General features: G+C 33.3%; 2 protein-coding genes and 1 pseudogene across 7 annotated transcripts; all 3 read left to right on the top strand.

Annotated features, from left to right (window-relative positions):
* The first annotated feature begins 606 nt into the window (after positions 1-606).
* Positions 607-13,458, top strand: LOC148620385 (uncharacterized). 4 transcript variants are annotated; one of them, XM_088581233.1, is made up of 5 exons: positions 607-819; positions 8,327-8,455; positions 10,198-10,430; positions 11,326-11,373; positions 12,478-13,458. In XM_088581233.1, the coding sequence occupies exons 2-5, from the start codon at positions 8,382-8,384 to the stop codon at positions 12,879-12,881; spliced, it is 759 nt and encodes a 252-aa protein (XP_088437359.1). In that variant the 5' UTR covers positions 607-819; positions 8,327-8,381; the 3' UTR covers positions 12,882-13,458. The 4 variants fall into 4 exon arrangements, with proteins under 4 accessions (XP_088437359.1, XP_088437357.1, XP_088437358.1 ...); XM_088581231.1 differs by having other exon boundaries at positions 608-819; positions 8,302-8,455; XM_088581232.1 differs by lacking the exon at positions 607-819 and adding an exon at positions 3,441-3,587 and having other exon boundaries at positions 8,302-8,455.
* A 13,793-nt stretch (positions 13,459-27,251) lies between these two features.
* Positions 27,252-38,374, top strand: LOC148620386 (uncharacterized; annotated as a pseudogene). Its single transcript, XR_015921353.1, has 6 exons — positions 27,252-27,336; positions 32,041-32,174; positions 32,659-32,879; positions 33,827-33,989; positions 35,263-36,886; positions 37,037-38,374. The product of XR_015921353.1 is annotated as an uncharacterized LOC148620386 (transcript).
* A 5,863-nt stretch (positions 38,375-44,237) lies between these two features.
* On the top strand, positions 44,238-49,702 carry LOC148620387 (uncharacterized). 2 transcript variants are annotated; one of them, XM_088581234.1, is made up of 5 exons: positions 44,238-45,349; positions 45,793-46,471; positions 47,803-47,850; positions 48,419-48,478; positions 48,744-49,702. In XM_088581234.1, the coding sequence occupies exons 3-5, from the start codon at positions 47,821-47,823 to the stop codon at positions 49,080-49,082; spliced, it is 429 nt and encodes a 142-aa protein (XP_088437360.1). In that variant the 5' UTR covers positions 44,238-45,349; positions 45,793-46,471; positions 47,803-47,820; the 3' UTR covers positions 49,083-49,702. The 2 variants fall into 2 exon arrangements, with proteins under 2 accessions (XP_088437360.1, XP_088437362.1); XM_088581236.1 differs by lacking the exon at positions 48,419-48,478.
* Positions 49,703-58,474: the final 8,772 nt, after the last annotated feature.

The following is a 58,474-nucleotide window of genomic DNA, read 5'->3' on the forward strand; positions in this document are numbered from 1 at the left end:
GAAAATCATATGTACAAATATACGTGTTATTGTGCAAGGTCTGTTCACAATGTAAATGTAACATTTTTAAAGGGCTTGATATTTGTACCATTATCGACATGGTTTCCCACAAGTTTTCGTATTCTTCAAATAAAGACATTTATATGATTGATTCAGCTCATTCTGAAACAATCTTAAAAAATCGAAAAAGTTCGGCGATTTAACGCCTCCAAACTGATCGTTGTTCAAATGCACGTATTCAGTGTAGAACGCAAGAATGTTGAAAGTGAACCGAACTTGAAACTCCGTGTTCTTGGAAGGTTCTTGCAAAAGAATGTGTATCTGCTTAGCATCAATACAAAACTTCTGTATTTTCTATGCATTTTATGACTTAAGTACACAAAGTCGAATAGTTTGGCGATGATAAATAGGAAATGGCGATATTGGGAAATCTAACTTTTGCAAAACTTAAGTGCGGACAACATACTTGGGTAACCACGCGCACCGCGCCCCGAAATTATCTCTTAAAGCCGTGACAGTCGATGCAAATATGCATTGCAGGTTCGAAACAGCCAACTCTTCATCATTTCTATCTTTCAGATAATAGTGCACTCTAAAACACACTCTCTTCTGCGTCGGCGATCAATAAGGTTATAAAGTCTTACAGTTAGAAAAAGGATTGCAGTACTACTACTGCTAGATAGTTGGTTTTATTCTGACAGAATCCGTGACTGAATCGGCAACACGGAGGAAGGGGCATAATTCATATCCATTTTAAGTTGATGAATATCGTTTCTACGTAATACGAATGGAGTTACAGAATAAATAGAACAGTTTGAGGTAAGCGCAATAAATTAAGAGCAACGCAAGGGGTTCAGCATCATACAGGGGCAGATCCAGAAGTTTCAGTGGTCTAGAAAAAAAGGGGGTTCAGCCTATTGTTTGCTCGCCAAACCATGTATGAAATTAGCAATTATCAAAATTTCCAACTTAAAGGCTTGGAAGTTATAACCCCCGGAAACCCAATTGGATCTGCCATTGTCATAACTCAATGCTTAAGTACTACCTTGAATTGCAGAAAACATCAGGTACCCTGTATCCTCTTGTATTACCCAACCTGCTTCACTCTTCTTTTTCCTCATCACTCGTTATATATTACTTGTTCTATTTATCTTAATATCGATTGTTGTATTTTTCTCATTAATGAAGTTATCACATAAACATTTGGATTTTCTCTGATCATTATTCAGGTCTTAACGTAGAGTGAAATTAGGCCCAAGGCGACGCTTAACTTAATTGATAATCGTTTTTGGTTTGGAAATTATTTAGAATTTTAGTGGCTATGTTTTAATGCCATGATATCAGTGATATCATGATATTGTCCGTGCACGATCATTTATTCTGGTTTTATGTACTATATTCATGAAAATATGAACATGAGACAAGATGTAATATTATTCTGATGATGAAGGAAACCCACAGCATCGGATTATTTTGAAGCTCCTATGGTTACAAAACAAATAGAATGTGTACAGTGGACCTTTTATGAGTGTGACATCGCCTTCAGCACCTACGTATGGAGTTTTTATATCACAACTCATACGTTATGCCAGAGCTTGCGTAACAACGCAGGCTTTTTGTATAGCGATAGATTTCTTACAATTAGGCATCTGGAACTGGGTTATGTTACTACGGAATTGAGGCCTCTTTCATCTACCTTGGACGACATTTTATTAGCAAGTCGGTGGATGTTTCTAGAAAAGCAGAGGACGCTTACCCCTACCGGTGCACCTGGTACATGCTCCCAGTTTTTAGTGGAAGCTGAGTTGCGCATTTTTTTGTTTCTTTGTATGTGTTATTTTGGTTATTTTATATTCTTTGTTTGTGTATCTGTTTCCAATGTCTGATCTTTGTCCCTGGATTACATTCTTTTGATTTCCGCCAGATTCTTGGTTCCCTTGATTACTCTTTACCAGCCTATTAACCTTACAGTTGAACAGCCTTTCTGTATTTGGATTTTGAATTATTTGAATTAGCTTACAGAAAAAGCAAGCACTTTTCCGAGGTAGAAGCGGCTTCTTGTCTTTTGTCCTCTAGTGAGCCCTGACATTGCGAGGATGGGTTTCCCCTGGGTTGACATTTTTGTAGCAATTATTGGGCCAAACCTAATTTATTTTAGCCACTTGAAAATGTTTTGCACAAATATTTTATTTCCAAAGAAAATGTTTTGATGAATATCATAATCACTTTTGCAGGGGGGATGCTGATGTCTTTGTTAGTAGATTAAATTGGCTAAAATCAGAAGGCTGAAGTGAGTTGTGACTTCTTGTCCATGCCGTTAAAACTCTGCCAACAAGTCAACTGTATAACAATACTTTAATTTTTTAACCGTTAAACATTTCTAGCACAGCTAAACTTTTCTAACATGAGCCAATTTAGATCCTTTTTGTTTTAGACAGGAAGTATGCACAGACGCGAAGCATGCGCGTGGCAACTACAAGCAATTGATAGTGTATGGGAGGACTAAAATTCGGTACAAAACTGTTGAAGCGTACCGCAAATGCGTCTTTTAGCGTTTGTTCTTGTTTTTTCCTTCTTTTTTTGAAAAGGGGGGGGGGGTTGTCAAAGAAAAATAAAAACGCAAAAGAAATTATTATTTTTTGAGAATAATTATAAAAAAAAACTGAAATGTCCTTTTTTTGAAATTGTATAAGTTTGTAGCCTGTGTTTGCGATGATATATGATCTATTCAGTTCATACTTATAATTTTAAATCTATTATTAAGTCGCTAATATTGTTGACTTCATGCACTTGTAATTTCAGTACTGTACATTCGTATATGATTTGCCTAGTTATATTACATTACTACACCACCTTATGTTGCTGATCGGTACCGTAGAACCGCCAATTCTAGCTCTTCTTACGAAATCAGAATGTACCTCTTAAATACCATATATGTATAAGGGTCTGAAAAATTCCCAAACGATGTTAGAACTGTCAAATTTGCGATGCGAATTTTTGGTCGTTCCCTCCGCGGGACTCGAACTCGTACCGCTGTGACATCTATGGCAACACCGCCTGCACTACGTCCAGCGCCCTAGACCACTCGGCCATATAAAAATATAAATATATATGTACATCTATTCTACGTGTGTTTGTTTTACTTATATGAGAGCGGGAAGTTTACATGAAAAGATGAAATGATTAGTTAGTGTAGCAGAGTGATTTTTCTGTTAGCGATATTAATTTTTATTTTAATGTAACTATATAATAGTATTGTATTTTGATCGTAAAATATGGATAAAGAGTAACAGTTTAGCTGTTCGTTTTCCGAAAATTCTAGTAGTACTTATGAATATTCATGAATTGGAAAAACTATTCAATTTTGTAGTCGAGTATACCTGGTTTGAAGATTTGATTGGTTCGTTTGTTTATTGGCGGTAGGTGTGAATTCTGTTGTTCTTGTTCAGGAGACGGGTTTTGGATTTCTTATACTACAGACGTGGTTACATTGAGTTTGATATTGTCATGTTCAATTATACATGTATGATATACATCTAATTAGACACGGTACTGGTAGACAGGACTGGACGTTTCTAACACAGTTTGTAAGTTGCACCTTTTTTTTACTCTTATCATAACGTGAAGTAACTCTTATAAATGATTTCTATCTTTTCTGGTCAATTTTAGTTTTCCTCGCATGAACCGGGTAATACTATTTAATATATAAAGACTCAGATTCAGAGAGATAGAGTATTTTCACGGCAGCTAGGAGATGTTATTTTTCACAATATATTTTATTACATGCATTTATTAAAAGGTTAGGGCCAGTGCATTGTATTACATTTGTATCTTGGTTTCAGGACACATTCCTGTATATGTACTGTTTAAACTGGCCAGGGCCATTAATTTTACCCAAGATACACTCCACAAGTTGTACGAATTGTTTTTTTTTTTATTATGTATGCCTATTCTGGTGGATTGGTGGTATTTGAATCCATTATTACTTATTGATTGATAATACTGTGGATATACACTAGAGTTCAAACTTTAGAATGTGAAAGTACACTGTCGGGTGAACTCGATTAGTACGATTAATTATTGTATTTGAACAGGAGTCCAAAGGTATATTTAATGAATGTATTCAATTTCTGATTAGTTTATACGCTATAACCTAATTTGGGTCCGTTTACGCTGAATAATCCGCGAAGCCGATTATGTTTCAGCGTAAACGGACCCGAATTAGGTTAAAGCGTATAAACTAATCAGAAATTGAATACATTCATTATATTTTAATTAAAAATTAAAAAAAAATGTTATATCCATCACTTTTATTAACACTGAGTAAACAGCAACTTTAATTTTCCCGCCGTGTAGTAATTCTAGTAAACAAATTGGCCGCCATTTTAAAATCAGCGGCAAGACGCTGTCACTGGGAAATGTTAAATTATTTTCCAAAGTTGAAGACACAGTTATTAAAGCAGCAATTTGACATAAACCCGGCGGACATAAAGTTAGTTAATAATTTATTGTCACAAAAACGTTTCAACGTTACAATGTGACTGAAAACGTTGTTTCGGATGTTGACAAACAAAAAGTAGTTCCGTAAAAGGTTGGCGTGGCATAAATAGCAAGTTAGTTTATACAATTGAAACAATGTTGATTTTTGTCAACAAACCAATCAAATGACAGGATTCTCATTAAATTAAAATATTTGTTTTCACTCAGTTTAATTGTTGACGTTATATACATGTTACTGTGATACATGAACTGAGAATACTTTTTCTGAAACTATTGTAATATTCTATTTTCAGTGTCTTTATTATTGGGTAATAAACTATTAGAACCCTTGATGGCTTGGAGGTATTTTTTCCGCCTAACAACTCCCTGTCACATTACCATTGAAATTTCTATTATACAGCTGAGAAACGCCTAGTCTCCGAGTTGTTTTTGTTTGAGAGACGTTCGGTTCATCATGGATACGAAGTCACACCATTTTAGATACAGCACATCGCAACTTCGCTTGAAGTTTGCCGATCTTAGCCAATTGACGAAGTGTTTCGTTACACAAGAACGTCTCATAGTTCAAAGTTCAAAAGAAATGTCAGTACATATAAAAATGTATTACATGTATGAGCTGTTAAAACTGAAATAAGCTTTAAAAAGTTCTAAAATGTCAAGTATATTTTCGAGAAAGGAATACACGGCTTATTTTGCTAGTAATTTATGATATGTCCAAAGATGCGATGAATGTATATTATCAATTGACCTAAAATCACAAAGTTTCAGCTCACTACAATTTGTAATTTAAAAAAAAAAATCTGAACAAAGTCCATATCTACCCCCAGGGTTTATGGTGAAAATGAGGAAATCACTGATTGATTGGGAGTTGAGTTTAGTAGAGCATTGGATACGCCTGGATGTTGAAAGCAAGCCAAAGTCAGTAGCATAGAATATTTGACGATAGCGACTTTGAAGACTTCAGACTTTGATATATTATAGATAGTAGTGATTTATCGAATTTTTCATGGCATGTGTATGAAATTTCGATAATTCGCATATGCATATGCTTTCTCCCGCAAAAAACGTCACAAGACGAATATAAATCTGCCCATCACAAAATTCAAAACCAGTTAAAATATAGCAATAAATTGAGGAAAAATCTATGTATGTAATACATATAATACGTAGAATAATCATTTAGGTATCGTGAATGATAACTGACAATATAATTACTCGTGAGATTTTACTTGGGCGCAGAAGAATTCCACACCCGCGTTAAATCTAGGCGTTCTTCGGCACTCGTGATTCACTATTTTCGATTAATTTTATTTCCTATACACCCTTTTGTGCTAAGTACGGGATAGTCAATGAGCATGCGCAGAGCATGCTTAATATACGAAGGAAATTATTTTGTTGTACCCAAGCCCTACCACGCGGAAGTATATATTGAGCATGCTAAAAGGGTCTACTATATTTATCGTAATGTATTATTTTAAGGTAAATGCAGTAAAGTTAAGAGAACAAAATAATGAAATTTGCTTTTTAACCAAACATTGCTACGTATAACTAATTTTAAAAGCATTCATTTTATCAATGTCACCTGACATACAACGCCAAGTGCAATACAAATATTGTCAGCTCATTTTTAATTTAATATCTGAATAAAATCTATTAGCATTACACATAATAATCAATTATAGCATTCATTTTGGAAAAAGAGCTTTTAGCAAAAATGTGAACGACCCATTCAGTATATTAATGTACTCTTTTTATATATAGTTAATTTAAAAAAAGATTAACCTCACATATGATCAAAATACGGTACAAATATGACATGGATAGCTACTGTAATTTCCGTCGTCATTTTCGGTGAGTTTCCTCCTTTTTAACCTATTACTTATTGTTTTATACATATTCAGTGTTAAAGAAATTCAAGGAAAGGTCTAATCACGTCTTACTTAAAAAAATCACGCCAAAGTACTTTAACCCCGCCGCATTTTTTTGCGTCTGTCCCAAGTCAGGAATTTCTGGACTGCATGTATATCTTATTTCGTTTTCACGTTTACTTTATTTTTTTTTATGTTACTTGGGTATTATGGGCAACTTTTTCGCTGTATCTGTGTACAATGATGTTTTGGGACCAGCTGCAGCCTGTCCTGTGGTGTGAGGGATTCTTCGTCATTCATTGAAGACCAATGGGTGGTCTTGGTCTGACATTTTTATCCCAGTGGGTTTGTCTCTGACATATACTCCATGCCTATTCTCATTATAAGTAACAAACTAAATTTTTATTTGGCATTCTCGTAGGCTTTAAAAATACGAATGATTTTTCGACAAACTAACATCTAAGCATGACCTTTCAAAATGATTGTTCACTTGAAAACAAAAACAACATTCATAATTGATTATGAAATGTAAAACATTAATTTTGCCACTTCGTTAGTACTGTCTTCCATATTTTTTTTCATGGAATAATTCATTTTGTGATTTGTCCTGAGGATTTAAATAACAGTCTTCGTGTAAGAATTATGCAAAATCTATATGTGATACACCCCGCTAACAAAGCTACACATGTTTCAGCGTAAACTGATCAAAAATCGTTTATATCCCATAATCTATCAACAATTGAAAACAATTATTATATTTCAGTTCATAAACACAAGGAAACACAGAGAAATAACAATATATTGTTTTTATTATATGAAATCAACATTTTATTTTAACGCGGATCAATATTGTCTGCGCCATTTGTAATTTACATGCATGTTTTTAGTGTATTTATGTATTGCGATACCTCATTGAAGTAGTTCCATGGTCAGGGGACGTGGCTAAAATACCAAGTTTGGTTATACGAAATGGACAATGTTGCTCAATAATGCTGAACTATCCAGAATTTCACAAAAATCTAAATTTTGTATTTTTGTGTCATTTACAGAGTTATTTCCTTTAATTTTGAATTCTACAGTTCATTCTACCTAATTCAAATCTCTTATGAAATGAGGGTTCTATGTAGTGCTGCGGACGGTGTCGCATAATATAAGTTTCGGTCCGTTAGCGGTTCCGATAGGAACCTGTATTCTATAATAGAGGTTCCGCTTCACTATAATTCTGGTCCCCCGTATAAGTTAGGTTCCACCCCTAGAGAGGTTCCGCCCCAAATATTTGTTTGTTAAAATGAATGGAGTGGTGTTGGAGTCAGTCAAATAGGGAAGGCAGATTATTTTTCAGTGAGGTGACATTTTTCCTATAGTTAACCTGTATTTATATCTATCAAATGTTTTTTTTTAAGTAGATAAAATGAATAAATTAGAAATATGTTATACGAGGTTGTTTTCCTCTTCTTTGAATAGATAAAGAAAAGTTGAAAATGTTATTTAGTAAATATGTAGTAATTATATGCTCGTATAGATTATTTTCAAATCTCATGTAAGGGTATAGACTTTCACCTGTGATAATTATTACGCTTATCAGGTAATTCACAACCGGGAAAGTACCGCTGTTGGGCTTATCAGTGTCCATTTTTATTGTTTTTTACGACTCTATGTGTTACGCTGCACGTTTTCATTCAATGTGAACATTAACAAAGCATAACCCGTTTTATAGGGAATTGTTTGAAAACTATTCTTTAAAAAATCCAGGCAAGAAAAGTCGAAAAAGAATACAAATAGACAATTAACAAAGCACAGAGAATTTTTCAGAGAAACCAAATGGAGAATTGAATAAGTTAAGAAATAATAATTAATGCAACGTCTAGTAAAAAAATTCTATCAGTCGTAAAAATTTATATAAATATGTATATTATTTTTGTTCACGTTATAGAATATTCAAGTTCATACATATATAGGCTGCTCCCTGAAGGAGAGTGGGAGGTTGGACAAACGAAATGTGAACACGTTGGAATGGAATTTGCAACAATCAAAGACAATGCAAGTATGGAAGAAATTTTAGATTTCTTGTCAATTTACCATTCTAGGTAAGTATCGTAATTTAGGGACGTGTCGAAAAAACAGCATGTCTTATGTATGTGTACATGAACAAGACAGTCGAACAACGCAAAAAATAATAATAAAAAAATGAAATTGTTTTTTAATATAGGTAAAACTTGACAAATCATGACATCCGAAAAGTGCCTTGCCGAATAGATATATAGATTGCAGATTGCTTCAGATGTATTATACGACAAACCCCGGCTTTTGCGCAGTTAGATAATCACTGGGATAGTTAAGGATGTAGCCTAAAAATACAGGCAAAAAGACTTAAAAAAAATAAATATAGACACATTGTAAATATCATTGAAAACGATAATTGCAGGAAAAAAATATGAGACCATAATTATAGAAACAAAAAAACATACAAATAATTGGAACAAAATTGATTGTTGTTTGATTAAATTTCCATCGATGATATTTGATGGTGCCACCTTAGAAAGAAATTTACAGTTGTGGTCTTTAACGTGGGTAATGTGTGGTGCTGTCTAACAAATTTGCCCACTATAAATCATTACGTTTTCTTCATATGAGAAGTGCAATTTATAAATACACTTGATCACACAACAAAACAAAACCTGACGTCGTTATTTTGATTTTTAAATAAATTTCACCCGTTTTGAATTACTAGATAATGTTTCACAGAAAAGTTGTCTATAAAAGCAGAGGACGCTTACCCTACCGGTGCACCTGGTCCATGCTCCCAGCTTTTAGTGGAGTCCGAGTTGCTCATTTGCTTTTGTTGCTTTGTGTGCATGGTTTTAGTCACATTATGTTCTTTGATGTGTATATCTGTTTTCCATGTCTGGTCTTTGTCCATGGATTGCATTCTTTTGATTACCGCTATAACCTTGGTTCCCTTGATTACTCTTTCGCAAGTATTCATCGCTATCAAAGATTTTTTTTCAAAATTACATTGAGTACGTTTCATACGTTAAACAAATTATTACGTATATATTAAAACACATTCCAAATGGAATTGCTATTACATACGATGAGGACATAACATTTTGTAGGTTTAAACTGGTCTAGAGCTGGCATGGCAGTTAACTGCTGTTAGTCCTTAGTTTGAATCTGTAACGTATAAACATTTACTGTATTTATGTTTTAACAAAGGACTCAAATCGTTTTGAACTGATATTTAGGTGTATATAATCGTGTAATAATTTTCTCACAGCGGGCGGCCAGTTTTAAAAGGAGGAGGGTTGTGATCACGCCAAAATACTTTTACTCATTACCGCATTTTTTTCGCCTGTCCCAAGTCAAAAATTTCTTGCCTTTGTATGCTCTGTTTCATTTTCACGTTCACTTTACTTTACATTGCTGGAGTATATAGAGGCAGCAATTTCGCTGTATCGGTGTATAATGTTGTCTTGTGGCCATCTTCTGCCTGCCTTGTGGTGTGAGGCCCATGGATGGTCTTGAGCTGAATTTTATTTATCCCGGTGGGGTTGTTGTTTCTTTGGCATACTCACCTGATAAGTCAGGTAGATCAAAATCTTTCATATTGATGAATTCCTAAATCGATATGGTCAAAATTGAAAAAAAAAAAAAAATACGGTATGATACAAATTTCCCTGAAGAGATATTTTCTCAAAATAATTATTTTAAAAAATTACATCCTAGTATCCTCTCAACAACATAAACGATTGCCTCCTAATATCATGGTAATTAAAAAGACACGAATACAATAAGAACATTTTATGATTTTTTTCTCGTTTTATTGAAGTAATGATTCAGTGGAAGTTTGGATCGGACTGTTTTGGGATACCGACAGGGACGCGTTTTATTGGTCTGACGGAGATCAACTCGGGCCATACACATTCTGGGATGCTGGCAATAACGAACCAAATCATATGGAACAGTTTTTAGGATTCTTCTCTCAAAATTGTGTCCGAATTGCAATGCCATATTGGAGAACTAAAGAATGTAGAATGGACTTTCCGATTCTTTGCATGGGATGTGAGTTGTTTTGGTATCAAAAATGCATTTTTTGTTCTGAATAAATTCACAGCCTTTTTTTAAAGGCCAATATATTTATTTTTAAAATCTTCCAGCCCTCCCCTAGAACCAAATGCTCATTCCCTAACCACTCTGTATACAGATTAATACACATCTTTAATTCCTACTTACGGTGTTACTGACCAAACAAAGGAACATAAAGCGAGCTGATGTTACACTTTCTTGTAGAGATATCTTTTTTTAAGAGTAATCAAGGAAACATGATTCGAGCAGAAATCACCAGAATACAATCCAAGGACCATACCCGGACAGGTAAAACAGACACACACAACTAATAACATGATATAACCAAAATAACATGCACAAAGAAACAAAAGTAAATGAGTACCCTGACTTCACTAAGTACAGGGAGCGAGGACCAGGTGCACTGGTAGGGTAAGCGTCCTCTTCTTTCCTAGAAACACCCACCGTGTTGCTCAGGAAAAGTAAAGTGCGGGGTAGACGAAACAGATAAAGAAAATATGACACGGTGAACAAATCGGTTCTCATGGCGCTGATGGGTACACCATAACGATCCACGAGTTCATAATGACGACCATAAACCTGCTGCAGTGATGACTTCAATCTTATAGCAACATAACCCTCCCAAAAGTTATATTATAAAATATAAAAAAAATAATACATGAACTAGCATAGTCGAGAACAAACCGGATAATTGAAAATAGACATTTTGGTTCAGGCACTTTAATGTGAAATGACAGATTAAACCAGGTTTTTATGACTAACAAACTCTCGTTTCCGTAATTGTCATATGTATTAACTGTGGTTTAGGTTTGTGTTGTGTTCATACAAATATAAATATGTTTTTCTATATTTATATGCATTGTTTTTAAAGTGCCTGACCTTGGAACAGTAAGTACAGCGATTTCATCATGGACTGAAGGTGAGTATGTTGTTATTTGATTTTAGAGTCCTTTCTAGGTAGATGAGACTCATTGGTTTTGTTTTTCTTCACAGTTCAACATATCCATGGCAACTTGTAAAAAGGAAAACACTTCTCGGCAATAAAACAAAGTTAATGATTTGGATTTAATTCCCAGTCATGAACATTTACTATTGTTAAAATACTTATGTATTTTCTGAGCATTCTTGATCATTCAGTTAACCCTAATTAAGAGCGTAATTAATAAAAAAAATTACAGTTTTTAACATTTGCCTTTGTTTTGTAGGGTGTCTACCTAGCAAATATAGTATTTTTAAACGTTTCTTGTTCAAATATGCCAGGAACCTACATTGTACGACCACATCATTCTCTTCTTAATTTTCATGACTTTTGCATGTAAAAATTTTCATTTTGGATTTCTTCATATTTCTATTGAATTTTCAAGAACGAAGACTATTGGTAAGATTGGCCTTTAAAAATTACATATAGACATCCACCTCTCCCCCGGAATTTAACGTATTTTTCTCTTTAGGATACATGTAGCTGTGAAATTCTATATATTATAACTATTCGTTTTAATATACAAAGATAAATAAAAAAATGAATAAATATAGGATAATAAGTAAACCAAAAATGGTCGACAGAAGCTCAAGTTATCTATATCATTGCATACTTTTTGACTTTGTAATTGAAATAATGCAAGACGTAGGAGGCTGTCCACGTAGAAACTACACAAGCCATATGACATGGGCGACATGTTAGCTTTTCCGTTCCACTGAAAAGTTACATTCACTATGGTGTCAGAGAGAACATGGATTTCTCTGTATCAAAAGTTCAAAGTTCCCTAACAAATCAACTATATTATGAATATATCAAGGAGTTATCTTCCTTAATTTAAAGTGCGTTCGATGTGATTTATTTCATTCTTACTTTAAAAATGCAAATCAACAGAGTACATAGAAGTGTGATTTGTAATGTATGAAATATTGTTCGAAACAAAGATTGGTATGTGCCACCGCATACCTAGATATTTTATGAACATCCTCATAAATAGCCTAAATGTATCAAATATGACGTTGATAAAATAATATAATTTTGTTGTAGGGCGAACACCATTCCTGTCAACAACTCGTATAACAGGACCAAACAATCTGACCCTTAATCCAACCTCATCAAGTACACCTAATACTACCACAGCAACACCTTCTCCAACCTCAGCAATTACATCTAAGACTACCACAACAATACCAATTTGTCAGTGTAATTGTAGTATAACACGTGAACCTATTGTCGTGAAGGAGGAAGAGTTTAAGAGATTATTAGAACTCCTGAAAGTAGATAAGAAAGACACTAATGCCTATAAACGAAAAATCATGTCAGTTAAAGATAATAGAACATCTTCACGGGTGATAGGCTACCTTGGAGTATTGTTAATAACAGTTGCACTGCTATTAATTATGTTGGGAGACATTACTAGATTTCTGCAAATGAACCAAGTTCTAACCTAAAATAAGTTGTCGTTACTGATTGGTGAACGTTTTTGTTTTTATAATATTTAGGTCCATAGATTCATTCACTTAACTGCTGAAATGAGTTCCATATAAAACGATACACTTACTGTTATTTGTATGATCGTAAAAGCTATTTTTAAATGTATGACTTCTTGTATATTTCCTTTAAACATTTATACTGTGTGCTCTTTTTATAGTTTAATTGTTTTAATTGTCCATTTGAATTGCCGACAATTTTTGTCCATGGGTTTCCTCTGATTTATTCAATTTGTGTATTTTCTACTCCCCTTAATTGAAATAATTGTTTTTTTTTTTGTGATTTCTGATATTTCAGAAGTAGAAGTGGCATTTATCAGATTTTGAAATTTATAATGAACTAACAGATAATCACAGATCTAGACCTCTTTCTCTATACAATAGCAAATACACTTTTGAATCTTTAAATCGGTGCATTTGTTTTACGAAGGACGGGAAACACAAGTACATGTACCAATATCTTGTTATAGTGTTAAACAAATCATTTACTTTTTGAAATATAATTTTTACTCTAACAACAAATAAAAGCTAAACAAACTAATGAAATAAACTACTTCCTAAGTTATCTTTAAGAGGTAATTTATATGTTCAGTTGTGTTTTAAAAGGTAGTAGGTATCACGGTGGGCACAAATTATGCACCTTTTCATATCGATCTTTTCTACACCCTTATAAAACAGACACCGTCAACAACTTACTCACCAAAAGAAGAAAAGGTGGCACAGTCTTTTTATTTCAACTTCCCCTTTTGGCATTAAATAATCTTCCAATTGAAAACTATCTTCAGTTCTTCTCCCCGGAAATAAATTGAAGTGAAGGACTCAACAAAATGCAGATGTTGTACGGTCATCACCAAGGATTTTTCCATCTTGACACCGCCATTTCCACTATTCCTTATTATCATTTTTCATTTGAACAAAAGATTTTTGCCTACGCCCATCCCAAGTCTGCTTCTAGAGTAATACTAGAATAAATACTTCATTAAAGCTACTTTGAAAAAATGGAAAAGCCAACTTCAGAAACTCTTATTTTTCAGATTTGCAGATTTTTATTATCCTTAGGTAGTCAGCAATCGTTTCTACACACCACTAACAAATTCAATCCAATTTATAAACCCATACAAAATATAAACAGAAACAGGTGATCAATTAAATAACAAATTTACGATAAAAACATAAAAAAAAACAAAGAACAAAAAAAAAAAAAAAACAAAAAAAACAACAACAACAATAGAAACATAGAAACAAAACATAAAAAAAGTTTATTACGGTTAATGATTTATGGTATATTACAATACAAACAGGCAGCATAAAGCCACGGTTCAAATAGGTAAATCAGTAGTCAACACAGTACAGAAAAAAATAACAAATTAAGCGGAAGTAAAAGGTTCTAAATACATTTAAAAAACACGAGTAAACCAAAGAAAACGCCAACTTCAAAATAAGTCTTAAACTTTGTTGGAAGATGCACCAATTTCAAGATGAAAATAATGATAAACTTGCAAGGATGTACGGAAAATTAATTTGTTAATAACATGAAAATCCATCATCTATTCTCCGTTTATCAGAAACAAAATATTTCTTAATAAGATCTGGATATTTGAAATAATTTTTTTTTATGAGACATTTATTGTATTACTTTGGTCCAACAGTTTCTCAGAGTAGCCTGGGCGTTAAGAATCCAGAACCGTGGTTACTACCTCTGACATAACAACTGAGAAATATAAACACCATATGCAAGGGAAGCTGATATATAACTGCACAAGAGAGGGAAATTAATTTTGAAACAGAAGTCGTCTTTTTTGTGATTTATATTTATACTGAGATGACTACTGTATCCGAATTCTAGGTGGATTTTTAAAAGGACGCAGATGAAGCTTTGTCAGTAGTCGTTTATTTCTAGTTCAGGTTGATAAATAAACGAAAGCCATTCCCTAAACTCGTCTTACAACAGTTGTATGGGGAAAACATCCCAGCGTATGGAATATGCAAGAATGGGGAAGGGGAAATCGGCATTGCGAAATTCAGTTTAATAAATGTTTATATCAACATATACTGATTCTTTTAAAACTATATTTTTGCTGAAAGAGTAACAGAAGTAACCAGGACTCAAGCGGAAATAGAAAGAGACTGTAATCCAGGAACAAAGACCAGGCATGGGAAACAGAGAAACACAACAAAGAACACAAAGTAACTGAAATAATACATACTAATTAACAAAATTAAATGAGCAACTCGGACTCCACTAATCAATAAGAGTATGGACTAGATGTAACGGTAGGGTAAGTGTCCTCTGCTTTCGTAGAAACACCCGTCGAGTTGCTTAAGTTAAGTCCAGGGTAAACGAAAAAGGAAAGAAAACTATGACATGTTGAATACATCCGTTTTCATGGTACTGATGGATATACCAACGAGTTCATGATGACGCCAATAAAACTTCTGTAGTGATGACTTCAAACTTATAGAAATATAACCCTGTTCTAGAAGCCTAATTGTAAGTAGTCTAGCACGATATAAAAAGTCTGCGTAGTTACGGCAAGCTCTAGCACGACGTATGACTGGTAATATGAAAATTCCATATGCAGGTGTTGAAGGGATGTTGCCACGGATGAAAGAAAAGTTGACAATTCTGAATAAAAAGTCATCACCTTTGTCATAAAGTTTGGTCAATAGTTTTCCTTTACCATCGATCTCTTAGTGGTAGGTCAGATATGAGGCTGACTTCAAAGTGTCTTTAATATCCTTTATCTCAAATTCCTTGGTGTAGATGCGATGTATCATATCCCCGAATCATCTAGGATTGTTTAATGATAATACGTCATCTATATAGGGGAAACTGAGATAACTAAACAATATTCTTTCTTTCGGATCAGACAAGCTATAAAGTCAGCCCAATAAGAGTGAAGGAATAGATCAGCAAGTAAAGGAGCACAATTTGTTCCCATTGGAATGCCGACCGTTTGTTGAAAAACGGTAATAAACATTGGATGTAATACGTTTTGCAGACAAAACAATGTTGTTTTGGGCTTTATATGCTGGTACGACAACATATTTATCATGTATAGTAGACAATGTTTTGTCTACATCGGAGTCTTTGAAAACTGATGTAGCATTGACACTCATTGACGTACTTAACACTTGCATTCGTTTGAGATTAAAGACCTCACGGTCTTTACTCACTCTGACAGAGAATCAATGTCTCATTGTTCTTGTATTATACATTTTCTCCCGTAGTCTTCCACGGCATCCATAAGAACTTTAAAGTTATTATTCTAATTTATGGAGCTTGGGTCACATTACTTTGGACTTTTTGAAAGGACCCTACTTAGAGATTTGTTTTTGATGATGCTTAAATCTCCCGTATCCACGTGACCCGAAGAGGACCATACTTGAATGGAGAGTTTTTTGTAAGAACAGTCAGGTGGTTTAGCCTTGAATAATCAATTTCGAGGTTCTGCAATAGACTTTTAAACAATCTAATGTAATAACATAATATATGGGGATGGGGATTCTATTGAGGGATAAGGATTTCCCTATGGGGAATAGAAATTTTTGTTATGGGGAATTAGGATTAGGTGATTGTATATGATGTAAATATTATTTTCACCAAATGGCTATGGCACTGAAGATGTCATTTGATTTTAATTGGATCATAAATATTATTGTATATCACTTGTCATTTCTTAAGGTAGATCATACACAATATTTCTAGTTGATATATTTTCTTAGTGTTTTCTATAAATTACCTTGAATGTACCTACTTCAGAATTTTAATGCAAAAGAGTAATCAAGGGAACCAAGGTTATAGCGGTAATCAAAAGAATGTAATCCAGGGACAAAAACCAGACATGGAAAACAGACATACACAACAAAGAACATAAAGTAACTAAAATCATACATACAAAGTAACAAAAGCAAATGAGCAACTCGGACTCCACTAAAAACTGGGAGCATGGGCCAGGTGTAAGCGTCCTCTGCTTTTCTAGAAACACCCGCCGAGTTGCTCATAAAAAGTCAAGTCCGGGGTAGACAAACGAGGAAAAGAAAACTATGACCCATTGAATAAATCAGTTTTATTGTGCAGATGAATATAATGGATACTACATCTTTGGGGGAAGATGCGATGTATCAAATCCCCGAAATTAGGATTGTTTAAAGATAATACGTCATCTATATAGCGGAAACTGAGATTAAAGGATCTAGCTAAACGATATTCTTTCTTTCGGATCCAATCATTTGTTTTTAATTATGTAACCATTTATTTATTTGTCTAAGTGAAATTTTGACATCGACAGATGTCTGTCATCCTTTACACGGAAAGATGGTTGGGAGTCTTTTTTTTAAATTCCGGTAGTCAAAATTAAAAAAAAATTGTTTCACAATTACATTTTCTATGATTATCAGCTCATTTTGAGTTGTCTACAGTACTTATATAAAGAATCGTCAAAGGCTCAAAAATATAATTCCTGACAATGAAAATATTTGTGACGGAACTTCAAACTATCGAATACTGGTTTTTAATTTCATTTATAACATTCGAATTCATTTTTGATATACGCTCTCTTTGTTACTAAATGTTAACAGCTGAGGCTTAAAATACCCTTTAAAGCTTACATTACTGACTTCTATTGAATCGAGCTGATTATAAGCGCAAAACAAACATCTAAAACGACATCGCACTTCAAGAACAGCAAACATCTATTATAACCATTCGAATTAAAAACAAACACCAAAAAGCATTAGACAAAATATATAATAAAACCAGTATAAGTTATCCATTTTACGGAATAGAATCGGTTGGAATTTAACGTCATATTGTGTTAAAATGCCCCAGGTTGAAGACAAAACGTTGATTTATCTAACATGACACGTTTGCCAAGAATCATTGCACTATTACATGTTGGTGGTGAGGGTTTTGCATAAATATTCAGCTTTAATGGAAAAAGCAGAAAATAGAACAAAAAGAAGTATTTTATTTTTTACGAAATAGATTTAACAAAAAATGTTTTTTTTTCATTCACATTTTCTCCTATTTATCTTAGCATAAGAATCAAACTTATGAAATGAAATGTGTTTTCTACTAGTCAAAAACGTCAGTAAAAACGCAAAGCTGTTCGAGTAAAGGAATCAACAGATTTTTTTCCAATAATGATTCACAGATTATACAGAAGGAAACCAATATATGTTGCTTCCAACTACAACGTGGACAAACGGAAGATCAAAGTGTGAAAGTCATAACATGAAATTCGCAGTGATAAAGGACAATGCTACAATGCAAGAAATTTTGGAATTCTTGCAGACTCAAACGTTATTGAAAGTTTATAAACGCATCGGTAGTTTAATAACTATAATGTTGCAATCCCGACGTATCTTTACAGGATGTCGATTTTCAGGTGCTAGTATTTTTCGTGATCTTTGAATATTGGTTTTTTTTTGTCCGAGATTAAAATAACAAAACACATTTCATAGCATTACCTTGTGTGATATTATTGTTATTTCCCACCGAAAGAACCCTTGCGGTATCATTAGATTTTTGATAAAATTTTATAAGTTACTGTTAAATATCATATCCCAAGCACATTCTGTTCTAACAGTATGCCTACTGACCTCGGGGTGTTCTCCACGAGTGCGGGAGGTCATGGGTTTAATCCCCAACTGAGTCACACCAAATACCATGAAATTGGTATTCACTGTTTCTTTGTTGTATTTATCAGGGTAGAGTGACAGCTGGTTGGCTCGGAGTCAGAGTACTGTGTCCAAATGGAATAGTTTACCTTCCTGCGGGATGTTATATCTTTGAGCTAGCACGATAAAGATCTGGATCAGCGTGTCGGACTAGTATAAAGCAGGGTCATATGGTAAATCTTTCTCGTCCTGCAGTGATGAAATATCTGCCATAAGATGTTAACCAATAATCAATCAATTAATTAATTATATTATGCCTACTCACACATTTTTACTGCAGTAATGATTCAGAAGAAGTTTGGATTTAGAATGCAGCTAACGAAAAGTTTTACTGGTGGAATGGTGATGAACTTGGCTTGTAAACATACTGGGATTCATTTAGCAAAGAACCAAATTGTATGGAGGGTATTCGACTTTGTAATCAAAATCACAATTGTGTTAGAATTAAAACAAGATACTGGAGAACCATGGAATGTTTTCAGCAATTTCCAATGCTTTGCATGGGAAGTAGGTATTCCTCTACCAAATGAATTTTCTTTTATAGTTTGGAGCTTTTTTTCGCGATCCCATTTGTACAGACGTGTACGTGCGTAGAAATTTTTATTACTATCATTCTTGACCGTTCTTGACTTTGTATAACTTTCATCTAATTTGTTAAACACTTTCGAATTTTGCTCGTCTCGTATTTTTTCGCAGTAGTAAAAAACAAGATCAAATGTTTGAAGTCAACTAAATCATTATCCAAATACTTCATGTTATCAACTGTAAAAGTTAATCGAGGAGAACCAATTGCAGGCAACGGGAAATTGATAGAAAATCATTTGAATACCAGTCGAAGAAGTATTAAGACTATACCAATGAATGCATTTAAGTCGTATTATAAAGAGTCACTAGATGTTTTTTTACTTTTTTACTTCAGATCCAATTCCATCTGCTTATTTGAGGGACGCATCAACGGCGACCCTATCTATACCTACCCAAATGCCAACAATACTAACATTGGGTTTCACTCGATCAAGAACGACTATTCCTGCAACTTGTCAATGTCCTTGTAGCTTTACACAGAAGCCAACTAGTCTTAACGAAGTGCAGTTCTTTAATGTTATCAAGAATCTTAAAATGGAAAAGAATAATACAGTTTCGTACAAGCGGAGCATCAGTTAAGCTGAGGATGAAAGGTTTTCTTCGAAAGTGATAGGAAATTTAGGAGCTGTCTTGATATCTTTTGTACTGTTAATATTTCTACTTGCAGATTTTGCACGATATATATCATCAAAGTAAAATCCTTTCGTATAGTTCCTTTACTTTGAAACACTAGCTGCCAAATATTAGCGAGGTCTCTATAATGTTTTCATTGTTTGAAATCGTAAGAATCATTGGTCATAAAGTTGGAACTGACTTATACCTTCAAATTATAGCCCCACAGTGACATTGTGACGACATAGGAATATATATTTTCAAATTTGTGACGTTATCATGCTATAATATATCATTTGAATAATACAAAATATGCCAGGTTTACATATTGTGAATTCGATATGCTGTACATGTGTGTTAAGGAGTAACCTCTCATGAGCAGCATTAAAATCAAATATCATAATCAAAATAAAGATTCAGTATGAAAACAATGGAAACACGTGGGTTTATCTTTTAATGGCTGACATGCATATAAATAACAACGGTTATTGCTCATATTATTCAAATATGATAGAGTAATCAAGGGAACCAAGGTTATAGCGGTAATCAAAAGAATGTAATCCAGGGACAAAGACCAGACATGGAAAACAGACATAGACAACAAAGAACATAAAGTAACTAAAATCATACATAGAAGTAACAAAAGCAAATGAGCAACTCGGACTCCACTAAAAACTGGGAGCATGGACCAGGTGCACCGGAAGGGTAAGCGTCCTCTATTTCTAGAAACACCCGCCGAGTTGCTCATAAAAAGTCAAGTCTGAGGTAGACAAACGAGGAAAAGAAAACTATGACCCGTTGAATAAATCAGTTTTCATGGTGCAGATGATACACCATAACGAACCTGTTTCAGAAGCCTATTTGTTAGAGTTCTAGCGCGATACAAAAAGTCTGCGTAGTTTCGGCAAGCTCTGGCATAACGTATCAGTTGTGAAATGAACACTCCATACGCAGAAGCTGAAGGGATGTTGCCACAGATGAAAGGAAAGTTGACATGTCATCACGTTTGTCGTAATGTTTAGTCAATAGTTTTCCTTTACTATCGATCTCTTAGTAATAGGACAAGATATGAGGCTGACATCACAGTGTCTGTAGTATCCTTTAAGTTCTTTGGTGTAGATGCGATGTATCAAATCCCCGATATTAGGATTGTTTAAAGATAATACGTCATCTATATAGCGGAAACTGAGATTAAAGAATCTAACTAAGCGATATTCTTTCTTTCGGAGCAGATCAGCTATAAAGTCAGCCTCATAAGAGTGAAGGAAAAGGTCAGCAAGTAAAGGAGCACAATTTGTTCCCATTGGAATGCCGACCGTTTGTTGAAAAACACGTTCACCACACTGGACAAATATGTTGTCGATTAAAAATTCCAGTATTCCCCTGTATATTTGGAAGATGATTTGTAATTATTTCTTACAAAGTATGATGAATCTCTACCAAGAACTATATATTTGTATCTAGGTGTACCATCTGTTTTGAAAAAAACAACGATGTATAATGTTTTTCATTCGGGATTTTAACTGAGTATGGGGAATAGAAGTATACAGTGTTGAAAAATCATAGTTTTTAATGCTATTATATTCAGATAATAGTCTTGAAATGATTGTCTCCAACAGATCTTTCGAATATTTCAGGATCCACATTGAATTCATACCACTACGAGAGTAACAAGTATTGTGGTAGGACTGTAGACCCTCTTTGATAGTTTTGAGTAATGAAGTTAAAAGTTTTGAAAGAGGTTTGGTGGTACATTTTGCAGGATTAGCTATGAAACGTTGTTTGTATGGATTCTTGTGGAGTTAAGGAATCCAGTGCATAGACGGTAAATCACAATCGTCGTCCTTGGTAGAGAGACCAAAAGAGGATAGCACATATTTATGGTTTTCCACAATCTCTTCTTTGGGGAGTGTGGTAGCAGTATAGGTCTTATCACTGCTATTATTTTCTACGTCTACCTCTGATAATAAATATAGACAAAAACAATGTTGTTTTTGGGCTTTGTCTGCTGGTACGACAGCATATTTGTCATGTATAAAACACAATGTCTTGCTACATCGGGGTCTTTGAAAACCAATGTAGCCTTGGCATTCATTGACCTACTTAAAACCGATAGAAAATGATTTTTATTATTATAGAATCTGGTATGGATAAACCACCGAAAATTCAAATCAAGCCTAAACAATCTTACATTATTCATGCTGACCACCTATACCAGTAGAAAAATGCGCAAACTCTTAAACAAATAAAATATGAGAAGAATTTGTATAGTGAATATGTCAAAGGGACAACAACAACAACCGGTATGAAAAATGTCCACTCAAAGCTACCCATTGGTCTATAATGGGCAACAACGAAACTCTCACTAGGCAAGTTGCAGCTGACCACGAAATATCATTATTCACAGGTACTTCGAAAGAGTTGCCTCTATATTTTGAAGAAACATAAAAATAAACTGTTAATGAAAACGAAAATAGAGATACAGAGGCCAGAAATTCCTGACATGGGACAGGCGGAAAACATTTAACAGGGTTAAAGTACTTTGCCATGATCACAGCCCTCCATCTTTTAAATCTGACCACTGTGAAGAATATTACACACCACAATTAAACATACCTTAAAATTTCAAAAAGGTCTAAGTCCCTTGGTTAAGGCGAAATAATAAAACTGATTATACTTTACACAAATGTACAAACAAAGGACTACCAGCAGTTAATTGACATGCCAGCTCATGTTTATCTGATAAAAAGTTATGTCTTCGACGTATGAAATATCAATCTCAATTCTTTCCATGTGGGGTTAAGAACCACGGTACATCACAAGTCATACAATAAGGATGCCTTTATAAAAACTGCTTTTAAATATATTGTATTAGTGTCTATGTGAAGACCATATGAGTGATTAAATGTTGATACCATAAAAATGCTGTCTTCAACAATATCATAATTATATCCCTTCCGAAAAAGCCTTTCCAACGGTTTAGTCGACTTAATGGATGAGTATTGAGCTTTCCGTGTTCTGTGTAGAATATTGACATAAAATATAGGATGGGAGGTAACTGCACGTATCAATCTTTTACAATTACACCTACATTTGCGAATGAGTTCCTAGTATCGGTTGAACATTTTTTAAATATTGGAAACTTTGATGTAGTTTGTTCCCAACTTGTAAAGAATTTTTTCGTTAAAATCCGAAACATTGTTGCAAATACAAGCAAATCGAAACAATTGTCATATTACATTTTACACACTACATGGTGGTGAGAAGTGGACATAAATTGCGATTCGTTACAATACAAAAAAAAGGATCGCAAGACGTGATGCACAATTGTCCCCATGAGAATTTCAATGACTTAACGAAAAAAATGGTTTTGCCAAAGCAAACGAAAATAGTGTCCAGGAATTCAAGTGTTGTAAGCATATTAAAAGAAATCCAATTAATGTGTTCCCATGTTCTATTATTTTGAATGATATTATCGACTACAAAAATGACGAACAACACTGTACAATATAATAAAGAGGAATTTAAAAAAGTAAAATACGCAATATCTTGTTACATGTAACCAACAAACTTCTTAAAATTTATCAAAATTTCAATCAAAAATAAATCATTAAATACTCTATTCTATAGTACGGAGTCCTATCCTGAGTTAAAACTACCATAGGGAAAGAGAGGAATACTGAATACACAGACAAGGTAATTCAATACCTTTAGAATGCAATGACGGTATCAGAAGTACAGGAAATCTCTCAAGTCAATACGACGTACATTTGATGAATTTTGTTCGATTATGATTCAAGACAGATATGATGTCATAGTCATCGGAGGTATTCATTGCCAAAAATGTATGAAGTCTCGATAGCTGGTTTTCTTTCTTTAGTTCGAAAACCTCACGGACTTCACTTCGTTCGCACTTAACTCTACTCTTTGCCTTTCATTAGTTTCTTCTAAAATGATGAGTAATGATTGTTTTTTTTTGTAAATTGTTCTTTGTACTATTGTGACCGCTGATTTACCGATTATGGAAATATCATGCTAATGCTTCTTAATCAACACTGGTATATTCACGCCGCAATGGAAGAAGGAGGTTTAGCGCGCAGTAAAACCTAGATTTTACCTACTATTTCGTTTGAAATGCTTGTACCAAGTCAGGAACATTGCAGTACCAGCTGCTCCGATGGTGTAATATCTATTTCGCCAGATTTATTTTGGACCTGACTTTATTATGAATCGGACAAGTGTTCGGTCATTTTGTTTTTACTGATAGTGGTCATTAAATTTGAGATATTGTTTATTGTAGACTTTTTAAGACCGTTGATATTAAAAGTCACGAGGAAGAAAAACTATCATTTACACTTCTTGTGTTGCTTAATAAATATATCGATGCCATTATAATTTGGATATACCCCAACACAAAACTGTCGCGGACAAAATCCCGCCGTATTATACACACAAATCTATACTGTATATATCATATACCTATACTTCAACAAAATGCCCCAAACAGATGATTGGAGGGATATCAAGATTGAAGACTGCAAAGCTACCTGAGTGGTCCTTCTGGTTGCACCATTATGGGAAATAATACATCGTAGAAAATGAATCCCCAGTAATGTTCTCGCTAAAGATCCCAAATACCATGCAAACCAAACTCCATCAATGCAAGAAAATACGGATGCTCTGGAGGACTTTGCCAGAAAATGGACAAAACAGAAATAAGAAGACCTTGATACACTGTCAGTTGATGAAAGCTATGATATTTTTAATCTTAGAACGTAAGTACATTGAAAGTCAATAAGTATTAATGCCACATTAATTTTAATAGATCCCGATGTAGCCAAAATGTTGTCTACAATACATGATAAATATGCTGTTGTATCAGACGCCAAAGCCCAGAACAGTGTTGTTTTAATTTGCAAGATGTTTAAGGTCAATTGTTTATTATCGGAATGGGGTGTAGAAAATACTAATAAATGATAAATCCTTTTTATCTTTTTTTTCGGTCTTTCTACAGGAGACGATGATTGTGATATTTCGTGTATTGAATTCCAAAACTTCACACCATTCCACACCAAGCAACGAAATTCATATTTAAAATGTACCAACAAACCTAATTAGAAACTATTAAATTCCATACTAACATTTGTGAAAAAAATTGTCTTACCACGACATATGGTTATCTCGTAATAGCGTGGTGACGTCAAAGGGGATCATAGAAAATTAAAAAGATCTTCTGAAAAACCTCAATGCTGATTATTATTGAAAAATTGAGGATCAACGGCTTTGATTTCTCCTTTTTGTATACTACTATTCTCAAATCTCAGTTAAAACCCTGACGACTCAAAAGCAGTACACATCGTTGTAGAGGCAGAGATTCTTCTATTCCCAATACTCAGTTAAAATCCCGACTTATCTCGTTGTTTTTTTCCCCAAAAAATATGGTACACCTTTAGTTACTTTGTATGTATGATTTTTGTTACTTCTTGTTTTTAGTTGTGTATGTCTGTTTTCCATGTCTGGTCTTTGTCCCTGAATTACATTCTTTTGATTACCGCTATACCCTTGGTTCCCGTGATTATACAAATATATAGTTCTTGGTAGAGATTCCTCATACGTTGTAAGAAATAATTCCAAATCATCTATCAAATATACAGAGAAAAATATTTACAGAATGCTGGAATTTTTAATCGACAACATATACGTGTGTTTTTAACAAACGGTCGGCATTCCAATGGGAACCAATTGTGCTCCTTTACTTGCTGACCTTTTCCTTCACTCTTATGAGGCTGACTTTATAGCTGATCTGCTCCGAAAGAAAGAACATTGCTTAGCTAGATTATTTAATCTCAGTTTCCGCTATAAAGATGACGTATTATCTTTAAACAATTTCGGGGATTTAATACATCGCATCTATCTCAAAGAACTTGAGATAAAGGATACTACAGACACTGTGAAGTCAGCCTCATATCTTGACCTACACTTCGAAATCAATGGTAAAGAAAAACTATTGACCAAACTTTACGACAAACGTGATGACTTTTCATTCCGTATTGTCATCTTTCCTTTCATCTGTTGCAACTTCCCTTCAGCACCTGCATATGAAGTGTTCATATCACAACTGATACGTTATGCCAGAGCTTGCCAAAACTACGCAAATTTTTCGAATCGCGATAGAATTCTAACAAATAGGATGCTGGAGAAGGGTTATGTTGCTACAAGATTGAAGTCATCACTACAGAAGTTTTATGGTCTTCATCATGAACTCGTGGATCGTATTAATTTCCCTTTCCTTTTACGTCTATCCGGACTTGACCTTTTATGAGCAACTCGGCGGGTGTTTCTAGAAATAGAGGACGCTTACCCTACCGGTGCACCTGGTCCAAGCTCCCAGTTTTTAGTGGAATCCGAGTTGCTCATTTGCTTTTGTTACTTTGTATGTGTGATTTTATTTACTTTATGTTCTTTGTTGTGCATGTATGTTTCCCATGTCCGGTCTTTGTCCCTGTGTTACATTCTTTTGATTACCGCTATAACCTTGGTTCTCTTGATTATTCTTTCATACTACGTAAAAGCGATTTCACCTTATTTTCTGAATATCAAAATGTCGGAATGTTTTACCTATCACAGTGTGGCGAACGTGTTTTCAAACAAACTGTCGTCATTCCAATGGGAAGAACTGTTGTTCCAATACTCCCTGACCCGTTCCTTTACTCGTATGAGATTGTCTTAACAGCTGCATGATCTTATCCAAAAGACGGAAAATGAAATAGCCAGAACCTTTGATCTCAGAGTAAGCTATATAAATGAAATTCTAGATTTCTAATTTACTTTTATTTCTATGTGCGTGTTATTTTATGTTCTTTATTGTGTGCTTAAACTTTCTCAGTGTGATCTTGAATTGTGTTTTTTAATTAACATTCTAACCTCTAATTTTCCTGAAATGAATTGTCAGAAGTTATTTTTCATTCATACATATATATCGAATGTATGCTTGTTTCATAAATATGATATTTATCTAACTGTTTCAGTATTTTTTCATAATACTTTTATTATTCTCAAGTCATAGTTAGACATTTGTTAAATTAGCAAAGCTTCAATTTATTTTACACATCTCAATCTTAGTTGAGTTTAAAAAAATAATGTTTTTATTTCCTTCATTTTTGAAGTTTTTCTTTCTAGACTTCGCATACATGTAATCAATTGTTGTCTCATGATGATTATGAAGTATATTGTCTTCTATACGATTCATTTTCCTGTATGATATTTTCATACCTTTCCTGTGTCTTTGGTTTGCTTACTTACGGCAAATTGAGTTATTATAGTTCAATTTAAAACTGATTATAATCACCATATATCTTTTTCTACAGTTTCGACTCAAATGTGCCTCCTTTAAAATACTCTTACTATTTATAAACTTGATCTATTCACATTTGAAAATTTTCAACCGATCGTAAAACGGAAGGGCAATCATGTGTTACCTTAATTACTATTTATTAATGTGCTAAACGAATTGTATAATCGTCTGTGGTCTATGTAGGTGAGTTTTCATTTTATAAATATAGACATAATTTAAGCAATTTAAGCAAAAATATAATGCTGTGTTTCACAAGACGACTGAAAAATAAAAATGACGGATAAGAAATCAGTGGTTTTAAATCTGATCTTCCAACCGTTTTATTTTTTAAAATCGAAAATTTACCCGATGCCATTCAGTCATATTCTTTAAATAGCTTATGAATTAAATGTTTTGTTGTATTTAAAACACAAAATACTATCCACTTCAAATCGAAATCGTAGTTTTATTGCGAAAGATGTCTCTTTCAAACTTCTGTTGTAGTATGTAGAAAATAACGTTGCACCAACTTGACTATTTATATAAGTATATAGCTTGTACAGATAAAAAGGTTCATCTTATTTCGGGAATAATTGCGATTATAAGTTTCCTTTTTGTATCAGGTATACGTCTAGTAAAATAAGTACAATTTCATTGTCATTACATTTTCGTTTTCATTTAAAAAAGCCTTATGAAAGGTCGCTACTGATGTCTTCTTAATATACAATGTTTAAGCCACGGTATTCGAATCGGAGTAAACGAAGGGTGATTAATTTTCACTTCCTAGTGCAAAAACAGGTTTTTAAAGGATCAATCTTACAGTAGGTATGTAAATATTGATTTCTTTTACATACTTTAAATACAATATTATGTTAAACAAAATAGCTAATTGTACTTCAGTGGTGGACAATCCATTTCCAACAATTTAGTCTAAAACTGTTCTATCTGAACAGTCAAAATGCATTGACACTATATTTTACCATCTGAAAAGAAATTTGAAGGGAGAATAGAGGAATGACCAAGTCTGTGTTCATTTCTTGTGAGAGCTTCTCCTAAACAAGTCAAGGAATCTGGGTAAAATTTTACAGGGAGATTTTGCATCAGCTTTAGTATGCATAAAATAATATATTCAGTTTTGGTAAGATTCAAGGTGGGATGAACTTAAGGGAGTAAAAAGTGATCATGGTGTCCGTGTGCGCATATTTTGTAAAAGGTTTCTCTTACTTGTCACACCCATTTGACCATATTAGAGAAGCTTTTTAATTATAGATTTGCCATGCTTGAGCGACATCAAAGACCTGTTAGACGACTTTGTCTTAATTTTGACCATGAAGTGCGTTGAGGACACCCTTAGCTGAGGTCTTCTCATATCAGTTTTTTTTTTCAGTTACGAATTGGTAGCAATATAAGCTAGTGTAGGGATAAAATAAGGGACATGGTAATATACTTATTTTAATGATTGTTGAAATACTGCGATAAAAGTTACGGTCATAGGAGATATTTTGAATTAGGTATATCACGAAAACTTGTCCATTTTTAACACATTACTGACTCTTATAAATAAAAGTTCATTTTTATTTCAAGTTGATAGAATTGCTTTTTGTTCACGGCAGTGTGGAGCCAATGGAAATTTGTACATTAAAAAAAAACTAGTTGTTTGCGCTTGAATGTGAACACTTACACTTTGTCATGAGACAACTTTTGGAGTATTTTCACCGTCTGTTGACAATTGATGTTGCAGTTACCCTGCATGCCACCTTTGTATTACTTCACTTATACAGTTTTGCTATTCGAAATGGACAATACTTTTTGCTCCATTGATATTCTATAAGTAAGTCAATATTTCGAATGGATCACCTGTAACAATGTTGCTTTGTCTCCTTTACCACATGGTATGGTTGTTTTGTCTCTAGATTATGACTTGAGCAATCTTAATGATGCAATTCAACACCTTTGAACAACTTACAGAAACGCAAGCTTTGCATTTGACAAATTTTTATATGTTACCTCGTGTAACATCATAGATCAAATTTTAACTGCACTGAAAAAGACCGACAAATTAAAATCAGTAACTTTTTTGAAATAGGAAGACTATATTACTTTCATAGTGATCAATTCCGGAAGGGATCAACTACCAAGAATTACTAAAAAGGGTAGTTTCCAAGCAAATATTGGTCAATTTTTGTTCCCAAATTGCAAAAAATGAAAAAAGGGGGAATCAGCCAGTTGCACTTGACCCGCAAACATAACCTCTTGTTTTGTCCGTTGTCCACATACCTACCTCCGTTAATTCCGTCGATTTTTGTTCTCTATTGCTAGATATTATAATTACATCCATCTCCATGTTAATTCCATGGGCATTTGATGACGATCTTAGAAATTGAAATATTCATGTATAAAGTAAAAAGAAATGGTACAACATTTTCTTTCTGTGTTGCTTGTTTCAAGCCGAAAGCTAGGATTGTTTTGTATTAAATGCGTCAACTTTTTTGTCATAAAGTGAATCTAAATAACTTTAAAAGAAACAAGAAAATCACCACAGTTCTTATTTTGGAAGGACGATGTTTATCTGGGAATGTGGAAACAGGGAAGGGGTACATATATGGTGAAATGCAACACAAACGTTTTTGTACCGAAATAGACAGCCGTGTAATATCACGTAAATAACCGTATAAAACAAGTTTCTCCCATTCATAGGATTCATTCATAACGCACGCGCGAGTAATTAAAAATATGTAATTTCCCACCATGCCAGGAAATTTAAATGTCGCGTGAAGACTCCCACGCTTTTCACACTTACCATGTTTACCATGTTTACAGTTGTTATTCATTTTGTTTATCAATTAAATACTTATTGATTAACGAATGTTATTCATATTTTAAAAGATTAGTTGGTAGTTTATCAACTAATCGTAATGGTAGTGATACGGAAGACGCAATGACTTGATGACTGGAGGGGAGGTCCTTTATGATGTAGTTGATGTGGGGAGATTTATTTTTTGTGATTTTATTCATAGGATAAACAGATTCTCCCTTATTTCTCTCGTGGATTAAAGGATTTCGCCACTCTCGATGGTCGAATTTTAGATTTTAAAGCACTCGCTAAAGCTCGTTGGTTAAAATCTAAAATTTAAATATCTCCTGTGGAGAAATCCTGTAATCCCCTGGAGATTGGAGGAGAATCTTTATTTTACCCCACTGCAGGGTTGCGTCTGTCAACAGTCAAAATATGTTAATGAGTCTTTTTTGTCGTTATTTAATTTTTAAGTTTTTTTTTAAATGTGTCATCGTCCTGTTACCATAACTTTTACTACTTCTGTTGTTGGAGCCTTTAAGGGCTTACCTAAATTTGCTTGGATTATGATTTTTTGAAGACTTCTTGGTGATCTCAGAAGGTGTTAACTATATCGTATTTTAGACATTGGTGGCTGTGCTGCGTTTCACGATATCTGTTCCTTTTTCTATCATATAGTATGAGTGCATAGTATGTCGTAATACATCGTTTAAGTTGAACTTATAAATTACGAAATGTTATCATGTAGACTATTAAATTTTATTATGTACTTGTGAGGGTTAAGGTTCAGTGTATAAATATATCAAATCTTGGTGTTTAAATATGAAAAGATTAAAAAAAATCGATGTTGGGGAAGTAAAATTGTTAAGTTGATTTTAATCGCATTATGACAAAAAATATGCTTTATATGTATTTTTCTATATTTTCATTGACTGGCATTAAATTTATAGACTTGAGTGTTATTTTACTGATAGGTAGATACACTCCTTGAAACGTTTAGGTTTCCCGCACTCACTACACCCAAACGCACGCTAAACGCCCAACAAACGAACGCTTCTATCGTGCATTTATCGTGTGTTTAAACGAACGCAAAACGATGTGTAAACGCACGATAAACGATGCACGAACGCTAAAACGGGAAAGGTGAACGTCTGAAGGAGTGTACGATTGATAGTTTTGAGAAGAAAGTGTACTTTTGTTTTTTTTTTCGGGTCAAGAAGATAGGTGAGCTTCTCCTTTAAATATGCTTCTTGTAGTTTGAGATTTAAAATATACACAAATTCTTTCCTTCATTAAAGTATACGTAATAGAGTGTCTATCATTGAAGTCTGTTTACCAGGAAAGAGCCTGTTCTTTTCATTTTATTACAAAAAAAAATATTTTTTAACTTTATTATTTCAAATATTACAACAGTATAGAAATATGTACGAAAATTGATATAGCGTGGAAAAGGTGATCTGTATTCTTCAGTTTCTTCCTTGCAACATATTTGTCACTCCTTTTCAGCAAAATATCAGTATTTCAATGAGCGTTAATTGCGCCCCTCTCCTTGTCGTTCTTTTGCGTTATTCAGTTGGAATATGAATTATTTATGAATTGGAGTTTCTTCAATATCTTGTGAAATACAGGATGACTAACGGAGGAAATATCTTAATTTCACATATTCATACATCTCTCCAGCGGGGTACAAACTTACCATTCCCCCGTTCCTTATAGCACAATCCAAATTATCAATTGCCAGCTTTTCCATTCCCCGATTTGTCATGTAGTATTCCCCAAATCTCATTCCCATCTCATATTAAACACTGCCAAAATGTGTTATTGATATCATCATCATTTTTAATGCAATTTCAAACATTTATAAGCAAAGTAAAAATGTGTTTATCATACATTAGTGTCACTTGTGAAATGCATATATTACACTTAATTTGAAAAAAAAAAGAACCGCAAAGCTTTGACTTTTGAGGGAAACATGTTGTACACAATATGTAGATTACATCATTCCCATTTCATATTAAACACTGCCCAATACGTTATTAGAACGAGTTATGCATGTTAACCCCCCCCCATTTTTTACACAATATGTAGATTACCCTTTCAGCTGATATTTAAAGTTTCAGAATGGAAAGAAATGAAAAAATCTTTGACTGAAGAGGAGATTATGTACGTTTAGTTTGCCTGCTAATAAAGATAGGTCCAGGAGTGGTTCGACAGTGGATTGACGTCGAATTTCACCCAACATAACTTGGTGAGTTTTTGAGAAAGAATAGTAGCAAAATAAATGAGCTGAAAAGGAAAAGAATAATTACAAAGGAGCAGTTTTACTTATTATACCCGTTACATGGTAAGTACTAATAATACAGAATACTATAACACGTAAACACGATACAATCTAAATTATTCCTTACCGATTTCTGGGGACGGTCGACTAGCTGTGATTAAGAAAACAACTAGAGAAGAAGCCATTGTTTCAACCGCTTATTATATTGTATATGCATGTTCCGGGTAAATCTAAGATTTTTACAGTTGCGTTTGTTTTAGTACAAGTAAAATATGATTATACTTATTGAAGACTTTTTGGTGATCTCTGTATTTACTTTTTATAAAGTTTATACGATGATGCATCTGTTCCCCTTTCCAATGTTTTCTGTAGAGATTTATCTTGTATTTTTATGACTTGTTTTGTTTTCAAATTATTGTCATATTTTAATCACTATTTATCTATTGATAAGGTGAAGAAGTTATCTCAGCTAATTTTGATATAACATAAATGGTTTGTCTTCTGAAAAACTTCACTGACATTGACATTCAAGAAGACTTACCAGCTTCAACTCTGGACACTCCAGGGGCACATATATCAAGAATCAAATATTACAGAAACCTGATTGTTCATTCAAAGGACGCAAAAGTGACGTCACAGCAATTCATAGATTATTGGACATGTATCCAGCATGTAAATATGTACTTACGTGTTAATAGACTCTGAACAAAACTATATATTCGACGGATAGGAAGATATTAAACATGATTTTCAATTCTATCCAGTTAACATGATTCTTATTTAATGTAATACCTTGAAACAGACAATTTAATGTTTATATATTTTATTAGAAAATTTTTTAAGCATACATGAACCAATTCTAAAAATAAACAACAAACAAACAAACAAAAGAAATGAAAAAAAAACAAACAAACAAAAATTAACATATTTTGAAATATATCCTAAGCTGTCAAGAACGAAATTTGCAGTGTTAGCTCGCAATAACTCGCACACTTTCATTTATTACAAGTTAGTGGTAGTTTGTTTGCACTGCACCACTTATTGGGCTACAAAAATATCGTTCACAAAATGCCAATGTGTCATTTATTTGACAATTCAAATACATAAAATGGAAATAAGGAAAACAAGTTGTAAAAAATCCAAAACACTAGCAATATGAATATAAAGAAATGGGCGTGTTCAGGTGTTCCGGAGATCAACTGATCAACTAGCGGCACCGGTTGTGTGTAAATATTTACATTTCATAAAAAAATCTAGTCTGGTAAAACCGAGATGTAAAAATCTGCTAGAGGCTGTAATCCAGGTTCTGTTGATTGAACCTTACTTGAAGTTTTCCCTTTTGTATTAATATAACTATAAATCCGAATCTATTCCATTGTTCTAGTGGCTGGAATATTTTTGATTGATTTGTCTTACTTACCCTTCATGACCAAATGTTTAAGAATTTTGCAAAGTTTGAGGGATATCACAGATTTATTCTTTCAATTATTTTGATAAGTCATATTCTGAATTCTAATCTTATCGAGGCCTTATTGAAGTTAGCGTAAACTCATGTTTTATTGACAAAGGATGAAAAACTTTGCATGTTACTTACCAATTGATTACCATGTTCATTTTAGTCTATAGTCCAGCTGTCTTCCGATCTAGAACATGATGTAGATAAACTTTCAAAGTCGTCGCTTGATATTCACGATGCCATCTGTTTACGACAACTTGAACTCCAAATTCACCACCACCAACAAATACTTACTCGACTGGACACCGAAAGCACAAACTTAAAAGGTATATTAAAAGAAGCAGTGTTAGAGATACAACTAGAAACATTTTTATGTAGATGAGTTTGAAAGGTATATGCTAATCAATACTGAATCGATTGAGTGTTATATAGAAGAACTATTCGGGGCACATATATACCTGTCAATAATAGCATTACAATGTAAGAATATCGAACTATTATTCTTTTATTTATTCATTTAAAAAATGAGCAAAAACTAAGTCATTGAATTGTATTTTTTTCTGTTTTGTTAACAAGTGGTTTACCTTCACTTTAATATTTCTTTTATTTTACGTTCGTTGAGTTTGAATGCTGAGATTCTGTCTCAAATTTTATTATTGTCTACTTGTTCATTTGATGATTCTATACATGTTTCCCAACACCAAAGATTTGTTATTGATAAAAGTACTGCTAGTCCTTTGTGTTAATTTCCATTTAATTTATGTTTAAAGATAACTCCAACGAACCCTTTAGTGAGAAGTTGCTTTGATTTCAGTGTACATGTAAATAAAGGTGCGCATTAAAGTCTTATGTTAATAAACTGTATAAACACATTGTACAGTATCATTTCTGAAGATCTAGAACCCAACAGAAAAATTGTCTCGTCGGCACAAATGGGGTCTTTCTACAAACATAGGCCCTGTTTTACTTCGATTATCCCTGTGATTTCAGACAAACCAGTGTATCTAGAAAGCGTTTCAGGCAAATCATCCCCTTGTTGTGAATACGTTTCATTAAATTTATGTGAAGTTAAATCCAAAACTGGCCAGCATTGTCAGTTGGAATAAATTTCACCTTTTATGCATGGGGAACAACTCAAAACATCATACAAACTTAGTGTATTTTGGCACTATCATTGTAACTGTCCTGTAAAACTACTTTTGTTTAACACATTAACTTGGTGCTTGTGAAAGATAAGTGCTGGTTGCCTTGGACTTGCTGGTATTTTCAACCCGGTGGGGTTGTTTTCTATTTGACAGATACTACACCTATTCTCGTTATATATCTGTTTGAAAGTTGACTGCTTAGTAAAGAATTAATTAGTGATATTAATAAGTGTATAAATTTATGATCACTTGCAAAAATGTAATAATAAGAGTTCTTTACAAGCTTTTTTTCTCCCTTGCTTGTCAAAGATACTGTGTCATTGTGGTTGATTCGTGCTTTTCTGAACCTTTTGCTTTTCTGCATATTCAAGGTATCACATGTGCATATTGTAGAAATAAAAATTAAAAAAAAAAACTTTTAATAAAAAAAACTTATATCTATTTATCATTGCAGACACAGTAATTGCTGAACTATCTGAATGGGAAGAACAAGATATAAAGTATGTACCCGTGACCGCTACTAGATTTATAATCGACGCTTTACATTTGAAGGAAGATAGAGGAGTCATTATAACTGGTCCTCCAGGTTGTGGTAAGTCATCAGCAGCACACTATGTTGCCCTTAAACTTCGCATGTATGGATGTACAGTAATCCCTATAGAACACCCTGGTGAATTGGTAAAAATGTTAGGCGCAGAGCCCAGACAAGTTTTTGTGATCGACGATATTTGTGGAAAATTTGTTCTGGACACAAACAAACTTGATACATGGGACAAATTTGACAATAAACTGTCAGCATTATTAAGAAATTATAATCATAAAATGGTGAACGAAGAATCGAAAACATGTGTCATTATAACAAGCCTCAAAAACATCTCTAGCCATCTTTCATTTCCGAATCTATCTTGTTTTGAATTAAAGCAATGTTGTTTTGGGACAGATTTCAAACTGACGGTAGAAGAACTTAAATCAATAGCGTTATCGTACGTTCCCGCGAATATTGTGGCTAAAATCAAAAATATTCTACTGTACGATTTTTTCCCTCTTTTATGTTCAGTCTACGCTAACATGTCGAAACCAGACATCGAAATGTTTATGCATCCAGTTCTTGTTGTTGAAAGGGAAATACAAGGACTCAGAAAAAACATAGTGTCCTCCTTTGTAGGAATGGCTTTACTTGTAATATTTAACAACACTTTACCCAAAAATGGTCCCCATAGACTGAAAATGGATCCTTTAATACAACAAGTATTTTTTGAAAGTGAAATTCAGACTGGTGTCAACTGTACGACTGGACTTTTAGGACTTGAGAGACTAAAAGATATATTTATTATCAAAAAAAGTGACTGCTATACTGCCATTCATGACAAAATGTTTGATATAGTTTCTACGGTAATTGCAAGGTATATTCCGAAATGTTTAATGAAAAGTGTAGAGATGTCTTTAATTTCAAACCGCCTTTATTTTCAAACAATCGAAAAGCCTAAAATGTCAAATGTAATTGTTATTTCGAAAGAAATGGAACAAGAATACCTCGATCGACAATTTACTGAAATAGGTAACCAAAATTATTGGGAAGTTTTTGGAAATATCCAAACCGAAAATGCCATTTATCGAACAATACTCCTTAAATCCTTAAAAGAAAGGATAAAACATCAGAAAATCCAATTGTTGCCAAGCGAAGATGGTACAACGCCTTTGCTCGTTGCGTCGTCTACAGGATATATGTATTTTGTTCGATTTTTTGTTGAAAATTATCCACATCAAGTTGATCATTTTGATGACGAAGGGAGAACACCCCTATTTATTGCTTGTGGAAGAGGTCATTATGAAGTTGCAAAGGTACTTATGAAGTTTTCTAAAGACATTGGTCAGGCAGATACAAATGGCAAAACACCACTGATGGCCGCTTGTTTTGGTGGTCATGTTAAAGTTACAAAATATTTGTTGGATAACAAAGCGGATGCTAATAGAAAGGATAAAAAAGGATATAACTCCTTATTCTACGCATGCTATAGTGGTAAAGTAGAAATGGTTGGAATCCTATTACTTCACACACAATGTAAAACAAACCCGACCCCATGATATCCAAGTTCGCACAACGGTTCAGTATCCAAAGAAGATTAATAGTGACCTAAACTTAGATATGACAGTTGAAACCGGTTTATCCGTGTTGCATTTTGCATCTTACTATGGATACACTAAAGTGATTAACTTATTGAGGTTAGAATGAACCCAAATGCCGCATCAAATCGCGGTATAACACCGATCTATCTGGCTTGCCAAAGAGGTCACACAATAGGCTGTAAAATTATTAATTAAATATCAAAATAATCTTTGTACACAAGCGAGATATGAAAAAGGAGCTACAGTATTACATGTAGCATGTTTTAAAGGTCATACGGATATTGTTAAACTACTTATTGCGAACGGGATAGATATAAACAGTCTGACATACAATGGATCAACTCCGTTTTTACTTACTTGCCGAGAAGGAAGATTCGATACAGCCGCTTATCTTATGAGCGATTCCGAAGATGCTGATTATATGAGAGGGGATAAAAGAGGAGTAACTCCCCTTCATTCAGCTTGTAAAAACGGTCATGTAAATATTGTAAATCTAATCTTAGAGAACAGCTTGTATGATAACCATAAAACAAATACGAATGAAACGCCATTGTTTATGGCAAGTTGGTCTGATATCAATGTAACAGATGTAGATGGATAGGCTCCGTTACATATTGCCTCTTTTAAAGGATACGATAAAATAGTGAAATTGCTAGTTTCAAACGGTTCTGATCTAAACATAAAAACATCTGACGAGCAAGCAACAGCTCTCATCTATGCATGTTATTCTGGACATCTAGAAATAGTCAGGCATTTACTAGAATTAAACGGGAGAAGGCTAGCTAGTCTTGTTGACACAACAATGAAAAACAAAAATGGATTGTCAGCTTTGCATAGAGCTTGTATCAAAGGACACACACAAATTGTAAAACTTCTGGTAGTTTATGGGGCGAACGTTAATGAAAAAACTTTAGTTCACGAAACGCCTTTTCTAATTGCAAGCAGAGAAGGCCACATCCTAATAATAAAGTGGTTTTTACAATTAAACGGTAAACAACATCGTGTAGATATCAATACCAGAAATGAAGAAGGGTGGAATGCATTACATATGGCTTGCTTTTATGGGCATACAGAAATAGTGAAACTACTACTTTCCGCTGGAATGATTATTCATGACACAACAAATGCAGGGGAGAGATCAATAGATTTAGCTGTGCAAAGTGGACACGCAGACCTTCTTGAGTATCTTTTTTAGTGGTAATCAATTGCGTTGTTATACAATCTCGATTTATTGAGATTGTTAAATAAATAAAATTATATATTTATTAATATCTTATATATACAATTTTCCCCATTGACAGTCATGAAGAAAGTCAACAGTAACTAATCTGTCTTCTAGGGGACGGTATACAAGTGTTACCCATTAAAACAGTGGGATAAAGACACTTAGTAACTTCGTTATAATTTGTATCATTTATTAAAAGATAGTTACATGACAATGTTTAGTATTGAACAATCCTTCAAACAGGTCCAATTGTATGTAATAAAACGGTTTGTTGTATTAATCTTGAATAACCTTGTATTTGTCAGATGATGTAAGGCATCCGTACACTTCGACTCTGACTTTTAGAATGTTTATGTAATATCTCAAACAAAGTTTCAAGTAATTTTTTTCAGTGGCCGATTAGTTTTACTTAAGGAGACCCATGGTAAGGGACATAACTCTTGTTATTAGTGATTTGTTTGTATCATATTCAATTTCACCAGAGCCTATCAAGCTTTCATTTGAAATAGAATGAAATCAGTCAAAGTTACTTTGATGCTTACATGAAACTGATGTAAAATGCTTAAAACAAACGTTCCAACGATTTGTAAGAGTTGTGTCCCTTACCCTTGGTGTACCTCTTAAACTTGTCATGGTTTTTTCTCGCCTTTACTCCTATTATCCTTGTGATTTTGAAAAAAATTAGGACGCAAAGCACATTATGTGTACAAAAATTAAACAAACATGCAATTTGTGATTGAGATTGATAAAAATGTTTCATTGAGATATGATATCAAAACATGAGTCAAGAACTATAGATCAAGCAAGTTTATTCGAGAAACATAAGTCGTTGTGATTTGTCTATATTGCGACTTGATATTACCATTTATTGTTTCGTATCAAAAAATTGATAAATAATATTCTCCTATGAAAATCATTGGACTAACGAGTCATCTATCTAGAACACTTTTGGTTTAATTTGATGAAGAATTTGATTAAAAATATATTTTAGCAAACTATTGCAGAAATTTTACAGAAAACGACAAAATAGGGCTCCTTAATGTACACCTCCTCGCTAAAAGATATTATTACAATGCAGTCAGAAAAGTAAAATATTCCGATTCCTTACGCACCAGGGTATGTTTTAGTTACTCTAATTAATGTCTTCTCTTAACTTTTTCTCCTGTATAAACCTGTCGTTATGAAAAAGCATTTATGGGTTCAAGCAAGTGACATGTCCGTTCCGATCTATCAAGATCCGATGGTAAAAAATGATGCCATAATTAGAACAAAGAATTAGATAGTATTGCATATGGACAAAGACTAGACAACTAAAGTATTAACATTAATTACCAAGGCATACACACAGTAACTACAGAATGAATGGTAGTAATCCGGACTTCACTGGTAGTATCAACAATGTGCACCGGTAGGGTGGACAGCTTCTGCCTTTCTCTTCAAATACCAGCCCAGTTGCTTATAAGCCAAATACGGGTTAAAATAAAAGAGGAAAAGAGAAAACAATGTGACCTAAATTTCTGTTTTCCTAGTGGACATCGACTGTAAAATTATAGTTCAACAGTTTAATAGTATACTGTGCAATTATAGAATAGCTTGATACATTTTTAAGAAATAACTACGGGATTCAATATGACATGTTTTTGTTTCGAAATTCCTAGAAGATAAAATAAATGTGCTAAATGCTTCGTAGCAATTTTAATAGAGAGCTACAATTCAATTAGAATTTCAAACATTGGTGTAACTGTTCTTAATATTTTGTATTTGAAAATTAATGTGATATTTTACAACTGAAAAAAAAATAAAGATATCTTACAATTTGACTACAGAAACAGGGTTATGTTGCTGAGTTATATTGCTACAAGATTAAATATTCCATTACAAAAGTTCTATTGACATCTCGTTGAGGGTTTCTAGAACAGCAGAGGTTGCTTACCCATCCGGTTTATGCTGCCAGTTGGGTTTTTAGTGAAGTACGGGATATTATTTACATTTGTTTTTATGTTTCGTGTTAGGTCGGTTATTTCACGTTCTTTGTTGTGTTGTCTATTTTTTTGTCTAGTTGTAATTCTTGTATTGCGTGTTTTTTTTTATAACCGTTCGTATCCTTGTTCCCCTGATTCCTCTTAAGCTGGCAATAATGTTTTCGATAAAAAAAACCGGTATGATCGCCGTAAATTAAAAGTCTAAGAATGAAAATTTATAGCGAGGTTCCTATTTATGAAACTTGGATACTAAAACTTTGTTAAATTATAAAAAAAAATGCTCTAAATTTTGACAATTTCTAAGCTTTACAATGATCAAAATAGAACAACAATTCATAGACATCAATATCAATGAACAAACAAAGATTATCTACATACACAAGAGTAATCAATGGAACCAAGATTAAAGCGGAAATAAAGATACGAAGATCAGACATGGAAAATAGCCACAGACAACAAAAAACATTACATAACCAAAAACAAAAAAAAACAAAAACAAAAACAAAAAAACAAAAAAAGAAAAAAGAAAAAAAAGAACTGGGAGGATGGTTCAGGTGCACAGGTAGACGAAAGAGGTAAGGAAAACTATGTCATACTGTACAGCAACTTAATAACACACATCAGAATAAAACACAATTACATAAGTAAAGTTAAGGAAAACAAGATTGCACACGAACACTGCATCACTGACAATACTAACTCCCACAATTAAGGTGTGACTTCCGGAAGTGTAAGCACGTCCTGATCAACCTGAAGCATTTGTCACATGACAAGTAAACAAAAATCCGATAGAAATGAAGTTGTCAATCCGGAGTGACGTGAAAACGTGCGGGATAAAAGCATTTATATCGTTAATCAAATTGTAGAGACGACCATTAAAACTCATGTAGTTACCGAATTATTATAGTAGTTATTGTTAACCTTTACATATTATTTGAACATATTATTTCATACAAACACGGACATGGAGAAACGCAACAAATGCACAAGCGTAACAATTAAATCAAAATTAATAAATGCTTAATATATCATCATAAGGTCTTTAACAAGTTTAACACACCTTTAAGTAAATTCTTACAGGCCCCAGAACAACAAGTAATGAAATTCACGGTAACAGAATGAAATCCAACACTTATAAAACGACACAAATTTACCTTAATGACTAACATCTAATGACCTGACTCATTTTATTCTTATGACGTCATCGTGCTGTCTTGGGGCAATCTTTTTACTTTATTTGCATACAAAAATGACAGGTTTTTTTTTAATGAATATAAGGAACAACACAATTATTCTTTTTTGATTTTCCTCACATTCCAAAATTGATCAGTCCTTAAAACTTTATATAGTAAGAACTTTATCATGCTCTACAAACCAATGGAAATACAATAAAAATTCTGAAGCCTGCTAATTGACTGATCGTCAAATATTTTATGCCACTAATTTTGGCTTGCAATAACAACGATCAGCTTAACTTAACTCCCAATCAATCAGTGATTTTTTTTCATTTTCACCTTATACCCTGGCGTAGATATATAAAAAATCACAAATGTTAATGAGCTGAAACCTGAAATTTTATATCAATTTAAGGACATATTATGAAAGGATGGTAACTGATTATATACATTGTACATTCATGTTCTTTTCTATTTCATATCTTTTGATATCGTACATTTCTACATTACTAGCAAAATGTGCACTCCTTTTTTCGTAAAGATACTACTACATATGTATATTTTTGTGTAACGCAACAGTTCGCCAATCGGCTAAGATCAACAAATTCGGGTGAGTCCGAATTGGTACGAATTCAAGCGAAATTGTGATATGCCCTGAAATCGGACTCTGTAACCGTGATGACCTTAATGCTTCTTAATCAGAAAAAAACTTTACAGACTTACTAATAATCTAATGGGGAATATCCATCAAACAGTCCTCCCTTAACATCAGAGTGAAAAGGATCTTGGGAACAAATTCGGAGAATTCTTCCTTGGGAAAATACAAATAATTCGTAACGAACTCAGTGCTCAGTCAATCACTGCAGACATTACACTGGATATCTTAAGAGCTGATAAAAAGTTCACCGGTGAGCCATTTTTCACTTGCATCATGTGAGGAAGTACAAAAGATCATCTCATCAGCTCCGTCTAAATCCTGTGAGCTCGATCCAATATCAACAAATATTATCAAAGATTGTTTAGAAACATTGCTGCCTACAATTACTGGCGTTGTGAACAAATCCTTATCCGAAGCAACAGTACCACCAGCACTCAAGAGAGCAATAGTGCGTCCACTACTCAAAAAAGGACAATATAGATAAGGAGATAATGAAGAACTATCGTCCAGTTTCAAACTTACCTTTCGTGTTGAAAGTAGTCGAAAAAGTTGTTGCATCGAGAATTGAGTGTCACTTAAAATCGAATTCCTTATATGATGATGTTCAATCTGCGTATCGAGAATTCCACTCTACTGAGATCGCCCTTCTACGCGTCTATCATGATATCACGTCTTCTCTTGACAAAAACTGTTGTACCGTACTTTTGATGCTAGATTTATCGGCGGCATTTGATGTCATTGATCATAATATTCTCATGAATCGTCTCGAATTTCCTTTTGGAATATCTGGAACAGCTTTATTGTGGTTACAATCCTACTTGACGAACAGGACTCAATGTGTTTCGATTGGATCTACTCTTTCCGACGATAAGTGTCTTCGATATGGTTTACCCCAGGGTTCCGTTTTAGGACCCAAACTGTACTGCATGTTCTCAAAACCGGTCGGTGAAATCTGCAGACGCCACGATATGTTGCATCATTGTTACGCTGATGACACACAAGTGTACTTGGTGATTAAGTCTCTCGATGACTGGACCGATATATCAACTAGATTAGAAAACTGCCTTTCCGACATTAGTGCTTGGATGGTTTCTAACCTCCTTAAACTCAACCAAGACAAGACTGAACTGATCGTCGTCGCACCGAAAAACAGGCTTAATAAGTTATCCAATCTTGAGCTCTCGTTCGATGGAAATATTATTAGCGATGTACCAAATGTGAAAAATTTATGCATATTTTTCGATCACTCATTAAGCATGGAACTACAAGCTAGTGCCGTCAGTAAAGTTTGCTATTATCAAATTCGCATATATGATATATATGATTATCAGTTCAAATCAGTATTTTTAAGAAACAAAATATATTTAGTATCTCTGATTTTTTAAAGGGGTCCTAGAGTTTTTTTTCTCATCCAAACATGGCAATCCTCAAGACGTTTATAATATGTTTCAAATATTTGATAAATTGTAATAATATCTTTTATATGGATGTGTTGAGTTGTAAAAATGTATTTCACAAGGCAGAATTTCTTTAGAAAATGTATAAAGAATATTTTGTAGCATCTGATAACTGCGCTTGTTTTCTAATATTCAAAATACCATTGCTTTTGTTTGTTAACATTATAATCAATAGTACAGGCTATACCATGTAACTCTCCTTTAATTAACCTAAATGATGGCAAATTTTTAATGTTTTGTTTATTTACACAAATTGCACGGATAAATCAAAACTTTGCAAAAAACCAGACAACTGTGAAAACTTTTTGAACCTGTTTAAATCAAATACCTGTCTAATCTGAACAGATCTCTCAAAAAGGGTTTTGGGTTAGACAGGTTTCACTGTGATTTTAAAATTAATGTATAACAAAAGCCTACTGTTTAGAAACATTCTTACAGTTTAATGTTATTACACAAAGATGACGGCTAATAAAGTTCATATATAGAAAAGGCTTATTCAAAACAATATCAATATTTTGATTCCTTTGAACCCAAGAATCATCATGCTTGAAGACTTTCGGAAGTGATATCTATATTACTGTTATCGGTGTCAATGTTTGATTATGAAGTGTCTATTGGTAGAATGGAATTTACAACTTATTAAGATTACAATTTTTTAATCGTGAAATTGGATTGCGGTAACTTTTGATTTTCATAGAACTGGATAAATTTTAAATTTAAAAGTCAGAATACACGTTTTTTTTTCTATAATTTATTTCAGTGTGTAAAAATTGGATTTTTCACTCACAAATCAGACGACTTTTATGACAGGTGTGTAAGTAAATAGTTAGACACCATAATCCGGTTTTCAACTGCTTTTCGTTTTAGAAATTTTCATTTTGAACTTGACGCATATTTCATAATGATCAAGATAAGTTTTGAAGGACACCTTGTCTCTGTGGTAGGGATTGACAGTTTTCTCCTCAATACTTTTTGCCCTTGACGAAGGCCGTAAGGCCAAAAGTTTGGGCTCATATTCAATATTTTTACGATTTATTCATATTTTGTTTGTATTTAGTTCCTTTTTACCTTTTAAACATCGATATTGTTCACTAGTTTAATATTCCTGTGAGTAAATGGTTCGACTGAACACATCCATAAATTCTGGACAAACAGTATTTAATCCTTATAATTTCAATCCAAACTACTTAAAATATATTTATCATTTTTGTTGTCTTATATACTCTAATTTAGTGAATTTGACGCCAAAAAATTACATTAAATTGGTTGCATTCATCCGAAAACGTGTTGTCAATTTCAATATTCGAAGTAAATACGGACTACTGGTAACCATATTCTGTCAAGATGGTTGTTTTGAATATTCGAAGCCGAAATTGAACAAAAATAGTGAGTATAATGTCGTCTATATACAATGTAGTATGAAATGAAAATTGATAATTATCATAATAAGTCAAAACTGCAGCTTTTTTCCTTGCATTTTCACCTTTATACACGTATCCGAAATAGGGACTAGTCTAATTTAATTTAGTTTTTCTCATTTGGTTATTGGACTTGTGAGATATAAATTATATAGATTGTATATGTCTTTGGAATATGGCAAGAGTTATCGTTCTTGATTTTGTTTCAATAAGATGAATTTAGTGATAAATGTATATTATTGTAAAAATTCAGAATTGATTATCATTATGTGAATGTATAGCATAAGTAAACTGAAAAAAGCATGGTTTGTCTGGTGGGTGCTTCTACACCATGAATCACCTTACCATTGGTATTGTCTGCATTGTATGCGGGCTGGTACTTGATGGAAACCACTTTTCTTTTGTCTCTTTTAAGTCTATTATGGAATAGTGTTCTAGTAACTTGCTCATCCTAACATGGCAATCTTCAACACATGTATGATTTTGTTTCAAATATTTGGTAAGTTGTAATATTTCTATTTGGCTAAATACAAAAAGCAGTGCAGTGTATAATATTAGTAGAAATGTGCACATTATAGTTTGTAATGCCATTTATTTCTAAAAAAGCATATTCAGAGAAATAATGTTTTTGAAATGTTCTGACTTTGACTCTAAAATATAAAATGTTACCGTAACAATTTTCTTGAGCGAATGACGCAATTTGTTTAAAATCGTTACTTTTACAATGAATTCTACTGTTTAGAGAAGAAACATGTGTCTTCTAATAAATGTAAGTACTACAAAACACTATTACTTGACTATTTGGCTATCATAAACTCAAACCTGGCTGCACAAAGACATTCTGGAGACACAATTAATAACAAAAAAATATCAGAGTTTCAAAGTATCAAAGTTTCAGAGTAATTGCTTTATGTAATTGAAAATTTCTGTTTGCCTTTGCAGAATCCATCTTGTCCAACCAATACAGATTTTTACAGGAAGATATTTGGGCGAATGAATCACCAAAATGTGACTTTTATGGAATGGAATTTGCAACAATTAAAAACACTTTAACCATGAGGGAAGTTTCGGAATTCTTTTTGTCTTTAAGATATGAGTACGAGTGTTTTGTCTACAATGCATTTTCCTATAGTAATGCTATAACAAACCTGATTTCTGATTCATTTTTTTTCTCTGAATATCTCCGTGCTCACTTACTTTTGTTACTTTGTTTGTATTATTTCAGTTCTTTTGTTCTTTGTTGTGTTTGTCTGTTTTTCGTGTCTGGTTTTGCATTCTTGCATTCTTTTGATTGTTACAAGAATCATGGTTGCCTTAATTACTCTTTGTATCCATACATGACAAACGGATCTCATTTTCTTATCTTTTTGTTTATTTAGGTATAAACAGAGTGCATGGATTGGGCTGTCCTGGAATGAAAACAAATCTATGGTAAATTGGATTGATGGTGATGCATTGAGTTTACATACACATTGGGGAAGCGGGGAACTAAATTGTATGCTGGGTAATCATTCATGTTTTTCAGACCAACATTGTGTGAAAATGACACAGGTAGATTATAGAATGTTTGAATGGAGAACTGCGAAGTGTACCAAGCCACTTCCAATACTTTGCATGGGCTGTAAGTTAACATTCAATGTGTATATATGCCATTTTATTTGTTTCGTCAATTCAATTGCACATGGAGAGTTACAGTGAATAAATAAGTTAATATTACGCCATTTAATTGATCCTTCAATACAATACCTGTTTAAGCAGTCAATATTATTATCTCTGCTGAATAAAATACATATCATAAACATCTTACAAATGTACGTTTTTGTCAAACATGGTGTAAGGAAATATATCAGAAATATAAGAGTAATCAAGGGAAACAAGATTCTAGCGGAAAGCCAATGGAAAGAATGTAATCCAGAGACAAAACCATACATGGAAAACAGACAATGGTAATAAAGAAGATAAAGTAACTAAAATAATACATACAAACTAACAAAAGTAAATAAGCAAATCAGAATCCACTAAGAACTGGGAGCACGGACAAGACGCACCTGTATGGTAAGCGTCCTCTGTTTTTTCTTTCTAAAAACAGCCACCGAGTTGCTCATTAATAGTCCAGACCGGGGTAGACGAAAGTGGAAAGGAAAACCATGACACGTTGAACAAATAAGCTTTAATGGTGCAGATGGGAACACCGTAACGACCCACGAGTTCATGATGACGACCATAAAACTTCTGTAGTGATGAATTCAATCTTGTAGCAACATATCCCTGTTCCAGATGCCAAATTGTAAGAAGTCAGGCACTATACAAAAAGCCTGCGTAGTTACGTCAAGCTCTGGTATGAGTTGTGATGTAAAAACTCCATAAGCAGGTGCTGAAGGGATGTTGCCACAGACGAAAGGAAAGTTGACAATTCTAAATAGAACATTATCGCGTTTCCCGTAAAGTTTGGTCAGTAGTTTTCCTTTACTATCGACCTCTAAGGGTAGTTCAAGATATGAGGCTGTAAATGAGACAAATAATGTAAATGATGATATTTAACCTTGCAAATGCAAATGTAGCTATTCCAGAGGAATACCAAAATTATGAACGGTATCCGTTAAAAAAGCAATACCGGGAAAACCTACATGTAAAGGGAAATATACCTAGACAAAATAACGAAACGTTAACACAGTAATGAGAAGGTGCCATATATATGAAAGGGTAATCAATTCTCGTTTATTGTACAGACTTGTGATGGTTCTTTTTGTAAGTGTAGCCTAGTGAAGAAATCTATATTTTGATAGATAGATGTCGTAGAAGGAGATAATGATGTTGAGGAAATAAACTGAATTGGTTATTCTTTGTGAACAGGAATAACTTCAATGTTTTATAGTGTCATACCTTTGAGTTACAAAACTGTCTAAAACATGAATAAATGGTAAATTATAATATTCAGAGTTGCTATTTCAGCGCTCAAAGAACTACCTAATGGTACAGCTCCCTCTGTTTCAACTAAAAGTAAGTTTTTGAAGTTTCATTTTACGGTTTTCAATCATCACTATAGTTGTTTTATAATTTTTCATTGTATTTTTTCTTATTCATCCTATCATGTTTAGTGAAACACATTTTAAGTTCTTAACGACATTGTATAAATGAGTCTTATACTTTACTCTGCGAAATGATAATACAATTAATTGTGTTTGATATCTGTAAATATGTTTGATGTCCGTATAACGCAAACGCAAATGTTGTATGTATGGTGTTGTTTCTCGCTTAAATAAAATAAGGGACTGGTTATTTAAATCGGAACACACTTACGGCTACAATAAATATATGCAACAATCACGTATAACTTGTTCTTAATGAAGAACATATATCATATCATTTGATTCATTGCTTTCGTGCGTGTTATTTAAACATTATTTTTGTAGTAAAACTAGGATATTTCTACGAAAGGCGGATGTTCAACCTTTTTTTTTCATATAATCATTACATAGTTAATTGCTAGTCGTCTTCACAATTTGATTTACTTAGTTAAAAGTCGTCATCAAGATTTCTTTGACCGATAAGAATTTTTATATTTCAGATGAGGACGCTAATCTCAAGTCAAACCTGTCTGACTACACATCGAACTGGTCGCTTACCGGTACTACTCATATGCCAAATACCGTTAGCAGAGCAAGATTTAATAACTTTTCCGGAGAATCGAATGTCACTCCGTTTCTTTGTAGGAAATATGTAGATTATCTCTGTTTCTTGTTTTCACTTTGATAACGTAGATTTTAATATCACAAATAAGTCCTGCTGCCTTGATGCTTCGGTATCAATCTTGAGTGTGAAGTAAAAGTTATTTGTTACAGGCTACTCGATTTAACCCTCATTTGTAAATATGTAATTTTATTATATTGCAGGACCAGCAACCAACCTTGAAACGATCAACACCAAAAATTCCAACAACAAGCATAAACCTTGTAACTTTCACCACAAAACAAGGCACCTCAACCAGGTTTTCGAGCTCAAATGAACAGACAATAAAAGAAGACACATCCATAGAAAACTCCTCTTCAAAACAGACACAAATAGAACAGACTTACACAACAAACAAGGAAACACCAACCGAAGATTCTTCCTCACTAGATCTGACCCTCACAACAAACAAGGAAACACCAACCGAAGATTCTGCCTCACTAAATCTGACTTACACAACAAACAAGAAACACCAACCGAAGATTCTTCCTCATTACATCTGACTTACACAACAAACAAGGAAACACCAACCGAAGATTCTTCCTCATTACGTCTGACTTACACAACAAACAAGGAAACACCAACTGAAGATTCTTCCTCACTAGATCTGACTTACACAACAAACAAGGAAACACCAACCGAAGATTCTTCCTCATTACACCTGACTTACAAAACAAACAAGGAAACACCAACTGAAGATTATTTCTCACTAGATCTGACTTACACAACAAACAAGGAAACACCAACCGAAGATTCTTTTTCACTAGATCTGACTTACACAACAAACCAGGAATCATCGACCGGGGGTTCTTCCTCAATAGACCTGACTTACTTGATAAACCATGATGTTTTGACCACAGAATCCCCCACAATTGATATCACCCACGAAATTAATGATGATACAACAACTAAAGGTTCTGATACAGAAGTCACCCACACATTATACTTACAAACTGAGAATAAAGCTTCAGTTTTAGCGGATTTCAGTACAAAAAACGACACAATTCATAACCACAAAACCGTCTGAAGTCACCACATACCCGAAAAGTTCAGTAACACCTAAAACCGCAGCAAGTGAAGACAAATTGGCAACACAACCGTCTATATACACTCCGATCGTGATTTTAACGCAAACAATCGCGACAATTTCAGACATTCTTTCCAACATTTCATCATTATCTACCCTGACGGATCAATCTGATACAACAATATCGACAACTACAACATCAACTTCTCCAACAACAATTGAAACCACTTCAACATCCACTTCAACATCGAACATACCAACGACTACATCAACATCAACTTCCGAAACGACCACTGAAACCACTTCAGCACCAACAATACAAACAACTACGTCAACACCGACTTCCCATAACAGCATTGCCACCACTTCAATATCTACCAATAGTCCAACCACCGCACCAAACACGTCACCAAATATGAATGAACAAATCAATCCATCTTGCCTATGCCCATGTGGAAACACACACGCGCCGTTAATTTTTGACGAAGAAAAACTAAAACAAATTGAAGAAATTTTAAAAGTGAAAAAGAAGGAGACCGGTGCTTTCATGCGAAGCCTTTCTTCAGCTGAAGACATCACGTGTGATTTGATACGTTGGAACTGTCATTTTATCCATATTCCTGATTATTATTCTCTTGACAGATATGACACTGTTATTTACAACATCCTAAACATATGGGGTTTACGAATGTCATTGGAATAAAAAAAAATGTGAGCTGTTTTATTTTCTGAATGATTTTGTGTAAGAAATGAAAAGGTAAACATATTTTTTAACAGTCAAGCAAGCTAATATAGATATAGTAGTATGCAAAGGTGTATTTGCATACCTATATTGCAGTATTAAAATAAAACAAATAAAATAAAATTACCTAACGCTTCTTTTTGTGTTGTTGGTATATAGCATATAGCATGGTGAAGCTTAGACAGAAAAGAAGATACATGTAGATATTATTACAATGAATTTGTTTGTCTCTCTAATCTTAAGTTTTATGCGTAATTTCTTTTGTATTGGGTGGCTGTATGTAGATCGTCTCGGTTTCATGTGTTCACATTTAGGCAATGTTATAAGATTTAAACGTATTTGAACCTTCTCACTGCAGAGCATACGCTTGGATATTTTTTGCCGATACATTTGTTAGGTATCGTTCTTGCTAAAAAACGGTATGCCAAAGTACAAACATGTAGTTCTTGGAAGAGATTTCTCAAATCCAAATTATCTTTCAAATATACCGAAGCGGATTCTTTTACGGAAAGCATATTTGTCCAGTGTGATGGACGCATTTTTCAACAAATAGTCGGCATTCCAATGGAAACAAATTTGCACCTCTACTTGCTGACCGCTTCGTACACTTTTATGAGGAACATCGTTTAACTGGATCCTTTTATATCAAGTTCCGCTATATAAATGACAACAAAAAACAAAAAATCCTAGTTTACGGGATTTTATACTTCGCATCTACCCCAAATAACTTAAGATAATGGATACTCCAGACACTGCGAAGTCAGCTTCATATCTTGACCTTCACTTAGAAATCAAAGGAAAATTATTGCCCAAACTATTTGACAAATGCGATGACTTTCCATTCAACAATATCAACTTTATTTTCACCTCATGCAACATTTCTTCAGCCTATGCGTATGGAGTTTTCATATTACAACTCACACGTTATGCCAGAGTTTGCCGCAACTACGCAAACTTCTTATATCACGCTAGACGTCTTACAATTAGGCTTCTGGAACAGAGATATGTTGCTACAAGATTAAAGACATCACTGCAGAAGTTTTATGGTCGTCATCATGAACTTATGGATTGTTACGATGCGCCCATCTGCATATTGAAAGTGATTTGTTCCACATGCCATAAAGAAGTTGGTTCGGTAAAGACAAAATTTAGCCCAAAAACACAGTCTTCATGAATAAAATTTTATGTGGTTTCTAGAGGTCTTTAATGTGTTTTATAGTTGATTTGATTGGTTCATGGTAATTATTTGAACATATAAGTTCATATTTGCCCTTCAAACTTGGTTGAGATTAGGAAATATAGAAAAGCTAGAAAACACCAAATTTTGTGCAGTATTTTCACTCTTTTAATAATGGCCACATGCGCGTTAACTCTCGTGCTTTATATATGTTGTGTATAATCGTTATAAATTATGTCAAACTATGTTGAGTCAACAGATGTGTAGCTACTTCTGTTCCAAACAAAAAACATGTTAAATATGTTAGCAGAAATGTTAAAAATTGAAGGTTGTTGTAAAAGTTACAAAAATGCATACTGCTATTTCTGAAATAAAGTCACAAATCTCGTCAAACACATATTATATTCAGTATTTGTGCCCATTTCAGTATACTACTACTACCTAGAAATCATCTTTATTAAAATTGTCACCAATATCTAAATTATATCTAAATTATGAGGCCAAAAGGGGTATTTAACAAACTCTCTCCTCTCCTTTCCTCTTTCGTCTACCCCGGACTATTTAAGAGCAACTCGGCGGTTGTTTCTACAAAAGCAAAGCACACTGAACCTACCGGTCCACCTGATCCATGCTCCCAGTTTTTAGTGGAGTCCGAGTTGCTCATATACTTTTGTTACCTCGTAGGTATTATTTTGTTTATTTTATGTCCTTTGTTGTATGTGTCTGTTTACCATAACTGGTCTTTGTCCTTGCATTGCAATCTTTGATTTCAAATAGAATCTTTTGTCCATTGATTACCCTTTAACAAATATAATTATAACAATCTCAAAGTTTATACAAAAACACAAGTACTATCTTTAAAAAAGATACTCGATGCAGTAAAATTTTGTTCTTTTTACTGATAAGTTTAGACATTCATCAAAGAAAATAACACACGGTACGCAATTACAATTTTGATACAGTTTTTTCGAACGTCACTGAGTTTTCAGTAATTGGCCAATCGGGAAACAGAATTGCGATCAGGTGACTTGCGTTTCCATAGGACAGCGTCCTTAAGGTCAATGGTCAAAAGCGAAACTATACCGACTATGTCGGAAATCAAGATCAACATCAAGGGCAATCTTACTGTAATAAACGCTCAAGCGTTTAAATAATAACATAAAATAACTTCAAAAAAGATTGTTAAAAAGTTTCAATGATTCTGACAAGCATTTTTTTTTTACAATTCTTAGGGCGATGTACCAGAATATTCATCAAATACAAAGCATTGATGTTCTTAGAAAACTGGAAAAAAGTCGTGCCTTGTATTCATAGAAATGATTTTAATATTATACATCGGTAATATTCACAGTGTAGTTTAACCTATAACTTTTCACAAATAACCTATGATTTGAGACGTTTACAAAACTTCACAAAGACAATCACTTACAAAACATAGATCACCTTCAGCCATCTAAACACAGTCTAACTCAAGTATTATAACCAAAAATTATGTATAAGTTTTTGTAAGAATCAGACACAATAGAAAAAATAAAAGAATAACATGTCTATCACAAATCCACTGACCTGACATTATAAATTCGTATCAAAGATGCTTTCTCTGTTTGAAAATAGCTGTTGTTTAGTATCTGGATTTGCTAAAAAAAAATTCAATAGAAAGTTAGAAACACCCTAAGGAAAAACTTAAACTTAGTATGTTGTCCGTATATGATTCAGAATAAAAATGAATTTGGTAGATTTTTTTACATGCAAATATCACCTCCTTCTGATTTTTATTAGACTGCTACTGACGTATTCGGCTGTGTAATGACATACCCATAGACAGGAAATAAAGATTCCTCCTTAGAAAGCTAAATCGTATAAAGATTTAAACCAGAACGAGCTAGAAATAGGTGAAATCAATTCACAACCTTTTGCCAAACCAACCCTCATCATACCTTAAAACTATAACTTCTACCTGCGGGCCCGAATGATTCTGTTATATTAAAAAAATCTGTTGACTAGTGTAAAAACAGTTTTGATAAGATTATTCAAATTGGTATGAATAAATTATCGGAGGGACACCCGTCCAATTATGAAGGTCAACATGTTTACTTACGAATGCACTTAACCGATTGAAACATATTTAAAGCACCGACATTGGGCTTTATTGACCAGACAAAATCCAAAGTTTCCGAGGTAAGTTAATAACAGTTCATTGTAGTAATTGTTTGTACCAGAATTATCAGTTTCTTTCGTAAAACCGTACATTTTTAAGTCTTGTTTTACTGCATAATATTTCAGGAAGTAAATTCAAAGGTATGTTTTAACGATAAAGTTTGATATAAATTTATATCTAACCCGTTTTATTGAAAAAAAATATTTAAAAAATACACATGAATTAATGAATTAATGTTCCCTTTTTACATATTGTCAGTATTTCATTTCCATTGTGATTATAAAGGACAAAGATATAAAACATCAAAATTATTTTATGTTTGTACATATAATTTGATATAACGCCCACTACACAGTAAAAAATCAACATATGCTTTCAATATATTTTGAAACACACCACATCTAGAAAATACGGGAATGGCATGAACACACAGTTTTCCATAGGACTTTTTCACGAAAAGAATATGGGATTCTTATAATTTTGGCACAAACGCGAATATTTCCAAACTGATCCTGAAAACATAATTGCAAGTTTATTGCAAGTTTGTATCTGTATTAATTAGATTACTTAAACTATATTCCAAACTCCTCTTGTGTCACCTTCACATCAATCTGAATCTATATATGCTTATCGAGTCATTAAGCTACAAAGGCTTATGGGTTTCTTTCATAGAATTATTTACTTTGGAATTCCATGGGGGTAAGTTGTTGAATAATCACAATTTACAAAAATTAAAGTGTTTTAAAACAATAATTTGTTTGAACTCTACATTCAAAATCATGGTAAAATTGAATTTTTCACTGTATCCAGGCCAACCTGTTAAGTATAAATCACTAAATTTCAGTGATATATATATGTTTGTATCATATTTAATTTTACCAAAGCCTAACAAGCTTTCATTTGAAACAAAATGAAATCAATCCAAATTACTTTGATGCTTACATGTGATTGATGTAACATGCAGAAAACAAACGCTCCAGTGATTTGTAAGAGTTGTGTTCCTTACCTGTAATGAAAAATGTATTGTAGTTTGGAAAAAAAAGTTTCAAAAAAAAGAAAGCATTCATTATCATTTTATATTTTAGTTTGTTTACATTACATCAACATTAAATGATTTCAGAATTTACGATAGAAATTAAATAATATGAAGAAGATGGGTTCCAAAATTATAAAAGCTCAAAAAAAATAAATAAATAAAAAAAATAAAAAAAAATAAAAAGCACATTTACGATCACTTAAGTAACAAAAAATTAAACTAAAAGAAGAAGTTCGTTATAAACTCAAGACAGTAATATTTGACTGGTGCTATCTGAAACCCTTTCAAAGAGTAGTCATGTGAATCAAGATTGTAAGAAACTATCCAGATTCATGCTGGGATCCGAAACAGCTGGATATCGCAGACGTTTGTCCATGACAAAATTGGCTGTCGTCTGTATTTGCTCCTGGAAACCTCTTTTAATGCATACAGTCCTTGAACCGATCCACGCAACGATTTGACAGATCGATGACCGTTGACTGAATGATCGCTGACGGATCGATGACCGATGACTGGTGACCGATCTGATCGCAGTTTGTATTAAGATCTGTTTTAAATAAACAAATGTAAAATAAAAGTATAAATTGATGTTTAAATCTATTACATGATGTAAATATGTGTAAAATTGACAAAGAAAACAACAAAAACCATAAAATACATTGACCGCTCTGTGTCACGTGATACAATCACCAGTTAAATGGATCGGTTTGATGGATCGATGACTGACAGGAAACTGATCGGTAATCGATGATCGATCGCAATTTTTGTTGCACGGATCGGTTCATGTATTGTAACCAACATAATTCTCTTCGGTCCATTTAAATACCTAATTTCAATGTTAGAACATTTGGGGCAAAATGAAAAATAGTTATCTAACAGAGTTAAACAATATAATAAAAGTACAAATGTGATCAACTTTGAATCACAACAAAACATAAAAATGAACAACATTTTTTCCTTTCACTCAAATTTGCAATTTATTATAGGTTGTCTAGATGGGAAATTTAAGTGTAAAGATGGAACTTGTTTCCCATCCTATTTGAATGTGATTCCTATATAGATTATTCTGATGGGAACGATGAACTTAGCGCCAGATAATTTCTATTTCTTTTTTAGGTTGCAATACCGACGAGTTTCGCTGTAAGAGTGATAATAGATGTATCTATGTTGGATTTCTATGTGATGTTAGATATATCAGACGAGCAAAGTTGTCAACGTGAGTTTTTATATGATGACATATGTTTAAAATGGTACCTATATTACATATATTACTTATCATCATAAGTATGAGACTAAGCTCTCAAGAATACTAGTTTTACCTAAACTCCTCTGACATATCCGAAACAAATTTGAAATGGTCTATATTTTGGCATTCAAGTTTTACGTCTTTTTAAGTCTTTTTCTTATATGGATTGTTAATTAAGTATCTTTTTAGCTTATTATACGAAATCAGAATGCATTCAAAAAGAAATTTAACAGTTATAATTAAAGACCTCAGCGATGGAAAGACATTTTAGATTTAGAGTGTAATGTAAAAAAAACCACCTGGTAGTGTGTTAATAAAATACTAATTACCTTCGTTTACGTCTCTATACTTATCATAAACAACATCAAAAGATTTGAAATTTGAGTTTATGTTTTTATTCTCTTGATTCAAACCATAGTAGAGTGTCAAATTAAAGACCATGTTCACCTCCTACCAAGATACACGTACTTAGAGTGTACATCGACAGTCGCATACAACGTCTAAAACTATTCCCAGGTAAATGTACTTGCAGTGTACATCCACAGTCGCATACAACGTCTAAATCTATTCCCAGGTACATATACTTAAGGTGCACATAGACGGTCGGATACATACGTCCAAATACTATTTCGAAATAAAATAAAGAAAACCTTTTCTTAATGTCTTAATGACACCAAATTGGTATAATCAATTCAAAAATTAGAATTTTAAACAAATGTTTTCGTTGAAATTATACCAGGTACACCACGTTACACAAATTTCAAAGCTCCATGAATTTACAAATATTCGCCCCACCATTCGATAGTTGATAGAAGCGATAGTATTATTAGTAATTAAATTTATTAAGGAGAATATTGATTATAACGCTGTCAAAAATATTATTTTTTGGTTTAATTTTATGAATTTTAAGATTGTTTCTATATATTTTACGTCAGATTATAACCTGTCCGGAAACTATTGGGGGAAGTGGACAGTGTGATTTCTACGTTGATTGTTTTGATGGCAAAGATGAACTTCGATGTGGTAGTATGTATTTATTAGAGACATGTACAAAATATAACAATTAAATTTACTACTTAGAAGCCTTTTACATTAAATAAATGAGAAAAATGATTACCATAACAATTTTGAAATGGCGTTAAAATCCAATTTAATTGCAATGAAAATTAAGCGTAGTCAAATTATTTCTGTTTAACGAAATAAAATATGCTCGTACAAGGCACGCAAAAGGCAGGAGTCAGAAATTCTCTATGATCAAAGTTTAATTTTCTTTAGTTTGATGTGAGAAATAAAATTTCAGGTTCAATAAAAAGATGATCAAAATGGCCAATTTCTTGACACCACTTGTAACTTGTTAAAACTATACTGTTAATTTATTTACATGAGTGTCTAAGTTAAAGTATATCTTTTACGACTGTAAGTGGTCTAATATATATCTAACAGTTGTTTAATTACATATAAAACACTTGATTATATGGAGCAACTGCAACATTTTAAATACTAAAAATAAAAAAAAATAAAAACAAAAACAAACAAAAATCAAACAAAAACTACCACCGAAAATTTTACGAAATCATCGGAAACAACGAAATCCATGTGTTTGGAAATTGACACGAAAATTAACAACAGTGCCCACTTCCAACTGTTTATTTTGAAGCACCTAGTTCGTCGCTTCGATGATTGATTGTTGTACAATGTAGCTACAATTTGTCATCTAGTACCTATGATTAAACGTAAATGGTTGAATTAGTCGATTTTTATGTTGCTTAAATATATATAAGTTAAATACCTTCGGTCAGAATAGGCTTTCCGGAACCTGTTTTTTCTAATTTTCTTTTTGGCTTTAATTCGCGTACAACTAACTTAACGAAGTGTGAATTATAATATCTATAAGGTGATAAACCATTATACTCTTTTTATCAAGAATTGTTTCACAAAAACAGTGTGATATGAATTTAACCACTTTTTTTATAACAGATTGTGACAGTAATGAGTTTATGTGTAGTGATACAAGAGACTTATATCAGAAGACCAGATATGCAATATGGTTGAAGACTGTCAGCAACTCGAGGATAAACAAAATTGTGAAAGTATGATTTAAACCTATCAGTTTAGTTTTGTTTCGCACAGGACATAATTCAACATGCACAAATTCATTTCATTGTAAATACAAAAAGTATACTATGTTAAGCTTTCTACTTTAATGCACACAGTGTCATAAATCAACAGATCAACAGCCAGAGCCGAACCGGAATTTTGTCTTCGTAAGCCATCGAGCTAAAAATAAAACTCTACTGTTGCAAGAAGTTAATGAGCTTATATGACCATTTTTGCTACAGTTGCAATCAAGATTAAACAATTTGTGTTATTTGAGTAGTCGCTGTTCCGCCTTTAGGTTGCAGTTTGTGTAAGAATCATACAAATTCTGTATTGTGATACACCTTAAAAAGACTACACATTTATATTTTTGTTATTAAGTTGCTTTATAGGTCTATACAATGAAATGCAT

Source organism: Perna viridis, chromosome 4, assembly GCF_037379345.1.
Source record: "Perna viridis isolate PV_CMFRI_1.1 ecotype Kerala chromosome 4, ASM3737934v1, whole genome shotgun sequence".
Taxonomy (NCBI): Eukaryota; Metazoa; Mollusca; class Bivalvia; order Mytilida; family Mytilidae; genus Perna; species Perna viridis.

Bases quoted from the DNA above. Each gene is read 5' to 3' on its own strand.
- LOC148620385 (XM_088581230.1), top strand. From the start codon at position 6,312: ATGACATGGATAGCTACTGTAATTTCCGTCGTCATTTTCG. The intron at 6,352-8,301 runs GTGAGTTTCCTC...TTCACGTTATAG, and splicing joins AATTTCCGTCGTCATTTTCG to AATATTCAAGTTCATACATA. The intron at 8,456-10,197 runs GTAAGTATCGTA...GTTTTATTGAAG, and splicing joins TTGTCAATTTACCATTCTAG to TAATGATTCAGTGGAAGTTT.
- LOC148620387 (XM_088581234.1), top strand. From the start codon at position 47,821: ATGGTACAGCTCCCTCTGTTTCAACTAAAA. The intron at 47,851-48,418 runs GTAAGTTTTTGA...TTTATATTTCAG, and splicing joins TCCCTCTGTTTCAACTAAAA to ATGAGGACGCTAATCTCAAG. The intron at 48,479-48,743 runs GTACTACTCATA...ATTATATTGCAG, and splicing joins ATCGAACTGGTCGCTTACCG to GACCAGCAACCAACCTTGAA.